General features: G+C 35.4%; 3 protein-coding genes across 3 annotated transcripts; 1 reads left to right on the forward strand and 2 right to left on the reverse strand.

Annotated features, from left to right (window-relative positions):
* The first annotated feature begins 12,850 nt into the window (after nucleotides 1–12,850).
* LOC145072271 (high mobility group B protein 3-like) lies at nucleotides 12,851–14,173 on the forward strand. Its single transcript, XM_079018668.1, has 8 exons — nucleotides 12,851–12,951; nucleotides 13,049–13,095; nucleotides 13,224–13,313; nucleotides 13,401–13,458; nucleotides 13,553–13,597; nucleotides 13,682–13,762; nucleotides 13,844–13,930; nucleotides 14,014–14,173. The coding sequence occupies exons 2-8, from the start codon at nucleotides 13,058–13,060 to the stop codon at nucleotides 14,029–14,031; spliced, it is 417 nt and encodes a 138-aa protein (XP_078874794.1). The 5' UTR covers nucleotides 12,851–12,951; nucleotides 13,049–13,057; the 3' UTR covers nucleotides 14,032–14,173.
* Nucleotides 14,174–14,340: 167 nt separating this feature from the next.
* LOC145072270 (disease resistance protein RPV1-like) lies at nucleotides 14,341–17,717 on the reverse strand. Its single transcript, XM_079018667.1, has 3 exons — nucleotides 17,578–17,717; nucleotides 16,693–17,226; nucleotides 14,341–16,471 (listed from the first exon to the last, which is right to left on the reverse strand). Exons 2-3 carry the CDS (start codon nucleotides 17,169–17,171, stop codon nucleotides 14,419–14,421), a joined length of 2,532 nt encoding a protein of 843 aa, XP_078874793.1. The 5' UTR covers nucleotides 17,172–17,226; nucleotides 17,578–17,717; the 3' UTR covers nucleotides 14,341–14,418.
* A 35,507-nt stretch (nucleotides 17,718–53,224) lies between these two features.
* Nucleotides 53,225–55,384, reverse strand: LOC145076860 (glycosyltransferase family protein (DUF23)). The gene has a single exon (XM_079022665.1). It carries the CDS (start codon nucleotides 55,328–55,330, stop codon nucleotides 53,432–53,434), a length of 1,899 nt encoding a protein of 632 aa, XP_078878791.1. The 5' UTR covers nucleotides 55,331–55,384; the 3' UTR covers nucleotides 53,225–53,431.
* Nucleotides 55,385–72,089: the final 16,705 nt, after the last annotated feature.

Below are 72,089 nucleotides of genomic sequence, written 5' to 3' on the forward strand. Positions count from 1 at the left end.
TAAGGCCAAATTAATCATTCTGAGGCTATAAGACCCTAACCGTATATAATTTTGAAAGCATACACGTAGCAAGATTCGTACGATTATCATAACTCAAATATCGGTATAACATGGCTAACATGTTGGGGAACTACTTACTTGGCTCGGCCGATCACGTGCATTGCACCCTCCTCTTTTCCTTTTTAAGAAGTTTTTAACATTTATTTTAGAAAACAATTTTACCATTTCCTTAGTTTGAGTCCTGACACACTCGAGAGTGTGCCCGAATCCCTCAAACCAAGGCTCTTATACCAACTTGTAATGACCCAAATTTTCAAATAAAATTTTCATTTTTAATTAACCCAAAACATTCCCATATAATATGACATAACAATGACAATTGTTTTCAAAATCCATAACATCAACATTTTATTTTAAATATCAGCATGTCCCATCAAATCAAATGTTGAAGAGTGCATGTCGCGCCATCAAGCCTTGCCCTTGCCCTTAGGCTTAGATGTATCTGAAATAAATGGATTCAGTGGTTAGCAACCATTAGTGATTGATGAACTAAAGCACCAAGAGAAGTAACTCGTTGCTGAGGTATTAGTTAGAGCATCTATCTTGTTGTCTTCAGGACGTGAGTGTGGGGTTACTCAAGCATTAGTGGTTGTCAGTTTCACTGGGATTCAAGAAGTGTTCATCTGGTTCTTAGAAGTGTGTGATTAATTGGGATCATCTAGCGATGGAGCACTAGTGGGAAAGAGTTGGTTTCCATCAGATCAATCATTGGTAAGTGAGAAGGATTGAGAATCCTCCAATTTCATGTATTATGAAGGCTTAGTCGAATTTAAGTGGGGGAGTGTTACCCTTAGATGCGGAAGTGGGAGAGGTTTTGAAACGAGGATAAGTTCCATAACCCGATATGGAGAATGGAGGACCTAGTAGCTGCTTGGTTTGAGGGTTGCGTTGATTGGGGGTTCAACAAAACTCCCCAACATGAGAACACGTCTTCTGGGTGCTTGATAGCAGAAGTTGGGGAACCAGGTTGGAGTTCTAGTTAAGATTCGAATTCAGTTCGAGTATTCGGTCGAGGGCGTGCTCGACTCTGAGGGTTTTTGGATTGATAGGTTGAAGGTTTTGTTAGCTGCCAGGGCTCAACAATGCATTCAGCACGGGAGTGCGAGTTATTTAGCGTATGAGGCCTAGGGTTAGGCTGGGGATATAGTCCACAGAGCAGATCAGGAGTTCGAAGCCCCAAGTGGGTGGGAACAGGATGCATGGGAGAGAGCATCAGGAAGGGTGGTCCATGGAGATGCTCAACAGTTTAGAGCGGTCCGGATAGACTGAAGGCCTGGTAGGGCGGTCCAGTCATGATGAAGACTCCGTATATGTTTGTAGATCTATGTTCGGGTATTGAGTAGGCTGCTATGTTATTGTAAACAATAGGTCTATTCCTAGTATTGAACATGCTGTTGGAGTAGGTTGAGGACTCCAGTGTATTTTGGTTGATTGGAAGTTGTTATTAGTGGTCGGACGGAGTTCAAAGGATCTTGGTGATCTCATCAGTTCGGAATGTCTCCGAGGTTTCATCTTCTTGGATCGAGAAATACTCTAGTTGGGAACTAAGAGTGGATCTGAATGGGTATTAGTCAGTTTTGGGAAGGTTTGGGGGTTAGAATATCTTGTCATTCAGGTTTTGGGAACCAGGGTAGATCTTTCTCATGATTGTCTATGGCATTTGGATAGGGTTGAGGCGGTCCTACTCTATGCATTAGGCTAAAATACCCGGTGCGGGCCGACTGTAAGTCGTAGGCATGAAGGCTTGAAGGGAGCGGTGGGGTTGAGGCGGTAGGCCAACAAACCCAGAGAATTTCGACCCGATAGTTTAATTGATTAGACATGTTGGTATTCTAACTCAAAGGGGGTGGTATGGGTTAGATATGAGTGTCGTACTGGTTGGCCGGTAGTGGTAGGAATGTCGATGACGGTTTGAGTTATTGTGACGTGTCTTTGGTTGGTTTCATTTGTGATAGAGCCATAGCATGTCTAAAGTATGGAGAAGATGGGTCACTAAAGACCAGGTAGGATGTGAGGCTGACGTAGGTCATGTAACATTCATTATGTTGGCAGGAGTTGGTGGCAGGGCGTGGAAGCAGGTCCAGCCAGTTGGTTTCTTTTCGGGAAGACACGTGGGACTGCCATTTGTGTGTGTGTTTTGGTTCAGTAATCGGTGAGGTGTCCAATGTTCGGGTTGTGAGCAGACAAGTTGGGACCAAGGAGGTTCGACTTCGTTTGAGGAACTTCATATGATAGCAGGAAGAGTTGAAGTGGGTTTATGACTTAGGATTCATGTGTGGTAGTAGTTTTTGTATCATTATGTTGTTCGTTGATGAGAGGAGCGTCGATTTGGCCCTTCGAGTGGTGTAGGAAAGTGGATAACCGCAGGGTCGGAGTGTTGGACAACTGAAGTGACGAAAGTAGTGTCGATTGGTCATCGGGAGCATTCCAGTCATGCGCTGAGGGCCGGGGATGGCATACCAGACTCATGTTGTGGGCTCAGAGGCAATCCAGACCTATGATGAGGACCACGTAAGGGTATTCCAGTCATAGGCCGTGGGCATAGAGATTGTGTTGGTTATGTATGTGTAGGAGCGTGTTCGGATTGGATGTATTGTTGAAGATTCGGGGGAGTCACACTCGGTTGTGACGAATCTGAGGATGGTGGATGAGACGCAAGGGTAGATCCTTGGATCTTTGGTTATGAGTAGACTCGAGTTATGTTCATGGAGGTATTCCAATCTAGGGTATTCCATCCCGAGGATGACCGGACCCTATGATTGACTGGACCTGATATGTTTGGTATTCCAACCCGAGGATTGATTGGGCCAAACATGTAAGGGGTACGCGGGTATTCCATCCTAGGGATGGCTGGAGCCGTCATAGGCTCGCTTGGTATTTCAGCCCGAGGCTGATTGGGCCAGGCATGATTTTTCGTATTCGCTAGTGGATTGATTATGTATGCTATTCTGAGAGCTGAAGGATGCATTATCATGTCAGAAAAAAGGGTTCGCTCTGGATCATCAGGATTTTGTCAAGTTGGCAAAGTGGCATGAAGGATAGACCTTATGAAACGATTCGATTAGGATTCACATCACCCTTCCCAGTTCGCACTTGCGAAAGTGCATCATGGATCAGGAGGCGGTAGTATCGTTGGATGACATTTAGGATGGTGAGCGCCTGGATTGCGTGGAGAGGCATGTGGCCATACTTGAGAGGAAGACTGATGTGTGTAAAACCAACTAGTTTTAATCCTACTAACTTAAACACAAAGACAAACACACGAAAGGCAATGTACCTATCGATTAGCAGTTTAGTTCAGGTAAGTAGGGTATCGAACACAGGGAACGATAAACAATAAAAATAAATGCTAATATTATCTCAATAAAACAAATAATAGAAAGTGGGTTTTCTCTAGTTTTGCAAGGCTAGAAACTTAAAAAGTTAACTAAAACTTAAATTAAGAAACTAAGAGCTAAGCAAATAAAAATCAACTAAATTCAATAATTAAGGAGACTTCTGTTTAGGTTCGAATCATTTATTCCTATGGTTGATTTTATGACAAGTGCAATGGATTAATTGGTATTGGCTACCGATTAGTGTGATTAGGTTAACGTTCGCTACTACTAATCCTTAGAAAAAAAATAATTCAAGCAGTGATCAGTTGATTAAACCAATGAGTTTCCTAGTTTATTGATTCGGTTTAAGTAAGACTTGCAATTAGCTAATCAAATTGGTGATTCAATCAACCTCTTGTTGATGGTGTATCACACAAGCTCACACATTAATTTACCTATCTTCTAGTTAATTCTAGTTTCACATTCGTTATTCCTAGACATATAACTATGTGGTCACATAAATCATATGAAATTTATAACTAAGAGATGTTCATACAACTTAATTACTGATTTATTAATTGAGAATAGTTGTTATTAACATATGAGGTTCTTTAACAATCTTAACAAAACAATATCACCAATTAAAATTAATCCTAACCATAAAATCAAGCCATAATCACAAAATCATCTATCCTAAACAGAAGGTATGAGTTTTAGCTCATGATTACAACAGAAAAAAGCTCAAAAACGAAATCAATTAGTAAAAACATAGTTCAAACAAAAGATTAGGTAAGATTAAACTTGATTTTGCCTTGATTCTGCTTAAAACTGAATGTAGGGTTGATTCCTAAGTTTCCCACACTCCAGCAGCACCTTTAGTCGACAATTGGCCTCCAAGGGTTCATCTATATGCTAGGGTATCGGGCAGGAATGCCCTTTATATAGAGTATCACAAAACAAAGGTGACTCGTCGAGTCCAGTGACCGACTCGGCGATTCTGTCACTTAAAACTCGTGTGCGGCAAGTCAGCGACTCCAGAATCGTGAAAGTTTGACGTGACTCGTCGAGCTGAGGCCCAACTCGTCGAGTCCGTTTGGGACCAGCATTTTCTCAAAACACGAAAGTCATCCGAAATTGTGTCTAGTTTTCAGAACATTTTGAATCTCGTCAATCGGATTTATGGTTCATAACATATGGCCAAAACACTAATGAGGGGTCAAGCTGTCCAGCAACATCCTTCTTTCTTCAAAATTCAAGGTCAAAGCCTCCAATCGCTAGTTATGCTTCCTTTTCCATCCGAGGATGTCATTGTTGTTGAAAAATGAAATTCTAAATTAATTAAGCACCTTTTGTTCATTAAATGAGACAAAAACAACATAAATTATTAAGATAATGCATGATTTTTATAACTAAATATGCACATATCAAAGACGAAAGTTTTGTGGAATAAGGAGATACCTTTGGTGGAGGTACAGTGGGAGCATCAGAAGGGATCTGAATGGACGTGGGAGCCAGCGGCAAAAATGCGGGAGCATTACCCGGCATCGTTCATCGCACTGGACTTCGAGGGCGAAGTCTAATTCAAGTGGGGGAGAGTTGTAATGCCCCGATTTTGAGGTATTGATTTAAATAAGAATTCTTTTGTTTCCAAGGTCTACTCCACGAGTTGGTTGCTCTACTCATCGAGTAGTAGCGGGTTGGTTTGCGAATTTAGTGGCCTACTCGCCGAGTCCAAGAAGGGACTCGACGAGTAGGAGCTGGCAGATGAAACCCTAAATCTCGGGGTTTTGCACCCTGTTTAAAGAAGCACAAGCCTCCTTTGGCCTCTTTGCAGTCCATTGAAAGTCCAGAAAGGCCCTAACTCGAGTGTGTGTGTGTATTCTTTGGAGGCTTAAGCTTGGAGGGAAGTTTTGGTGAAGTAATCACTTGGGAAGCAAGCTAATTGAAGCAAGAGTTATGGGTTTCAAGTTCTGCATCAGAAAGGGCTCTCTTTAAGGTATTAGATCGTTTTTCCCTTAGCTCATTTTCTCCTAAACCATTTTGTGCATAAGTTTAGGAAAGGGTTCTTGTGTTTAAGCCAAGATCTGAAGTTGTAACTTCAGATCTGGACTCCCCTTGGCTTCTAGATTCATAAATTCATCAACTTTGCCTGGTATGAGCTTTCCCCCAAGGATGTGACCCCATTTTAAGTGTAGTTGTGCCATTTTAGGGTCTTAAATCCTTGCATGCACGTAAAGTTTGCAACTTTACGTGATAAGCATGCCTGAGGAAGTTGGATCTTCAATTTGGGGACTTGGCATGGCTTAAAAAGTGTCTGCATGGATAAAAGGGTTGAAGGGACTCGACGAGTCGCATAGTGAACTCGGCGAGTCATATGAAGATAGGCATTAAACTCGATGAGTTGGATGAACAACTCGGCGAGTCCGATGAAGATTGTCTAAGACTCGATGAGTTGGATGAACAGCTCGGCGAGTCGGTTAAGGTTTCCCCAATTTGATGAATGTGTGTGAACCTGTTGAGTCGTAAGAAGGAAAACTCGACGAGTGGCCTTAGGGATTCGATCGCGAACCTAGGAACTCGACGAGTCACTCCGGGGACTCGACGAGTGGACGAGTATCTCGAGGAACTCGGCGAGTAGCCAAGGGTACTCGACGAGTAAGGGTCAACACAGACTGTTAACCTTAACTGTTCACTTTGACTTTGACCAGGGGTTGACTAGTTGACTTATGGGGTACCTTGAAAGGTTGATAACTTACGAGTATGATTCTATTATGATAATAGGTGGTGGAGTTTGTGGCCGCGATCTGAGAGTTGGAGTTAGTTACCAAGCCGAAATTTTCAAGGTGAGTTATCCTCACTTTACTAAGGGGTCTAAGGCACCAAGGCCGGCCCATTGAATATGTTATCCTAGCAGTGTTGGTATGTTGAGTATGAAGTTAATGTTGCATGCTCAGTGGTTATGCCGGTTAGGTAGATCTGTAGGACTACTTGTGTTGTTATGTGATTATCTGCATCCTCAGTAGTTATGCCAGTTGGGTAGATCTGTATGACTACTTGTGTTATATGATTATATACATGCTCAGTGGTTATGTTATATGTTGATATGTTATGTGGGATGGGTTGAGGTGGGACTGCTTCATGCGGTAACCAACAAAGCCGGGAGCATTCCGGTTACGGGCTAAGGGAGACTCGTACTGTGGGCTCGATGGCAAGCCATATGTGAGTTGTGGGCCCGCAAGGCAATCCAGACTCACACTGTAGGCCCATGGGTAATCCAGTTTGTAAAGCTGTGGACCCGTTGCATTCTGTTCAGTTTGTTATGTTATGATGTTGCTGAAATGGTTATGTGGACTGTATGTGTATCGATATTTTGGAGGAACTCACTAAGCTTTCGGGTTTATAGTTTCAGTTTATTGTTTCAGGTACTTCAAGGGATCGTGGCAAGGCAAAGGCGTGATCGTAATAACTTGTCACTTTTTATGAATTTGTTATGGGATACTCTAATATGATACATTTTGAAAACAAGTTTGTAATGTTTAATGGATTTGAAATGTTTTAAAAGTTTAAATTGGCTTGATTTTTTGTAGGTGTTACAGCCATTACATATTACTAAGACCAAATAATTATTCGAACGATAGGTCTCTCCCTACAACGGTTAGACTCAAACAAAAGCTGCGAAATAAAGCTAAACCTAACCTTCTAAAATTATTTAGTACTCATAATATGTAACTTATCGTATTCGTTCACTAATTAGTTAAAGATAACTAAAACTCCTAAAAGCACAAAGCAAGCAACATTCGAGCATAGAGTAACCCAAACCAAGCAAATCCTAATCAGGCATCATATCACTGACTAATCAGTACTAGCATGCGGTTCAATAAGCTCATACAGTACACATACAAGCCATCCTTCCTAGATCCTTAGCCCTAATCTAGCATGCAGTTCACATATTCACAATTCATATCTAACATAAACGTGTATGGGTAATTTGGGAGGACTTACTTGAGCTCAGTTGATTTCATGCACCACACCTTTTTCTCTTTTAAAATTCCTTTTTATAAAAATAATTTTCTTTTGAAAACTTTCATACCAAGTCCTTAGTTTGAGTTCAGACATACCCGCAAGTGTGACCGAATCCCTCTAACCAAGGCTCTAATACCAACTTGTAACGCTCATAAGATACATACCAAAAATTTCATCTTTAAATCATAAATAAACCATAGTTATCAAAATCATCTCATCAAAACATAAGTCAGAGTATCTCAAAACATTATAAACGATATATCCATATCAAAACATATGTCAAATATATCAGAGTAAACATCTCAGGCTAAACATCATGGTGTGTGCAATGCTGAATTGGTAAGCTAAGATCGGATATATCCCACACACTGCTCCTCCTCAACTGCCTATAATCAACATGTGATTAACTTGTCACAATCCCATAAATACCCTCAAAGTTAACTTTGGTCAGACCTGGTCAAAATCAAGGTCAACAGTCAATGTTGACCTCAACTCGCCGAGTGCATCCAACAACTCATCGAGTTCTTCCCGAGTCCATTCCACTGAATCCCGAGTCAACTCACCGAGTCACCTTAGTGACTCGTCGAGTTCATCACATGTCCAAAAAACCTAAAGTCCATTCATACCAAAACCCCAATCCTCCACTACACTACATTAAAACTCAAAAAGAACGGGGAAACCCTACCCCGACTCGTCGAGTCAACTAAGGGACTCGATGAGTTCCTTCAACCACTTTCATGACCAACCCTTTTCAGTGGGATATAAGGTCCCAAACTTCATATTCAACATCCCCCAGTGCAGATACCACGTAAAAGTTGCAAACTTTACGTGTATGCAAGGCCCTCCAAGGCTATATCATCAAAACTAAGCTTCCTACAAGGTTTTAGTGCATGGAAAATGGGCTAAGCTAGATAAACTGAGCAACTTTATGTCATTGGGGACCTAGAGAGGTCCAGATCTGGAACCATATCCTCGTGATAAGTCCATATCCGATTTTGACTCCAATTTGCACGAATAATGGCCATTTACTTCCAAGAAAAGGGATCTAAGCAAATAGAGATCAAGGTCACGACTTTATACCTCAAGATGTTGGCCAATACAAAGTAGATGTCAGATCTATTGTTCCTCTCCTTGATCCTTCCTCTTCAAGCTCTAAAATCCTTCACAAAGGCACAAGTTTCACTATCTAAGGCTCACACACACTCAAGGAAGCTCAACTATGCGGCTATGGTTTCTTTTTGGGTTGCAAGGATTATGGGGGAGGCTATAAATGAGCCATAAGTCCTTTAAATAGGGTGCAAACCCTTGAAAATTAGGGTTTCTCTCTACAATGCCTACTCGATGAGTCGGGGCCTTCCAACTCGTCGAGTAGCATCCAAATCCCACGTCCTTATAATAGACTATACTCGATGAGTTGGATCACCTCAACTAGCCGAGTCCATGCATAAAATCCTAAAAAAATATATAAATTAACTAATACTTGGAACAGGTGTTACATACTGACTTGTACGCCCATCGTACTATTCTGTTATGTCCCTTTTGGTCATTAAGCGCTTAATGCTTCCAACAACTGGTCCAAACCACAAATCTAAGCTCTACTAGATGTCTTGACCCATAAAGTCACTGACTTGGTGACTTAGCATGACCCAAAAAGTTTCAATCTCAATAAATAGCAATAAACTTTCATAAAATGATGTTAACTCATGCATGGGTGGATTTTAACCCCCAAAATGGCGACTTTATGGTTCTAGGTCCCAAATAGCACTAAGAGTGGCAACTCTAAGCTTAGGGAACGTATATGGACAATAAAGCTTCATCCTTGGGACCAAAAAGGTCCATAAAACCCAACACAAGAGATCTAAGCAAATAAACACCAAGTTCAAAGCTTTATATCTTATTTGAATGCCAAGTGTTGATGAGGTTCTGGATCTATAAGCCTTTGCTCCTTTTATGATACTTCAACAATGGACACCGTCCTTCAAAACACCAAGATGCACTCCAAAATGGTTTTCTAAGCTCAAAACACACAAACAAGGGATCAGGGTTTCATGGGATCTGCTTAAGGGTGAGTGAATGGCTGGGCTTTAGGGCATGATGTTCTTTATATAGGGGTTAACCTTAAATTTTAGGGTTTTGGGGACTGCATGCATACGATGTGCGTACGCGCATGACACCGTGACCGTATCTTGTGAGTACGCTGCGCGTACTTAGAGTGGTACGCCCCGCATACGACACTCTTAAGCCCAATCATAAGGACCTAACGGGTCCAAGCCAAAACCAATTCAGTTAATTAACCTAACATATATATATATATATATATATATATATATATATATATATATATATATATATATATAATAATACCTTGGAGAATTACCGAGCGTTACACAAATTCCTTTTACTTCTTCCATTCAATCTCGATAATTTTCTCCTTAGTTTTCTTAGACATTAAAACAGATCAAGCAATAAAATAAGATTAAAAATGATTTAACATTACTAGTTTGAGAAACCGACTCGCAACTTTACCTTAACAAATTGGTCAGCAGACCTGTGAATATCTTGTTCAATAAGTGGGCATAGAGAGACAACCGAAGGCTGAACTATGAGCTTTTCATCTAGGGTTTTCGGACCTTAGTGATTTCTCGTTTAACCCAAACACGTTGCATACCGTTGTAAAAGAACGTTTAGAGAGACAATAGGGTAGTGAGACAAAAGGCCATCAAGTTAGCGTCGGGAAGAACCATCGGAGAACAGTTAGCAACCAACGATTTATGAATGTGTGAGGGAACGACAATGTGGATTTGTGTCGATTCCGTGACGAAAAGATGGAAACGCGACACTAGAAGAATTTGATCGCGATCTAATTCTACCTAGGTCAAATAAATATTTATAATCCATAAAGATATAAATCCAATTCCAAAATTTTAGGTTGTGTATTTAGTTAAATACTTGTTAAATTTACTAAGAAATATAAATGTATTATATTATGACATTTAACGTATTAATGTATTATATTAATTAATAAAATATAAATTGATGATGCGTCGGTTCATTAAACTCTGCTAAATATAATAAGTTGTAATGCTAACACCGTCTTGAATGTGAACACATATGTGCTAAAGACATTGGACAATATTCTAGGTTTAGCCGGTATATAAAGAAAAACATTAGATAAATTTAATGTTAGATTTTCAGGGTATTGATATACTTGGATCAATGAGAGTTGTGAAACACTTTCAGATTAAAACATTTCGAGGGTACACTCAAAATTTCTAATCGGATGAAACTCACTAATTTTGTAGAATATAGAATGAAGAAGATGTTATGAATTCTGTACCAAAAAAAATCCGAAATTGATCATATATAACAGAAAACTAACTTTCTGTCTTAAAACTGCCATATGGTAGTTATATATCTAAATAACTTCTTGTCCAAAAACGGTCATATTACCTGTCATAAACTACCATAAAACCGGGTCTATTAAAAGGATCACAAAGCCGGGTGTTTTTAACAAAATACGGATTTCTGAAACATTTTTTTATATAGTAACATAACTAATTTTTTTTTTTTTTTCGCCACCCCAGCCAGGGGCTCTGCCCCTTGGACCCCGCTCCCAGGGGCGCTGCCCCCGGACCCCCGTCAGTTCAGGGGCTTCACCTCCAAATAGCAGTATACTTTCAATAATGACAAAATCAAACAAATATGCACTCCGCACCATACTAATTTGTTCGATAATTGTCAAAGTGACATTGGTCAACAAATTAACCACATTACACTTAAATAATATTAGTGATATAAAATCACCAACATTTAACGAGTTAGTTTGTTATAAGAATCTCAAATATCAAGACTATTAAATAAATAATAAAAGTAAAAATAAAATGTTTTAAACTACTAGGTAGGTAGACAATGACAATTGAACAACGTTATTTATGGATTTGGGTCCAATCATCAAAGCTATCACAATATACAAACATTCTAGAAAAGATACTCAACATATTGCATATAATTTAAGAAATTTTTGTAATAAATGTTTCGGTAAATAGCTTATTATGGTTACATATTTTAAAGATATATAGACATGTTGCGTTTATAAGAAAATTGGTAAATAATAGACAATACCATTAAATGATATGTCACTATTTAAAAGTTACAGTTGTTTCGGTCATCGTAAATAAACTTAGATTTATCAGCAATCATCGTTCCACGTAACATATCGTGATATTTCCTTGCATGAGATGATAAGTAACTATATTCGGTTGGCCACGAAAGACTTAGTTTTGCTATAAGACAGACTTAACCATAAATTAAAGAGCCAAGTAAACATTTTGATGTGCTTCCACACTATACATATAACATCATACGTTAGTAAACATGTTCAAGAACACACACCATAACTACCTTATATCCATGAAATATTAGATAACATACCCAAATATAGGTAGAACAGTTCTAGACATACATTTTTTTTTTCTTCTAAACGTTGTAATTAAGATGAATACATTGCTCTTCGAAGTCAATAACATGCATCTTAAACAAGTGGAACTTCTAATGAAAGATTGCACATAAAATAACCCTCGTAACATTATTTTGAATCCATTTGTAATCACTTTAAAAACAATTATCACAACATTAAATTTAACAAGTTCAATATATACGTTTAAGCTCAGTTTTTTTATGACATAAAACAACATACACCTTATTTTATATGTATATGTAATGTGCAATAAAACTAATGCATCGCTCGAAATCAAATAAAATTTGATTGGCCCTCCGGTTTTTAACTAGTCCAACAAGAAAACATTTTGCTACCTAAAATATCATAAACAGACAAAACATAAGATTTACACACATTTTTCTTATATTATATACTAATGCGTTTTAAATCAAGAAACCACCTGAGATATAAAATTTTACATGTATTTATTTACAAGACAAACGCGGCGATTAGTTGGATCTTTGATTCATTATATTATAGTTATATGTTTTCAATAAAAAAACCCTACATCACTAGAATTATAAGACTTTACATGTATATTTCTCGTATTATATTAATACATTTTGAATAAAAAACCCCACACCATCCGGGATATTAGATTTTACAAACATTTTTAAACGTTTTGAATCAAGAAACCCAACGACTACTTGTACCAAGAGTGACATTTTCTTTGTTTTAACAATTTTCTTGAAATATATTTATAGTTTTAGCTATTACGCATCTCTGCTCTAAAGTTTCAACTACATTAATTTCATTATTTTTTTTATACATTTAACTAAATAGTTAAGTAAATTTATTAAATTACGTGTAAAATGAAATATTGATTTAAAAAAAAACATATATCCTAAACGTGCTGAAAACCTAAATGCTTTAAGATTTGAGGGGGAAAATACATATGATCCCAAAAGCGCGGGAATCCAAAATGAAAATACAAAACCCCTTCTTTTTTTGAATCCCGCCCAATCACTTAATATAAATCCACCCCTTTCTCACCTTTACTCAGCCTTCATCTCAAACGAACAAACCCTAACCCTAAAATCCTCAATTCATTCGGTACGTTAGATTCGTTGCCTTATACGCTATCTCGTCATAATTCTGATATTTTGAGCGTTTCTCCATTAATTTTGTTGTTATTATTCGTTAATTTCAGGATCTAACAATGAAAGGAGCAAAATCGACGAAGAAGGCTGATAGCAAGTATGATTTTATCTATCATTTTTTCGTCGGTTCTTATAGATTTAGCTCTGTTAAGATCCATTAGTGTATTTCTCTTGCATTATAGCTCTATGTTGTGTTCTATAACGTTTGTTTTGGCTTTGATTTAGGCTCACAGTGAAGAAAACTGCGGCTAAGGGAAAGGCTGCCAAGGATCCGAACAAGCCTAAGAGACCTGCTAGTGCCTTCTTCGTCTTCATGTAAACATCATGTTTAATGTCGATTTCAATTTACTCATCAGCTTTTTCATTCGATGTATGAATTTGTCGCGTTTGTGATTTGATTAGGGAGGACTTCAGGAAGCAGTACAAGGAGGAGCATCCCGACAATAAATCTGTTGCTGCGGTGAGTATTTCTAGCCAATTTCTTCGAATCTATAATTGTTTAGAAATTCCGTTTGTTATACTTCTGCTTATTTGATTGTATAAACAACGAACAGGTTGGGAAAGCAGGTGGAACAAAATGGAAATCGATGTCTGAATCTGTAAGCAGAAATTCATTTCTACATTTTAACTCAAAAATCGCTTCTAGATCTATCAATTCTGATTTGTTTTGTATAAACTTTCAGGACAAGGCACCTTTTGTTGCCAAAGCTGACAAACGAAAGAAGGAATACGAGAAAAACATTGATGTTTACAACAAAAAAAAGGTAACCATTGTTCGATGCTACGTTTAAATGTTAAACATCCAGATCTGTGTTTTTAATTGTGGATCTGCTGTGTAAAACCAGGCTGCTGGTGGTAATGATGAGGATGATGATTCTGATAAGTCAAAGTCTGAAGTAAATAACGAGGAAGACGAGGAAGGAAGTGACGAGGTATGATTTCAAGGATTTAAACGTGTATGTTCTTGTAAATTGTTTAATTCAATGATCTGATTAATCTGTTGTATTTTTTGTAGGATGAAGATGATGATTGAAGTGGGTTTTATATGATGTAGAATCAGAAGTTAAATCTGTTTTGTAGTTTCATGATGATAATATTAGCATAATGTAGATCTTTAGCTATGGATAATTTTGGCTTGGTTATTATGGTCATAAAATAGTATTGATTAGATGTTAGCTATCATGGTGCACAGAGAGATCTGAATAGTTTTGTTTGCTTTTGTGTTCTTGGTAGTTTTTAATGAAATGCATCATGTTTCAAAAAATAGTGTCTCCGATTTATATCAATTAAATATGACCCAAAATAGTTTAGAAAATATACCTTAAATTACTAATTCATTGAATTAAAAAAAATTAAATATGACTAATATTTTAATAAGGTTTGTACATACCAATAACTTTTCATAGCGCCATTCATACATTTACACGGTTGAAAGCTTTGGTAGCTCTTGGAGTGAAATGCAATTGTGTGCTTCAAGTTTAAGTAATGATGAAGGTAGTTTTGGCAGTATTTCAAGCTTCTTACAACCAATCAGTCGAAGACACGTAAGCCGAGAGAGTTGACCAAAGTCAGCATCTATATGTGTAAAATCATTCCCACTCAAATCCAACTCTTCAAGTGAACATAAACTTTCCAGATTCCTTACACTATCACCTAATAGATTGCAATAACTACAATCTAAAACTCTTAGTGAACATAAATTTGACAAACAAGGCAACACTAAACCCCCATGTGGATGAAATATTCTTAAAATATATGAAAGTGAAAAGAACGAATGCCATGGTTTAGTCTCGAATCTTTCCAGTTTTGTGCATCCAGAGAGAATCAAATGTTGAAGTGACACCAATTCATTTATATTAGGAAATATCTCAAGGTTTTTGCAGTTTTTCAAATTTATGAAAACAAGCATCTTTAAGGTTCCAATTGAAGGGTGAATTTGCACTAGATTCTCACATCCATCAAGTATTAGTTCCTTTAGATTTGGTGTTTTGGTAAAGTCTGGTGTCTTTCTTAAGTTGCAACAATGACTTAGCTTCAATAATGTCAAACTTTCAAAACCATGTTTTAAAAATCCATTCCATATTTGTTTGATGCAACTATAAGAAAGATCAAGAACTAAAAGACTCTCAGGGTTAAAAGTTTTTGGTAAATTCTCAAAAGGATACCCATGCCAACAAAGCAATTGTAGTTCACTTGATAAAAATTCAATCTCATCACTCTTTTTTCTCAATTCCTTCTTGCGTTTTACACCTTCATACTTACTCAAGTCTCCAATATATATGTTCAACAATCGAAGATTAGTCAACTTTCTAAAGCTTTGACCACAAATATTGACTTCTGAACATGAAACATCAATTGCAATCCCTTTAACCAAATCACTTCCCTTATCATTTTCAAGCACATCGCACACATCTATAGGACACCATAACCTACTCCTTTTCCCATGTTCTACAGATTCTTCAATCACTATATTCCACCCCATTTTCTGAACTAAATTTTGCATTTGTATCCTATCTTCACATATACTTATCAATGACTTATCAAGTAAAACTTTAAGATTAGTTGCTAAATATGATTCACATCCATCAAGAATTTTCATCACGTAATCTTTCTTTTCTCCTTTGAAGAAACACGCGATATCAAGAAAAATGTTTTTTTGATCCCTATCTAGCCCATCATAACTTACTCTAAGAAGATTAAGTATAAGAACATGAGGAGTTCTTTCAAGTTTATTTATCTCCTTTTCCCATTCATATAAACTCTTGTTGAACAAAATACTTCCATAAGTCTTTAAAGCAAAAGGGAGTCCATTAACATTGTGAAGAATCCTATTAACAAGTTCAACAAACTCAACTTTCGGATGTTTATCTTTAAAAGCATACAAACTAAACAACTCAAGAGCTTCATCATTATTCAAAAGGGCAATCTCGTAAATATGTTCAACTTGATACGCAATCAACAACCGTTTATCTCTACTTGTTACCACAATCATGCTTCCAGGGTTAAACCAGTCATGATTTCCCGCTACAGCTTCGAATTGACTATAATGATCCACATCATCAAGGACAATTAAGACATTTCTAGCTTGCATTCTTTTCTTCATCACGCTTACCCCTTCACCAACACTTTGTTTTCTTGAATCCCAACTTTTCATGATGTCATCAAGAAGTTTTGTTTGAAGATAATCAAGCCCATTTTGACTCACTATGCCTTTCACATCTTCACAAAAACTATGTCCTTCAAAATGTTTATATAAAAGATTATAAATAGCTTTTGCAACGGTTGTTTTTCCTATTCCAGCAATGCCACATATTCCTATCATGTTGACTTTATTTGACCCCACAAATTGTAACAAGTTCATTTGATTTGCTCGCGTGTACAATCCAACTAGGTTGTTGCCAACATGTATGGGCCCATCAATTAGTTTATACAATATGTCCTTTGAGATTATATCAATGAACTTTGACACATTCCTACAAAACCATAAAAAGTAGCACAACATAAGGTTGAAATCTAATTAAGAGGCTGTTTGATAGTTGCTGATTGAGTCAGAGCTAATTGAGTCAGAATCTGACCAAGCAAGAGACATATTAGAGGAATCAGGATCAAACAGTCTGAATCTGACAGAGTAAACAGTTGCTAAGTTTTGCAATTAATGATGTAAAAGTTGATGGAATTAGGTTTTATGGATTACCCATTGGTCATATCATGGAGATCCCATCCTGATAAGTTTGCAGCTGAGGTCAAAGCTTGCTTCCATTTAAAAACCTCTGTTTCATTTGAAGCTTCATGCTTCATGATTGCTTCTTTGTAGCTCCCAGTTTGATTGCGAACAACTCCTGGCTTCACATCATAAAAGATACACCTGACTTCATACTTGTCCTTATCTCTCTCCTTACACTCAAGGATTTTCACAAGTTCTTTCAAACATAATGTTGATGAAGCATAGTTGTGCGAGAAGATTACTATCAAAAACCTTGATTGTTCAATGGCTTTGTAGGATTCAAAACATGTTTCTTCTCCTCTACTTAACTTATCATTGTCCCCATAAGTATATATTCCTTTTCTTTTGAAATCACTAAAGAGATGATCCATGAAAGTTTTGCGGATGTCTTCGTCTCTGTAGCTCACAAATACATCATAACCCGATTCGCCAGAAGATGTTGAATCCATTGTAGAAACTTGCTCGAATCAACTCTACTCCAAGGATACTACCCTAATTTTATGCCTGCGTATTAATTAAAAGTTAATGAGTAGAAAACTCGATATTATTGTCAGATGGTTTTTCTTTTACCTTCAATTTAGGAATAGACCTAACCTAACAGTTTGTATACTTAGATTCGTTAGATGACATGGAGTTAGTTAACTACAAATCATGTTTGATTCAAAAAGAAATCATTTAATTCACAAACTTTCGGGACCTGATCACCTGATTGACTAACTAAAGTGGTAAGTTCGAATCTTCAGTTACAAACTAAGAAACAATGATGAACGATTGTTCTGATTGAAACACTAGGATTTAAAGCAATTAACCGATGTGCGGGGATATTATAAAGTAAAAACAGTTGGCATATCATACCTTAACTTCGCCTTCGTCGTCACCGTCGTATCAGCCGGTGGTTCAGCCTGCTTCGAGAACTCAAAAAGTGGAGTCCGGAGTAATATGAAAGGGATCACGTCATTTCTCTGATAGTCAATGAATGATCCACAGCTGTCAAAGCAAATGGTCTTTTTATTTTATTTTATTTTATTTTTTTTTAGTATTTGGTTAATTTTTTTTATGTTATTACCAATAAATTTACATTTTATGTTAAAAAACTATTCTTGTAAGAGATGTCGATTTCAGAGCTATGGGTTTTATAGGAATTGTAGCCTTTCTTGAAAATTTAACCAACGAGAGTTGCAAGATTTTTACTATTGCCTTGACAAGAAACATTGTTTAATGATATAAAGAGAATGGACATCATTGCTTATTACAGTTAACTTGTTCGAGGGTTGTCTTCGTTCCAGAATGAATGTCCTCAATTGAAAAGGTAAGCCACAATTGTATGGATTTAGAGTTTGCATTATTTCGTTTGGAAGAGTAGAAGAAGATATTGTTGATTGTCTAATTTTAGGGCACAAATTTGGAAAAGAGTTAAGAAATACATTATATTACGTATCAGTTATTCTTTTTTGAAAGAGCCACGTATCGGCTATTCTTAAATGTCATGTAGATGCCAATTAGGTTCTAACCTATAATAACCGGTTGTAAGGATAGTTTTGAACACAAAATAAGAGTTTAAGTTTATTAGAAAAATAATGTACAACAAAGTGATAGAATATGAAACAAAAATAATAGTTGATTACCTTTATAAGTCATTTTCCTAAGTTGAAATATCTTATTTAGACTCATTTAATTAAATAAGTTGTAATTTCTTTTACCTAAATTCGTTTACTTTATTTCGACTTCATGCTAGATTTAAAATATAGTTTAGACATTGTAAACGCACCGGGTCGTGATATGTTAAAACATTAAACAAGTTGACATAGCTTAACCCTAACCTTATCACTTTTTTTTAAGTAGTGTCATGCAACCGTCTAATTAAACGTGTGAGAATATCTTATCCAAACCAGTTCATTATGTGACACTACAAAAATATGCTTTCTAGTCTAAAAGATCATTTTAGTCCTAGAGGATGCTTTCCATTTCTAAATCCTCGAAAGTATGTCTTGTGGTCCAAAAGATCTATGCATAAGACTTTCGTCTCATGAGATATATAAGTTTTAGACACCAAAAGCCTTTAATCATTTTCAGTTCTATTTCGGTACAATTAGAATCGTTTTTATAAAGCATAAGTTAACAAATATACTTTCATGCATAATACAATGTCATGTAATGTAATGCATGATTTCCAAACACACGGGTTTGGGGAGTCCATGTCCACGTTTTCAGAATCGCTGACACCTTACCAATTAGGATGAACATGTCACTCCTAAGAGACTTATTTTCCATAAGTCATAGCTTGTATTCACTATTTTCCATAAGCCATAACTTGTATTAACTATTTTCCATAAGGCGTAGCTTGTATTCACTATTTTCCATAAGCTGTAGTTTGTATTCATTTGACATTATAATGTCACTATCCCCTCATTGAGATGTATGTCTAGATATATTACCAATCCAATGCAATCAATTTCATATGTATGCATGAACTTACTACAAGCACACTTTCCAAATGCATTTACTCCATATTTATATAATGCTATTTCATGAGTTATGCAATTACTCATTATGTAATGTAAAAGATAACATATCATTTCATAACACATTTCATAAGGAAACTATATCCAAAAAGTAATTCAATAACTAGAAAAAACATTCATAAAAAATACAATTTGTGACATATATACAAGTTTAAAGATTCCATATGTACTCACATTTGGTAGTTAGTTGTGCTAACTACTATTCTCGTCCTTGCCTTTGCTCTTGTTCCAATCCTCCCTTCAACCCTATTCAATGTATTTTCTAAGATCACTTAATTTTTCCATAATGCTATATTAAATCAAAGTTTCCTAATCTACATTCCTTATATTACGATTCCAAGTCCTAAGTACTTACTTGAACTAGTGATTTCATGAAAAATCCTTTTTAGAAGTTTTTAAAGATCAATGCATAATCTTTTGGCCTTGATTACATATAAAAGTTCAAAATATTAGAGTTTTAAAGTACAAGAGTTTTAAAGTAAAATATCATAATATGAGTTTAACCAAAACCATACGTACACGACCTTCAAAATATCCGAACATAGGCTACGAGTCAATTTCTAATCCTCGGGTACATGTCAAAATAATAGGTTATAAGTAATATCAAAATCTAACTATGTAATGAAATTGGGAATGACGATACCCAATTTCCAAGTTAGATTCCAAAAATCATTTAAAAACCTTTTTAAACCATTTCCAATCCATTTCAATGTAGTATAAGTTTTGGGAGGTAAAAAAACACCAACCAAGAGTGTGTGACATTCTTTTACTAATTAGTAGTTACATTTTCCAACTAGATGATTACTAAAAGTGACCATATAATTGTACACGGCTTATATATCATACCATATGAATATAACTAGTTTTTTTCTTTTATTATTATTTTCTAAAAATAATAATTCTCATTTAGTTGTCAAAATATTATTTCCCTAAAATAATCATTTTCCAATTAAATACAAGAAATATAAATATTTATCAAGGTTGAAATTCTTATAAATAATATATTAACATTAAGTTGTTGTTCGTGTGACATTTTAGGATCGTATATTATCCAGAAATATTATTCTATAATGTTTCTTAAGCATAAAGATCTTTCAAACATATCCAAAAATATTTTTATGCCATGCACACATATGTCATAAGGTCATATAACAAACAATTTATGTAATTAAAATTAATAATTTCAAAATATTTTTCAAACAAGTAGTAGGGGACATACACTCTGGTAGGTACTCACCTTAATCCAATACTTAACAAGCCGTACACATTCTTCCCAAGCTCTATGCTTCTCAAATACCACCTAGTAAAACATTATAGGATGTCAAAAGACTAGAATAATTATATAGGATCTCATATTACTTCCTAAGATCAAATTTCTCCATATTAATCATAATATGAATTATGGAGGCCATTGGATTCCATAGGAATGAACCAAATCGAGTTACAAGCAAAATATAAATACTAAATAGAACACCTGACACGATCTATTTTAATTAGATACTCCCTATATCATGCCTGACATGGATCTTGTCACTTTAGCATAAGATGACACTCCCGCGTCATTTTTGTTGTACACTCATTTTGTGCAGATTTTTCAAGGAGATTTTGTGTATGAATCTTTACACTAAGGACCTCAATTACACATCAAAATTCCTCTAATGAATATAATAATTTGAAATATTGTAACATTTGAATCCTAAGGCACATTTTATTTTTTAAGTTTGGATGTTTGGAGTTGCCACGACATGGTGGAGGCACCACTATGATGTGGCAAGACATTTTTGGATGTGGACTTCATTTAATTTGCCACATCGTGGTAGTCTATGGGCCACGGTGTGGCCGCCACCTGGTGGCCTAAACCTTAATTTTCCGGGTTTGCACCCTATTTAAAGGAACGAGGAGGCTAGGGTTTGTCCATCTTCAACCTCTATCACCCTCCTGAGATCTGAAGAAACCCTAATCCCTTTCCTCCATCGTTGAAGCTTATTTTGGTGCTTTTGAAATATCTTGTAGGAAGAAGGAAGAAGAAGTGAGCCAAGATCCAACAAGGTTGTGTTCTGATTATGTTCAGTAAGAGATATTCTATCGATTTGGTTTCGACTCCTTTGAGAGGGCTGAAGGTCACTGTGGGTATAGATTAGTTGGGAACCAATGAGGCTATGATTGATTATGAAAGCCAGTTGGTGAGAGTTTGAACCCCAAGTAGGGGAGAACTGGTTATTCATGGAGAGGGTGCTCAACATGGACCAACACTCTGTTCAATTGCGAGAGTTAGGAGATATATGCAACATGGATACTCGATTGGAGGGGTTGACATTTTTTTTGTGATATGCCTATTGTTTGGGAGTTCCCTGATGATTTTCTAGGAGTTCCTCCTGAGAGGAAGGTGGAGTTTCGGATCGATTTGCTTCAGGGTGCGACTCCGATAGCCAAGGTATCGTACCATTTAGCACTTCCAGAGATGCATGATTTGTCTACACAGCTGCACGAGCTACTAGACAAGGGTTTTATCAGGTGACATAGTTCGCAATGGGGAGCACATATCCTATTTATGAAGAAGAAGAAGGATGGTTCGCAATGGATGTGTTTTGATTAATGGGAGTTGAACAAGCTGATACTGAAGAACTAATATCCGCTCTTGAGGATCGACGATTTATTTGACCAACTTCAGAGTGCATTTTGGTTCTCTAAGATTGATTTGCGATCGGGTTACCACCAGTTGATGGTTAGAGATGAGGTGTGCAGAAGACGGCCTTCAGGACTCCTTATGGTCATTACAAGTTTGTGGTTATGCCATTCGGGGTCACCAACACACCAACAACGTCCATAGATCTCATGAAAAGGATGTGAAGGCTGACGTTGGATCGGTCTTTGATTATGTTCATTGATGATATCTTGGTCTATTCTATGACCAAGGAGTAGCATAAGGAGCATCTACAGGAGGTTTTGGAAACCTTGAGGAGGGAGAAGCAGATGGGTTTTATAGAATACAAAATCATATACAATGTGGAAAACACTTAACAATTAAGAGGGTACATGCATCCTATAAAGGGGCTATCATAACACTTTGAAGGAAACATACAATGCACAATAAAACTAGCATAAACCCTAATGTAGTCAAAATCATGGGATTAGGGTTACATACCTTTGATTTATTATATTAAACAAATCACTTCAATCCCTTGTAGTTGTTGGACTTGGAAAACTTAGCACCAAAAGGATGATGCTTCTAATGGCTCACCCAAACCCTAGAACTAGAGGACAAGAGGAGAGAGGAGATTTTTGGCCAAAGTATTCTTGTAGGAAGAGTATGCATGAAAATGTTAACCCTTGTGGTCCTATTAATAGTGTGGATGAGACAAGGAAAACCTTAGATTTGAATAATAAAATATTTAGATTTATTCTATTCAAATATGGTATCCTTGAATATTCTAGAAACCCTAGAACACTCCCAAATTTCATTCACCACTATATGGGTTCTATAATTTTCTTTCCTTACTCAATTATGAACAATTACAATTCAACCCTTGTACCTTTAATTAATTCCAGTTAATCCCGTATTAATTCCATATTAATTTTGATTAATAATTACTTAATTCTAATTGATTTCACATTAATTTATTAATCATATAAATATATGAATCAATCATTTAACAATTGATCTCAAATTAATTTATTAATTACATAATAAATTAACAAACAAATTATCTATTTTCAATTAATATATTAATCACAATATATTACTAAATCATTTATTATAATTTATTAATCATATAATAAACTAATAAACATATCCTCTCTCTCTCTCTCATTCTCTCCCTCTCTCTCTAAATGTGATTCTTACAGAGTTCTAGTTATGAGGGCAACCCCAAAAGGAATTTGATTCTAACTACAAGAATATACCAATTTAGTTATTGACTTAGACATCTTAATCCAACAGTCTCCCACTTGGATAAGTCTATAACTACAATTGCAAGTATAAACCTTGAACTAAATAAAAAACCATGCTTTTCAAAGCCACTGCTGAACTCTGATTCAAATCAAACGTTGTCAGTAAGATAAGTGATCAACTATTCCTTCGTTATACTAGATATCGTATGGACATGAGAAATGAATTAGAGTCAGTCTCATAGTCCAAGATTTTGTTTCTCAATTTTCCTGATTTATGACAGAATTCAGACTACTAATTGATTGCATCAATTTAGTCTGGGCTTCGAGAAGCACTTTAGATGTTGGCAACATATCATCGAGGGGCCCAAAGATATTGCTTTTCCTGTTAAGGTAAAATGAACAAATTAATTTGACTATATTGTCATACATTTTACTAACCAAATCATGCATGACATTACTCTTTATAACACCCAGTTATGAGATGCGTTTAGGTAGACCAATGCACAACAGATTCATAAACTACAAACTATATATCTTTGCTTAAGAATAGTAGATATTAACATCTTAGAATTACTCATGATAAAATCCATAAAGTAATCTCTAAGCGTGTGTCTATCCAATACTTAAAATCTCGATTTTCAAAATAGTCATGAATATTATAGCAATTCCAATTACAATGTCTTAACCTCAATCGAAAATCTACAATCAACTCATGAGAGTCTTAAATCACTACTTACTTCCAAATGTATGAGTGATTGTGGAATTTTGAATAATATTAAAATTACTCAGGGAAATAAACATGCAAAGTGAAACACAATAATAAATTAATTAACTATGGTTTCAAACTTACCGAATATAAATAGTTCCTAGTATTTAATCATCATAGAAATTACAAATCTATTCATTGCATAATGTTTCAAGTAATCAACTAACCACTTGGATTAGATAACATCAATCATGCCTATGTTATGAACATGCATATTATGCCTCTTTATGGTCCTTTCTTTGTGAATAGATCCAATGGACACTATTCCAATGATGCACATTTCACAATTCCAAATTCTTATCATTATGTAAGATGTAGTGGAATTTCATCTTTAAATGCATTGTCTTCTATGATGTTGAGGCCCTAAAGTCATAGAGACCGAACCTACGATATTATAGAATGTTCCACTGGAACTTGTTATTAAAAACAGTTCCTTGGTAACGAAGCCTCAAGTTCAAGATACACTTCTTGAATACCTCTTTTGTATTAAAGGTTCCAACTCACATGTATATTCTATAAACATCTCTCATAATGGAAACATTTCCATATTTCCATATGACAATCAATTATGACCAAAAATCGTATCAATCCAAAACATGTCACTATGGTCCATCCTAACAATATCATACTCTCAACTGTCCGCAAGCAACCAGTCCTCGGTAAACCTCAAAATGTTCTTGACAGTAGTTTAACAAATTTAGTTATATGAAATTCCAATCCTTTTCAGACAATGCTAAAGGCATTTGAAAAATTAGAATAAGCAAACATTATAACATATGTGATCGATCCTATATCCTAAGCACATGAGACTCGAGTCATTATGTCCTACATAATTATTTCACATCTGTTCAATCTCTTGCTATAATATTTCTATATATCGAATCTACTATGTTGAAACATTTCAATATAACATTCATATATCTCTTTGACTAAGTTTTATTAAACCATATGATCTAAACCTTTAGACTCGAAATGAAGTATCCCTTAAGTCCACTGTAGCGAAACATTTTCCGAACTTTGCAACTTGCAAAAACAGAAACATAGTTCCCCATGAACAATATTGTCAACATGCAATACCCACATAACAATTATGCTCCTACTAGCTTTGGCATGTACCCAAAAATTAATTTGTAACACTCCAAATTAGGTATTACCTTTGAAGCCCTTGAAATTTTAAATATTGCATAATAAGTCCCTTAAGTACGATGGGCGTACTTCATGGGTACGCTTAGCGTACCATGCATGGATGATCGCGGAGGGCTAGCACGTACGTTGGGCGTACCACATGGTATGTGGGGTGTACGTGACGGATGTTCAAACCCTAATTTCTGGACTTAAGACCTATATAAGCATCCTTATCTCATTTGAGCTTCACCCTAATTAGCCTCCTTCACCTTCAAACGTCCCTGAAAACCCTAAAAGCATTAGAGAGTGTGTTCTTGAGATTTTGAGTATTTAAACACCATCCTTTTTGTGTGTTAGCACTAAGAAGAAGAGGAATCAATATTAAATGAAGAGGAGCTTCTGGATCTTACATTTTGGGCAATCTAGGAAGCTTAAGGAGGTAAAAATCCTTCACCTTGGTTATCATTTCCATTTCTAGAGCTGGGGTTTTCTCCTTAGTCCCTTTTTGTGTTCTTGAACCACCTCATGAGAGTTTGAGCAACTCTAGAGCTTAGGGAGGATAGATCTGAAGTCCTTTGGTCCATTCATAACATAAAAATGGAGTCTTGAGGGATGTTTTGACCTCATGAATGGATTAAGACTCTTGCAAAGGTCTTAATGGGTTGTTGGGAGCATAAGGGAGATGCAAATGCATAAAGTTGCCAACTTTATGCATTAGAAAGTCTTAATGGAATCAGATCTAAGCTTTGGACGTTAGAACATCGAGTATTAAGCACTTAATGGAAGAAAGTGCTTAATCTGTTTGTACGTTGGGTGTAACTTAGAGTACGCCGCGCGTACAACTCAGGGACACATTATGCTGCGCGTACCAGGGTGCTACGCAAGGCGTACACACAACATATGGAATCAGACTCGTTTTCGGCTTGTAAGCTTTTGGGCCTTAATTAGTCATTGGGCTTGGTCACGTTTTGGAGTTGGTCGACCAACTTATCTTTTTTGGGCCATGGATCCTATGGTTGGGCTTTATTGGTATATGAGGCCCATTAATGCTTTGGACATGGATTTTGGGCCCATTTGTAAAGGAAGACTTTTGGGCCATTTTAAAAAGGACTTGGGGTTTGGATCCTTTAATTTGGATTTTGTTCAATCCTAACCTTGGTTAATGTTATTATTATTCAACACGGGTGGTTACAGACTATTAGGAGAGCAGCTTTCGGATTCAGCAGATAGAGGTGAGTCTCCTCACCATACCAATGGGTCTAAGGCACCAAGGCCGACCTATTTTATGATATGCGGTATGATAGTTAGCTATATTGTAAGTGGTATACTAGTAATTATATGATACTTGCAGGGAAGACCATGGGGGGAGCCCATGACACTTAGACAAGACCACGTGGGGGAACCCATGGATTGATAGTTAAAGACCATGGGGGAAGCCCATGGTGGTTGAATGAAAGACCATGTGGGGGAGCCCATGGCTTGTGGGTTAAAAACCATGCAGGGGGAGCCCATGGCATCCTTATAAGTTTGTATGCATGACTTATGAGATATATGTAGCTTTTATAGCTAATATGATATGTGTTATGTGGACTGTGTGTGGGGTATGCTCTGGAGAACTCACTAAGCATTAACTTACAGTTTGTGGATTTTTTTCAGGTACATCTGAGCCTAAGGGTAAGGGCAAGGCTTGATGGCACGACGTGTACTCTCTCTCAGGCGTTTTTATGGGACACTCTGATGATTTGGAATAAAATTGTAATTGATATGAATTTTGAAAACAATTGTATTTGGGATTTGATGGTTTGTGGAAAGTATTTTGTTTAGTAAAAAAATGAAAAAATTTCTCTTGAAAATTGGGTCGTTACATAATTAGACTTATAGAAATCAATACCATTTGAATTTCTTAAGGAAGCGTAGATTTCTATTACGCGATGATTCGATAAGTCTCCAACTAGACTTCTTAAGCTTATACACCTTATTTGGATAATGTGTGTGTGTGTGTATTTAAACCCTTTCAAGACAGATAAATATATCCCTTGAAAGTTCAAACAATTCCTTTCCATCCCTCACAATTCAAAATACAAAGAGGAATGCCGTAATTATATTGTGAATTTGAGAATGCAATTTACACAAACAACATCCATATAGATTAGATCTTTGAAATCTATTAGCAAAAGTATTTCCTCATAATAATTTTCATGAATTACAGTGAAACCTTTGCCACTTAGATTTTATGGTGCATACGTTCCCATCCATGTGACGAGCTCAGCCAGATTCATAACACATTCCACGTCTCTTATTTACGAAAGTGTCTATCTGATGATTCCATAATGGTTCCTTTAGATGATATTCAGGTCGATGAGCACCTGAATTATGTGGAGAGACCGATCGCGATCCTTGATAGGAAGACGAAGACCTTGTGCAACAAGGTGGTGGGCTTAGTTAAGTTGCAATGGCAACTCTGAAAGGGTTCAGAGTGGACGTGGGAGCCTGAGGAGGGGATGAGAGAGCATTACTTGGAGTTATTTGTAGCAATGGACTTTGAGGATGAAGTCTTATTCAAGTGGGGAGAGTTGTAACATTCGAATCCTGAGGTATATTTTATTTATTTAAGTTTGGATGCTTGGAGTTTCCAAGATGTAGTGAAGGCACCACCATGACGTGGTGATGCATTTTTTGATGCAAACTTCATTTAATCCGCCACGACGTGGCAGTCTATGGGCCACGAAGTCGTGGCTTAAACCCTATTTTTTTGGGTTTTCACCCTATTTAAAGGAATGAGGAGACTAGGGTTTGTACATATTCAACCTCCATCACACTCCTAAGCTTTGAATAAACTCTAATACCTTTCCTCCATTGTTGAAGCTCATTTTGGTGCTTTTGGAAGACCTTGTAGGCAGAAGGAAGAAGAAGCGAGACAAGATCCAGCAAGCAAGTTTCCATTCCTCATCCTAACACACTTCTGGACATCTATAAGTGTCCAAGACTCCAACTTTATATTGTTAGATTGCTATATCTTTAGTTTTGTCCCGTATTCTTCTTTTTTTAGTTAGGATGGTTAGATCCCATAAGGTTTGCAACTTTATGAATCTCTATGACATTTGGAGTGGTTGATCGTTTGGGTATGAAGTATGGTTGGATTTTGAGCCATGCATGAGATTTTTTGGTCATAATCCTTATTGTGACCTAACATTAGTTCAAGATGTGCATTGCTCATGCATGACTATAAAGCACCAACTTTTAGGTTAGTTTTGGTGTTGGAAACTGTTGGATTAGTGTCTAAGTCCATAACTATATTTGGTATGTACTTGACTCAACTCGGCATGGTCTATTTGTGTTTCATAGCATCATGCATTTGGATAGACTAAAATGAGAGAAATAACACTTAAGGTTTGGTAATATATTATAAGTTCTAATATATTAATAAGTTATTTAATTAGTATTGATCAATAATTAATTTGGAATTAATTAAGTGATCAAAACGAGATTAATTAAATATATGGGTTGATTGTGTAGATCATCCATACTTGTATAGTGGGCTAATGCTCCATGAATTATCTAGTTGGGCTAAAACCCATAGGATGGTCCATGGTGTTTTTGTACCCATGGATCATGGGAATGAAAGGCCATGACAATTAGGGTTTACATGGTGTAACCCTAATTGTGACACACTATATAAGCATCTTATTCTTGTCAAAATCGACCACCATGAGAGACTATGAAGGAATGGTGAGGGCTAGCCGATTTCATGAAGTGTATCATTTCTCTCTCTAAGTTATTCCATGTGCATTTGATGTTGTGTGAACCATTTGAGGTGTTACACTTGGGGCACTAGGCTCTCGAGCTTCATGGAGTCAAGCTACATCAAGAGGTATGTATTCTAACTTGTTATATTACCTAAGTATCAAAATATTGTATGCTAGATAGGGTAATACCTTGGAATATTCATATTTGCATGTATAATAGAGAAAACATAGATCCAAGGTATTTAGGGTTGCATGTACACTTAGGAGTGATAGAATGCTCATAACCCAACAGTGGTATCAGAGCCTAGGCTTGTTTTCTTGTTATACTTGCAAAATTGGATGAAAATTAAATCAAAGTTGTCGTGCTGTCTGAGCATTGGACTCGCCGAGTCCATGAAGAAACTCATCCTACTCGTCGAGTAGGTTCATACACTCGACGAGTAGGACCCCCAAATAGCATATTTTCGACTTTTAAGGTTGGAATTAGACTAGAATCATTACCCTAAGCTGTTTTTGAACCTATAAACATGTTTTTGATGTGGTAATGTTCATTCTAATCCAATTTCAAAGATAACTGTCAATAGATTCATGTTTTGTATTAGTTTAAGGATTAGGATAATTACATGAAAAAGTTTGATTTGAATTATCTTGTTCTTATGAGTTGCTTAGATTAATAGAAAAGTTATGTGAAATTGTTGTTTTCAATCCAAATTAATGTAAGAGTTGATTCTAAAATGTGTTTTTGTAACTTGTCCTCAAGTTATATGAAAAGTCACATTTAAGATTCATAAAACTCATAAATATTTCCATATGTTATGAATAAAGAAAAGTCACATTCTTTAATAGTTTAAAGTCTTCCATAACTTGTCCTCAAGTTATGGAACTTGAAGAGTTTTTGGATTAAAACTACTTTAAACACATAAGTTATGGAATTGAATAGTTTTGAATAGTTTCAAAACTTGCCCTCAAATTTTGGAATTTGAAAAGTTTTCCCTTATAAATACTTTAATTCCAAGTTAAGCCCTTATAATTTTAAAAGTTAAAATTCAACCCTTATACTTTATAATATTATAAGTTAATAATATTTATATATATGTATAAGAGCAAGTTGTCTTACCATTAGTAGGTCTCATTCACGAAGCCGGTTTATAAAGGGGGTATAAGGTTACTGCCTATAAAATGACAGTTTAATGGGTGTCCACTCTCACCCACTGCTTCCTTGACTGGTGGAGGGTCGTTAGCTGAACATGTAGGACAAGGACTATAATTCTCCCTTCATTAAAAGTGTTAATGATAAATATAAAGTAACTAAAATGTTTTTATAATTCCCAATCTTAGTTACTTTAGGAAAATATGAATAAGGTGCTAATCCATGAAATTACACTTTGCACTTTGCTTAAGTCGGTTAGTGGAGCGTGTGTGGTTAACCGACACACTAGCTTGATTTAACAAGGTAGGAAAATGGTAACTTAATATTTATCATAGTATCGGTGGAGCGCGTGTGGTTAACCGGCACATCGATTAAGGGGTAAATATTAAGGGTACCAAGTCATTTGCATAGTTACTTCACACCTTGTTTTGTGATCCTCGACATCCCAGTCACAAAACCTGAAGGGCACACTCGAGATTGAAACATGCCATTGAACAGTTTAATGAATCTCAAAATATCTAGGAGTTTCAAATCCAATTAAAAACCTAATTATTTATTTCGTTAAATTAGTGAATCGTCATTCACTTAACTTCAAATATTCTATAGCTTGGATTACGACACCCCTCTTCCAAGTTATAAAATATTGTGTTGGGTCCTAACCTTAATATTTCATATTGGGTATTATATTAAGGACTTTAAATCAACTATCTTGAATATCTCCCAAAAGATGTCTAGTTCAGACATCTAAGATCTTCCCAAATCTATTGGAACTTCACTTCCTCCACCTTCTTCAATTATTCTCCCTAACCCACAAGTTCAAGGTCACTCTAGCCCTATTGGAAAGCAAGGTCTATGTGTGCTCACATATTGGAGATGAGGTCACATATTGACAAGCCGGGGGAGTTGGGTGTCAAAGTCTTAAGAAAGTTGGATGTTTAATCACTTTCTAAGTCACATAGTGAGTTCCTTTGGGACTACTATGAGACAGACTATGACATGACCCTTAATGATCTTATCTATTTGCTTGAATCAGAAATGATTTGAGGACTAGTAAAACAAATTTGATTAGGAGATCAAATTTCCAATGGACATTGACAATGGAAACATTGGATATCTAGAAAAGCATTCTCTTCCCAAGGAAAAGGATTGACCATAGTCAACTCGGTTGACCAAATGGTAAAGAGAAAGGCAAGTCTGCGATAGTCCCATGTACCATTTCCAAAGAGTCCATATGTTTCTCTTGCCAGAGGAAGGGACATTGATTACGAAGCTGCATATTTACCTGAAAGATCATAAAGTTGATCAAGTCAAGAAGTTTGACTCTACTTCAGGTAAAGCCCACTATATAATTATGTTAAGTTTCTATTATGAGATTCTTATTACATGATGTGACTGGGTCACGTGTTGATGTTTGAAGAATCAAAGAAAAATTGAAGGAAACTTAAAGAAAGAATATTCTGAATCTGACTACGAAGATGGATTTCTATCGCTTGATTGAAGGTCGGATTCTTGAGCTACTCTTAGGAGTTATGATAGATTGCTAGGAAACATGTAATAGCATAGTTTTCATTTAAAGTTGCATTGTAAGGAAAAGTTTTTTTTTTTGCATTTTATGAATAAATAAAAGTTTTTTTTCTTTATTTTATATCTCCTTGCAATGGTATTTATGAAAACTTGATGTTTGTATGTTTCTAGCAATATTGGAAATATAAATTTGATCCTTTCATTTGTGGTAGTGTCTAAATTTACCAAATAAGGAAAGCTTCTCATCACCCAAGTTTCCAGTTGGATAGAAACTTGGAATCATACAAGTTGTACAGTATAATGAATGAGAACTTTCAGCTTTGGAAAATTAAGACTAGTTCCTTGTTCACATGTATATGTGATTCAAGTGAAGGACTAAGGGATCGAGTACACATTCTTGTGCACTGGTCAAGTCCACCACAAAAGATCGATAAGACTATTCATCATGTTTAGTAAATATGGTTATACTTACATGCTTAAGTATAATTCTGAAGTATTGAAAAATTTTAGTGTATGGCAGGACGGATGAGAAGAATCAAATTAGGCAGAAGGATAAAAGTTTCTCAAATCTGAAAAGATGGGAGAGTACTTTAGTATCATGTTTTGTGTTCATCTTAATGATTAAGAAACCATGTCACATTTGGTCTTCTAAAGACATCTTAATGCATTCTTATGACTAAGAAGATGAATATTGAATTGTTGGAATGGTTAAATCAAGAAGATGAGTCATACTTCGTTCCAAAAACAGTTTTTATAGTCATACTCCAAGATTGTATCTTGAGTGACACATCTTAAAGAAGGTTTATAACATTAGTCAAATGTAAGAGTAAAGTGTGTCCTACTCTTGAACATTTGAAATTGGTAAGTTTTGATGTTTTGGATAAAACAAAGACCAACTTAGACCAATTGTGTGGAGTGTTTGTCTTGATAAAGAATCCGCACTATCTCTTGAATATTTGGCAAGCTAGTCTTATATGTCAAGAGGACAGTGGGAATCTTAAAAGATCATTAAAGAATTTCAAGATCTAATCAAGAGTAAAACCTGTAGTTTGACACTAGCACACGACGTGAGGTTTATAACCTATCGTGTTAACATATTTCTATTTCTGTGCCCATTCTAGTTAAATTTGGCTTCGCATATGAGTTCTTAGAGTTTTCAATTGGTTGCATAACAACTTGGAAGAAATGACAGGCCCTTGAGCTACCAGGTGGCAAGAAGTTAAGACTGCACAAGTTCAATCCATAAGAGTTTGGATTTGTCAATAACCTTGTCTTGTGATTATGGTTTTGACAAATTCACATGGATAGGAGCACATACACCATAAAAACTAAGTGTCATAAGCTTTCTCTCCGATTCATGGAAATAATGGTGAGGAAACACTTTCACTAAGTAGATTTTAACTAGATAGCAATTGTGAAATTTGCATTCTCAAAGTCGTTAGTGGAGCACGTGTGGTTAGCTGACACACTAACTTGGACTTGTGAGAAATGAAAAAGGTCCAAACAATTGAGAGTATGATTACGGCATCCCTTTTCATAGTTCTGAAATTGTTTAGACACACATGTGGGCTATCTAAGGAAAGGTGTGTGATATTGATAAAGTTTTATCAAAGCATCTCGTATTAGAAGTCTGACCTTGGTAAGAAAGTCAAAAAAAATTGAGTGCCAGAAGTCCAGCTAATTTCTGAGTACATGTCAAAGCTAGTGGGAGCATGAGTGTATTGCTAATAATCATCATGTTAGTGGGAACATGATAATTATGATAAAGGTTGCAAGTTAGCAATGTTAATTATAGAAAACAAAAGTTTCAATTCGTGGAGTTGCAAGGGTTGAAAAGTTGTTTTGCTATAATTAAGGGAGAGGAAATTATACTTCATTTGAATTCTAAACGCTTAGATTGATGTTTTAATCATCTTTAGTCAAGGATATATATGAATTTTGTGTTGGAATGGCTCACCATAAGGAAATTCTATATATGGGTCTATTATGTGCGTTCTAAAATTCGATTATGATTACGACATCCCTTTTCATAATCTGAATTATGAGAACTTGGCAAATAGAAATATTGTAGCAAAAGGACTAGTCTAGTATCACGTGTTTATGTGAGACATCATGAATCGTGTCCCATATGCTTCGGATATAGGATCGATTGCATGTGCTATAATATTCATCCTTTCTAAAATTTTCCAAATGCCTGGGGCATTAAGAAGGGAAAAGGTCTAGAATTGGATATGACTAAAAGGATTAAGCAATTGTCGAGGACAATCTAATGTTTACCAAAGATTGGTTGCTCAGGGACAGTTGGAAGTATAGTGTTAATTTTGGAAGGACCATATTGACATTATCTGAAAAGAGGCAACTCTGGTTCAAGAGTAATAGTCAAAAGGGGAATATGGAAATCTTCCCATAGGTGGAAGTTATTCATTAAATCTATGTAAGATTAGGAAACTTAATGCAAGAAGAATGTTCAAAGGTAATGAACTTTGAATATGAGACTTCGGTTCCATGGAGTTGGTCTCTATTGGAATACTCTGTAATGTATGTTGACAAGTCTTTGTGACTTTGTGCATAGTCATTACAAGTGGACCGATGCATATAAGTTTAGAGTCTAACAGATTTAGGTAAATTGTAGGAATTTGGAATTCTTGCATTTGCAGTAAGGAATTAGGAATGTGAAATGAGAATCATTGGAATTATGTTCAATCGATATATTTCACAAAGTAAAGATCATAGACAAACTTAGTATGCATACTTGGTGCATGTCATGAATAGTGTTTAGAAAAACATAGTGTACATGCTTGGAGCATGGGACAACTATTGTTTTAATTCAAGTATAAAGTTGATAGTTTGAAACAATATGCAATGAATGATGGGTAATCAAAATGGTGATAAATAAAAGATGTTTTATTTATATTCATAAGTTCTGAGACTATATTGGATTCGATTATTCTTGTGTTTCACTTTGCATGTTTACTCTTCTAGAATAACTAGTTCGTTCTTCCTGAATGACTAAGTTATTCAAAGTATCCACAGTTGGTCATATGTTGGAAGTAAATATGAATCAATATTGTTATGGGTTGGCTTGTAGAGGTCTAAGATGTTGGAAAAAGTGGTGCTACAACACTCATGAATGCTCATAAGTTCTGAGTATTGGATTCAACCACGCTCATTGGAATCACTTCATGGGTTTTATCACGAGTGATCATGAGACAATAATATCTTATATTATTCAAACCTAGAGATATGAGTTGTTACTATGAGTTGGCTATACATTGATTGCACGAAACCGCATTGGTAACTCAATGTTATAAAACGTGCCTTTGTGTATGTTTCAACAAGTAGTAGAACAAGCCATATAAGTCAAAATTTATCCATTCCTTTTACCTTCGGGATAAAAGCGATATTTGTTGGCCCCTCGATGATTTAATGATGACACATGTGAGTGCTTAGCCAAGCCAAGGCTGGTTTGATATGTTCAATCAGTCAGTCATCATGAATCGGAAATCAGGAAACAACAAATGGACAGAGAGAATGATTTATAATCCATGTCTCAGTCCATATGATATCTAGAATGGAGGAATATATGATCCCTTATCTAATGGACAAGTCATTGACAAAGGTCAGAGTTCATCGTCAAGGTCAGAGTTCGACAAAGGCTTTTGAGAGCTACGATTGCCATTTAGGTTTTGAAGTCATACTCAATAATAGTTTTAGACTTATCCAAGTGGGAGACTATTGGATTAATGTCTAAGTCCATAACTATATTTGGTATGTACTTGACTTGACTCGGCATGGTCCATTTGTGTTGCATGGCATCATGCATTTGGATAAACTAAAATGAGAGAAATAACACTTAAGGTTTGGTAATATATTATAAGTTCTAATATATTAATAATATTATTTAATTAGTATTGATCAAGAATTAATTTGGAATTAATTGATCAAAACGAGACTAATTAAATATATGGGTCGATTGTGTAAATCATCCATACTTGTATAGTGGGTTAATGCTCCATGGATTATCAAGTTGGGCTAAAACCCATAGGATGCTCCATGGTGTTTTTGTACCCATGGATCATGGAAATGAAAGGCCATGACAATTAGGGTTTACATGGTGTAACCCTAATTGTGACACACTATATAAGCATCTTATTCTCTTCAAAATCGGCCACCATGAGAGACTATGAAGGAATGGTGAGGGCTAGCCGATTTCATGAAGTGTATCATTTCTCTCTAAGTTATTCCATGTGCATTTGATGTTGTGTGAACCATTTGAGGTGCCAAACTTGGGGCACTAGGCTCTCGAGCTTTATGGAGTCAAGATACATCAAGAGGTATGTATTCTAACTTGTTATATTACCCCAAATATCAAAAGATTGTATGCTAGATAGGGTAATACCTAGAATATTCATATTTGCATGTATAATAGAGAAAACATAGATCCAAGGTATTTAGGGTTGCATGTACACTTAGGAGTGTTAGAATTCTTATAACCCAACAGAAACTCCTATGGAGTTGATGGACTAAGATCTTTAGAGATTAAGTTCTTAATGGTTAAGTTCATGTCATGTTTTGCGTTTATTGGACCTAGGGTTTGAGATATTGATCTATTGGAAGGTCTTAAGGGATAAAGTTGGAAACTTTATCCATCTAGACCATAGGAAAGACTAGATCTGAGATTTTGAGCTCTTGAGATCGAAGGAAACGACTTAACCAATTAAGTATTTAAGAACCCAGTGCCCACGACATGGCCTCAGGCTGCCACAACGCGACGAATGGGGAATCATCAACTGTTTTGGCATTTTATGCCCACGTCGTGGACAAAGGAGGCCATGATGGGGGAGGGTCACTGTTGGAAAATTTGACCTTAGCTTTGATCGTTGGCTTTGAGGGTTGACTTTTGACTCGTTGATTTTTAGTCAAATTTCTAGTTTAGAAAGATAGCCTAAGAATTTATTTTGTGTGCTGATCTAGGTGGCGTTTAACTACTATTTCTTGATTTTGCGAGCTATTGACTTTTGACCTCAGTAGCGAGGTGAGTCTCCTCACTATACTTGTGGGTAGAAGGTACCACTACCGGCCCATTGGATTGTGTTATGGAAGATGCTAGTTGTCTATGTGACTCTTGTATTTGTATGTTGGGTTGGGCCCATTATGTATGATGGGCGGGGACCGTTATGTATGTTGGGCGGGGCCCGTTATGTATGTTGGGAGGGGTTTGTTATGTATGTTGGGGGACGCCCGATTGTATATTGGGCTGGGCTCGAGATTATGTATGGTTATGTGGTATTTTGGAGAACTCTGTAACATCTCAAAAATCACAACCAATTTAAACTTTTCAAAACAACCCAATTACTAGAAAAAGTGTTTAAAAAACCATTGTTTCCAAAATATTACTCCCTCCGTCCCATAATTACTGTCCACTTTTGACTTTTGAAGTCTTAATTCATCAACTTTGACCTTAAATATTTTTATTTGTGTTATATATTACTTAATGAAATTTATAACAATGAAAATACATTTAAAATACAATCCATTCATATATTTTGCATCAAATATTATGTATAAAAAACAGAAATATTTAAGGTCAAAGTTGAATAATAATGACTTCAAAAGTCAAAAGTGGACAATAAATATGGGACAGAGGTAGTATTTAAAATCAGAGTCTCCCAAGATCAACAACATAAAAATCAGGATGTATACGGTCACACCTTCACCTTGCCACGGTCCTATGAAGTACTTGAAACCATAACCAAAAACTATAAGCCAACGCCTAGTGAGTTTTCCCCAAAGTACCACTGCACAAAAGACATATCATAAACGAACAAGCATGCTGGGTCCAATCAGTCATCAGACTAGCATACCCATAGGTCCATAACCATCTGGCTGGATTACCCCCTGGCTGAGTCAGTCATCAGACTGGAATACCAATATACAACAGGTCCACTCAGTCGTCGAACTGGAATACCAATATATAGAAAGCCCACTCGGTCATCGAACTGGAATACCCTCGGGTCCACTCAATCATCAGAATGGAATACCCCCGGTCTGTTGACTCACACACATAACAGTAAAGTCTTAACCTAACACAATATGTTGACAGATAACATATAACAAACATATTCAACAGACATATAATCACGCGGATAGAAATCACAGGTAGTCCTACAGATCTACCGATCTACACATATCAAAAACTATCATATAATCATACATATCTACCCCATACTAAACATATCATTAATCAATGTATAGCAACTTATCAATATAATAGGCCGGCCTTGGTGCCTTTGACCCGTAAGTACAGTGAGAAAAACTCACCTCACAATCTGACAAATAGTTGATCAATACTATGCTCCCAAATACCGGCTCAACCCAAATCCTAAATATCAAAACATTATCTATTAATAATATTTTTCCAAAAATGACCTTGGTCAAACTTGATCAATGGTCAGAAGTCAAGTCAACACTTAGCTGAGTCAACCCAGCCGATCCAACCCGATCGAGTCGACCCAGCCGAGTACGTTGGGCGTATTCTTCTGTACGCGCGAGCATACTCGGTGTTTGACCAGCTTACGGGACACTGACCACGTACGTGCAACTTACACGACAATTCAACCCTTTTCCCATTAAGATCTTAATACTCCAAGTCTTCACGTCCAAAGTTAGATCCAAAGCCAAAATACCCTTAAGAGTCATAAAGTTTCCAACTTTATGACTTTGCATGCCCATTAAGTGCTTAATACACAAAATCTCAACACCTTAATGCCTTAATACCTTCTATAGCATGCATAGAGAAAAACTAACCAACAAGACCACATTTTTATGACTCAAGACCCCTCAAAAGGTCTGAAAGGACGACTTATTGGATCAAGAACATGTCATGCTTTAGAATCACCATATATGGGACAAAAAGTGTCTTAAACGAAGAAATGTCTAGATCTACAAGATAGAGTGATCAAGTTGTGAACTTTATACCTCCTAGAGGTTGCTAACAAGAAGATAATCTCAGATCCAAGATGATTCCAAGCTCCACACACTTCTCACCACCTTCTTCTTCTTCTTCTTCAAGAACACCTCTAAAACACTCCAATAGGCTCAAAATGCACTCTTCTAACTTAGGGTTTGCTTGGGTTCGTTTTTTTATTGAGTTAGGTTGATGAAGTAACGAGAAATGAGGCTATAATGGTGTTTATATATGGACCAAACCCTAAAAATTAGGGTTTTCACTTCCTACACGTATTCCCCACGTACGAGGTACACACCCAGTGTATTAGGGCGTGCCCTAGTATGCCTAGCGTACACAACATATGCTCGGCGTATGAATCCTGGTCAAAATTACTATATTGCCACCATGGGCCAATCTAGCAACCTTTTTCAAACCTAAGGGTCAAAATGCAATATTATTCAAACACAGGGTTGAAATTGAACTTACCTTGACATCAGTATGTTACAAACTCATTAAGTTTTGTGCTTACGATTTTGTGGTTTAATATTTTCACGTACGTCCGGTTCGAAAGGGAAGGACCCGACGTGCTCACACAACATCCCCTTATGATTTCCGCTTCAATGATCATTTTACTCTGATGTTTTTGATACATATGTATTATGATGGTTTTTAGACACTTGATGTATGGTTTTTATGATTTAAAAAATAAAAAAATTTATCACTATTTTTGGGATGTTACAAATATCACCTTTATTTCACTTAGTAATTAAGTGGTTAATAACTTAATGTTTCAAGTGCTTAATATGAAAGCATTAAAACTTTAATTAATCCATAGAGTCTCAAAACTTCCGAAAACACCATCCATGACTTAGTGAACTTTATTCTTACTAGAAAAGCTTCCAATCATCTCAACGAAACCTTGAATACCTCGTTAAGACATTGAATCAATGCTTCCAAAGTTACTTAGCCAAAATCGTGAATCCATTTACAATGATCCTTTATGTTACAAATCACTTCATAAATACTTTTTCAAAATATATGATCAACCTTCCAACCTTACTTTAATCTGACAATTCCTTTCAAACGTTTTCTTACAATTTAGATTACTTAAGGATAAGTTTATTCCATGATTGATACACTACTAGAAAAACAGCCTTTTACAACGCTCATTGCACGTCGTAAAACACTTAGACGACGTGCAAATGCGCGTTAAGGAAGGCTCAGCCATAAAGAGAGACGACGCGCATTTACGACGCGCATTTATGACACGCTATGCGTATCAAGGAAGGACCTGTCATAAAGGAAGACGACACACATTTGTGTGTCGTAACCTTACGACACGCGTGTTTTTGACACACAATGCATATCAAGGAAGCCCCTGTCATAAATGAAGATGACACGCATTTGCATGTCATAAACTTCAGTAACCATTTTCGATATGCATTTATGACACGTCTTTACGATACTCATTTAAACATAATACAAAAATATTTAAACAAATATATACAAAAACAATAAATTTCACCCAATAACATCATGTCAAAAAATTGTAATACATTGATATTAATGGGATCTAATTGTACATTGTTATTAAGAGGTTTTCCCTAACTATCTAACCTAATACTCCTACATTGCTATTAAGGAACACCTTCTACAATGTAATGCTATAGAAACTAAAAAGATATACACAAAGATGATAAACATCAAATTCCAACTAAATAGAGTTGCATCTTGCCTTTCATAATTCTTAATTTAAGACTAATGAACCCCTGCTCTGATAATTCTTGTGACCTGATCAAATAAAAGTCAAAAAATTGATATGCTAATATAATTATTAGAAGAATCAAACATGGAATGGTAGTTGTAAAAGACAAAATTACCCTTTTCTCCAACTTCCTGCATCATAATTGAGGTCGAAATAAGACATTTCTTGTTCCAAACTATATGAAAAAAAGTCAAAAACAGCAAGAGTACCTGAAGTTGAGGTAGATCAGATCGCAGTAAATTTAGTTGGTTTTGGCAAAGAAGCCAAAGTCACACATAGTGACTCATGCATCTGTCCTGCTGTCCCCTTAAAAAATGCCACAACCAGTAACAAACTACCAAAAAAATACATCTGAGAAAAACCCTACATTCCTTAATATAACACTCTTCCACTCCCACAATGAACCTGCACACCTCCATTCCCATTCCCATGATTTATTTTTATTTAACAAGTCAATGATAAAAATCATAGGCTCTTGGTCTTGCCTGTAGCTGACATATCTAAAAGCTTTGATATTTTAGAATTTGTGGTGTTGCCTGCTGAGTGGTGAACCCATATATCAACCAGTTGAAACCCATGAACCAAAATCGCCTAAACCAAAAACATTATGAAAACCTAAAACAAAATAAAAGTATATAAATACATAGGTCAGCGTGTGTGAGTGTGTGTGTACCTGTAGTGTTTTAAAAGCAATACTTAGAGGCTTAAAGAATAATAACAAAAACATAGATGCCCTTAATTTGTCGCTACTTAAGTTGAGCAGCAGATAGAGATGTATATTAGAAAGCATGCATATTGTAGGTGTGAATTGCAGTTTAGAAGTAGTAAAAAGCAAAACAAAGCAAATACATGATGATTGATATTTGATGCGTTTATTCTAAAAGCAAAGACTGATACACCATATGCATGCATGTGTGCATACCATTTCTTTTGTTGCACACAAACACAAAAAGTAAGTAACTTACATGCATGGCAAAAAGTCAATGAGTTAATGGAGAGCGGTCAACTCAACAAGGTGTTTGTACTTGTCAGAGACAAAAGATTCCACCTTGAATCCGCCCTCCTCCTTACTTGTTGGAGATATATATTTCACACCGATAACTGTCGGCAGGCCTGCACCAACACAACAATTATATATTGCTTTTATCAATAATTTCAATCCTTTTTCACTTCACATAAATAAATAACTTCAAATTCTCATTTTAATTAGGGAAATTAATTATTTTTAATTGAAGTGTAACTGTACATACTGTTATGGACTTGAGCGTATAAGAGTCTTTCTCCCTTCCAATATTCCAATGGTCTCCTTTTAATTCTGATGCTTCGTCTTACTCCAGATGACGTCCAACTAGACCCAGCCCCTGCCATTCCCATTCCCATTCCCTCCCATTATTTTTTATATCATAAATCCTAAATAAATAAATAAAAATATGTGTTTCACGTTCATTCATAATTTTTTAACATAAAGATGAGCAAGTGAGTAGAGTAATAATAAACACCACCTATGACCTAACCTACCTGCAAGGCTCTGTCGACGCTTTTTTAGATCAATCTTATTCTTCTTTCTCTTATTCGTTTTTTTATTTATCCTCCGATACTCCTCCTCCCCCTCCTCCTCCTATTTATTAAAAGTTAGAACTCAGTGTTTGTTTGTTAGGAATAATCTGATTCTTTACAAATATTTTTTTATATAAGAAATAAATAAAGTAACCTTAACCTCACCTCATTTTGTTGTTCAGAGACAGGAACAATATTAAGACTTTGACCACTTGTATCCATGTCCATGTCCTCCTCAATATTCACGTCACCAGCATCTGTTTCAGCTAATTTAAAAAAAAAAGAATCTAAATTAACTTGGAACTATGTCAGTGTCAGAGTAACTCATATGCAAAAAATCCACCGAATAGCGAACTAAACACAACTCAAGATCTTAGCTTTTTTCCCCTTTGAATATGTGATGTCGTATTTACCTTACAACAAATTAACAATGATCTAAAAAAACACTATTCTATTTAACATTTTCATCTTCCTATGCCAACAAATAATCATCTCTAACCAGTTTCAGTTTCATATTCAGATGATAAAGTAACTTCATATACTAAATACTATATATCATATATTCAACATTAATTATATATACAATAGTTCTGTGGCTTCTGGCTGAGGTGTTGTTGGTTCTTCAATAATCGGTTCACATTTCTTCTCAAAACCACCTTCACTTTTATTCTCAGCTTCAGGCAGTGACATAGGCATATTAACCACATGTGGTGCTGGATCTGTTGGAATAGGAGCATTTGAAGCCTCTATCTTTTTTTCCTCTGGACCTGGTAGGGCAAGCCTTGCACTGCACCATTATAGATGAATGCTTCATTATTTAAACCATTAAAAAATAATATATATATATATATATATATATATATATATATATGTGGATAGATTCATGTACCTTGCAAAAGCACTAAAAAAGTGTCTACATTCAGTTCTCACTGGACATGCATTACAATTTGTTTACTTTTTGTGCAAAAACCTTTCCAAATGTAATCATCTGGTAGTGTAGCTCATATCTATCAAAGAAGCACATATTAGTGATTATCTTTTTATATTTTATGATGTCTGTATAGTTACAAACTTACAATGTCAATTGATCCAACTTGCACAGTTTGGGCCAAAGATATTTCTGAATGGAATCCAACACTGGATACATCTCAAGTAGATGCAGTTGTAGGGACTCTGGTAGTGGTTGCAGAGGAACCCACCCCAGTCTCACTGCTATCCTCCTAACATTTGTGTCCACCTGGCAAACATGCTATCATGAATATGTAAGAGTAAGACTTCACTAACATGTCAAATTTTATAAAGTTTCATTTTTGAAGTTTGAACATTAACTTACAGGGAAGGCAAGATGATGAAGTGTCAATAGGCGAACACACTCCACACTTTTCATCCCCAATCCTCAAAAACTCAGTAAGTACTCCCTTCAATACAAAATATTATATAAGTTGATTGCATTGACTCAATATAAATAACTGGATCTTGTATTCTTGTGTGCTTACTTTGATTTTTCAGGTGGTGCATCTCTAGATCAATCTTTTGATGATCTCTCACCAGGCGATTGAGAAAATTCTGCATCCTTTCAGCTAACAGGTTGTTCATTCCACGTTCTTTAATAGCATCAGAAATTTCATTCACAGGTGCATGTCTGAATGCTTCATAATCAAGGGAATCCCTTGCGTATATAATTTGATCTTTCTTTTCGCCATTGGACATTGCCTGCTTTCTCAAGCTGTCCCAGTTCATTGCTATATTTCTTTCATCCTCAACTATCTGCTTTTTTCCCTTGGACGTATTTGCCCCTTCCCACTTGTTGATTGTTGAGAGACATTCTGCTCCTTTGAGTTTGCTTTAACTTTGATCGGCATTCCTTCAAGAATGGCAGATTCTTGTTTTTGGGCACCATTTTCACCATGTGCAGTTTTTAGATCTCCTGCTTCTGAATTTGACCCTGAGCTTGACATATTTGCCCCTGCCCCGTTTGGTGGTTCTTGAGAAACATTCAGCTTCTTTGAGTTTGCTTCAACTTTGATTGGCATTCCTTCAAGAATGAAAGATTCTTGTTTTTTGGCATCATTTTCATCATGTGCAGTTGTTAGATTATCCGCTTCTTGTTTTTGGGTACCATTTTCATCATGTGCAGTTGTTAGATCTTCTGCTTCTGAGTTTGACCCTGAGGTTAACGTATTTGCCCCTGCCCTACTTGATGGTTCTTGAGAAACATTCTGCTCCTTTGAATTTTCTTCAACTTTCATCTATATTTCTTTAAGAATGGCAAATTCTTGTTTTTTGGCACCATTTTCATCACATACAGTTGTCAGATCTTCTGCTTCTTGTTTTTGGGCACCATTTTCACCATGTGCAGCTGTTAGATCTTCTGCTTCTGAGTTTGACCCTGAGCTTGACCTAATTTCATCAACAATTTGAACTGTGGATGATTTGTAGGAATCTTCGGTTGCTGGTTCTTTATATTTTCTTGACATTTTATGATGTCTTTTTCCTCTGCTACTTCTATGGGTTTTTCACATCCCCCATCTTGGAAGCTAGTTTTAAGGGGGAATTTTGCTGCAAGAGCCATGAAGGTAGAAGTGCATACATTATAAGAAAGACAAAGCCTATAAGTTGCTATTATTAGCAGGTTTTATTTCTAAAGGTAAATCAGACAACACAAACCTTGAAAGATGATTCGAAATATTCTGTGTGAGAAATACACCAATCACCGGATCAACAACAGATCCTTTCCGTCTTGAAAATCGTCTATCTCCTGAAAAAGGTAAAATTTAAATAAAGTCTTTTATGTATATTTTTTATTTTAATCTGGCTATAGATGATATATATATATATATATATATATATATATATATATATATATATATTTATGTACCTTGAACAAGATGCATACGCGCAATGAATGAATCAGCACGTCCACGAAACACTCCTCTTTCATTTTCCCACCATTTTCTTTATCTTTTTCTAGATTCTCACCACCACCATCACCACCACCACCCTCACTGCCTTCCTTCCCCATTAGTAACCTCCAAAAAGCCTGTTTGTTTCTGGATCCAGGTCAACTTTAGGGCGTTGACTTCTTTTCTTTATAGGCTCAAATGGAACAATGACATCACTACCTTTGTATAAAACAAGTTCATTTTCTCTTTTCTTTTGTTCAGAGAGATAAAGTGGAATCGATGAGAATGTAAGCTTCGGTTATTGTATACCAAAAAAACCGATGTAAGCTTGAATGAAAGTAGAATCGATAATAATGTAGAGAGCCCCAAATTGAAACCTTGTCCAGTAGAATCGATTTCAGAGTGAGTGTTTGATTTATTGCTTCCCTTTCCCGGTTCGCTTACCCTTTAGTTACCCTAGTCGATCGATTCAAGCTTTCATGAAAAACCCTAGGTAGCAACTGATAGAGATAAAAAGGATGGGGGCGAAGGTAGTATTGGATCCAATTTCAAAGAGTAACAGTAGATTTCACTGAAAACCCTTTCCCGGTTCGCTTGACCTTTGGCTACCTCAGTCGAACGATTCAAGCTTTCAATAAAAAACCCTAGGTAGCGACCGAGAGAGACAAGAGGGAAAGGAAGGAGCGTCGATAATCTGGGCAAGAGGGAAAGAAGAAAAAGATGCGGGGTTTTTAATTTTTTAGGATTTCATTTCCCCCTCGATGGAACGCGCGTTCCATTAAAGTTTATAAAGCAACATATTTAGACGACACACACTTTATTATAGGTGCCCTCCGTGTTTTTTTTCCGTTTAGACATTAATTTAAGGGCACGCAATAATGCGTGACATAAATCCTTAAATTTTTTGAAGAGACGACACTTTTTTAATGTCACTCTCTTTTGCGCAACATAAATTAGTGAGTGTCGTTGTTTGCGCGTTGTAAAAGGGTCTTTTTCTTGTAGTGATATTCAAAATCACCATAGAAACCCTATGTCAAAGTTAAAGGTCGGTAATGATTCAGTTGATCAATCTCAATGTGGTTTAATAAATTCCAAGCTTGAAGATAGTTTTAAAACATTAAAATAAACTTATAACAGGAGTCAATTTCATTATTTAAACCACAACTGGGATCCACCATTAGAGAGACATCAAGCTCATTAACTCTCCCTAAATTCCATAACAATCTAATGGATGTAGATTATTATATCATATTTGTGGAGTATATGCTAGAAATAATTGAAGAAACATAAATGAATCACAATTACACTAACATTTTGATTTTAGTAGCATTTTATTTTCAAAAGGGTTATTGACATAAAGCCCCTGATTTTACACCAAATGTTCGGTTTTGTCCCATGTCCATTTTTGGTGTGTTGATACCCTAACAAACCGGAATATTGGTCACTTTTACCCTTTAACCAATTTTTACCTCTTACAGCCAGTTACATTCCCCACCCACCGTTCCTTTCTTAACAGACCTCCTCTCTTCGACCTTCTTCTTCTTTTTCTTCCCCATACCTCCTTCTTCTTCTTTCTTCTACTGATTGTTCATCACCATCTCATTCACCTCTCTACTCTCTAAAACGCGATTCAAAGCAAACCCTAAATCATTTCTATTGTTCATCATTTTCTCCAACTGCTGTTTATTGATTATATACATGCCTGAAATCAATAATCCAATACCATAAGCCACCATACAAACACCTTAACACCACCATTAACCTCCATTACTAACACTGCTCACCAACCTCCAAAAACCTTAAATAATCGACATTTCAGGTACCATCGTCTTCTCCCTGCCTTGTTCATGCACACAAAGATGAACACGAGTGTTAGGTGCATTTCATGTACCCATTTTGTAGCTTTATTTCATAAAAGTACATTGCATATAGGCTTTTCGGGATTTTTCATGAGGCAATTTCATTCAAATACTTTTTTGATATTTCAGGGACTTTTGGAGGTAGGATATTGTTGGAGGAGGTAAATAAAAGTTGCGGACAAAATTTCAGGACTTGCGGAGCACCGAGGAGCAAGATATCAAAGAAATGAAGATTTTGGTTTTACAGAGATTTACACGGCCGTGTAAATGCAAGCCTTGCGTTTACACGGGGCGTGTAAACATAGATTTCTGTGCATTATATTTTTGTGTTTACGCGGGCCGTGTAAATGATAATGTTAATTTACGTGGGCCGTGTAAACGTAAACGTGGGTTTTAAAGCAGTTTTTCACCATTCTTAAAGGGGGGGGGGGGGGAACCGACTTTTTACTTAGGGGGGTTGACTTTTGGAGTGGAGAAGGCGAATTTCTTGAGGATTTTGAAGTTGATTAACACTTGGGAACATTTTATTTCATTTTGTAAGAACTTTAATTTCATTTTCTAGATTTGTGATCTTGTTCTAGTCATGAGTGGCTAGAACCCTAGATTCTCCAACTTTATGTCTTGATTCTAGTTGTGATTTCAATCATATGACTTGATGTTTTCTTTCAATTTTCTATCTAATGAATTTGATTTTGTTTCAATCGAATGTTTGATTCTAATTGTGATTCTTATTGGCCATTTGAATTAGGGTTAGAGCATTCAAGTTATCTAATTGCAAAATCCGTAATTGTTTTGTAAATTGGACTAGGTAACAAACACTAAACTGATTTCTATTGAATGAATTTAGTGTCAATCTTATTCACACATTCTTATGCTCCCGAGCTTATGAGGAGTATTGAGTGTTGTTGGGAACATTCACATAAAGTTTAATGCAATCTTTCAACCTAATTCTAAGAGCTTGTTTAGATTAGATTGGTAAGGTTAGGATTAATCAAAGAGCTTATTTTGGTAATCAAGGTGGTGAATGGGAGGTGCTAGATCTTGTTAGCATTTCCATGTACCAATTTAGATAGAATTGAACAAATATCATTTCATCCTTGACATCACATTGCTAAATTGTCTTGCATGGAGTTGGAGTCCTTACAAATCTTGAATCTACTTCATTAAATCAATCAATTACTTATTGCTTTATTCTATAGTTTAAATCATTGCTTATAATTTCCCCCCATTCTGTGACCATTTTTGTACCTTACGCAAAAAGGTATAAACACTTGTCTCGTGTCTCTGTGGATCGACCCTACTTACCTTGTACTACATTATTAGTGCATAGTAGTGTTTAAGGAGTCATTTGTACCCTTTATTTTTTGGGTTTGACACGCCCAACAAATTGGCGCCGTTGCCGGGGACACGGTGTTACTAATTGTTTATGCCAAGCATTTTGTGAGCAGGTGCTTTAAAAAAATGTCAGGTAGAAGATAAGTTTTCAATTGAAGGAAGTGGCGAGAGGGTTAATGTGTTGTAAAGGCCCACCTACTTAGAACAAAGCACATTCAGGGGCCAAGTCGAGCCAACGACTTAAAACAAGGGCAGCTAACCGGGAGGCAACCTGGGGTTATTTGTTTCCTTTCTTTTAAAACTTTTTAGTCTTTGGTAAATTTCAATTTTTTTTAATGTCCCAAATGGTTTTAAACTTATTTTTTATGCCTATAAAATGAATCTCCGGTGCCAAAAATACTTCACGGATAGCTTGGGGAGGATGAAGAGGAGGTTCTCACCATAATTGCAAGGCTCCAAGAACGATTTGGTAAATTTTTTCCATATCTTTAGTCGTTCATATTTTGCTTAAAAATTCAATTGGTATGCATCTGTGACTGTTTTGGACCCATTCTCAACCCATCTACCATCCTCCACCATCCGACTCTCAATAGGCCAGCCATGCCTCTCTCTAAGCATCGAGGACGATGCTATATTTTAAGCTTGGGGAGGGGCATCCATCCATGCATAAATCCCGTTGCATGTAGTTTTGTACATATTGCATGTAGTTTTGTACATATTGCATTAATGTTCATTTCATTTTCTTTTTCTACATGGAAAATTTTCAAAAACCAAAAAGATTTTCTTTCTATTCTAATTTTTATTATTTTCTTTGCATTTATAATTTTGCATTGCATTCATTGCATAATTAAAAAAAACGATCCAATCCCAAGCAACCGAATCTTTTCAAAACAGTTGAGCTGGTAAATGAGTCATGTGCCTTGAAATTAGCTTGCTCTTTTTATTAAACAATCTAAAAGCAAGTTAATCACACACGAACACACCTCCCGAAGCTACTTGTGCAAAACAGAAAGTGAGAAGATTGTCAACATTGGAGCATAACAACAGGTATGAGTTAATTCTTTGGGACATATGACCGGTCTTATGAGTAGTAATGCTCAATTGAACTTAAAATGCCAAATTCAAAATTTCATAAAAAGAATACAAAATCTAAATGTTCCGAGCCTTCCGACGCTCTAAAAAGTCACTTCTACTCATTCCCTTTTATATACCGTGCTTGGGGACATAGCTTCTAACTATACCTACGGGTCTTTGCATGTTGACCTTTAGTCCCCCGAAAAATGTCTAGAAGTCCCTCACGGTAATAGACCGTGAGATGTCCCACAATAGAAAAGTCAAGGACGGAAATATAAAGAAATAGGCCTAGCAAATAAATTAATAAGAGTGTTATATGTTATCTTATTTATATGAAAAAATAAATAATAATAATAATAATAAATTAAAAAAAATTATTATTAAGTTAATCTGTGACCTTTGGGACTTGAACAAGTAAACTCCGAGGGGTGTTTTACACCTAATCACCTAAAGCTAAATTGTTTAGGACTGATTGAGTTGAAAATTCGCTACACGGGTTCCATAAAAAGTCATGAACTTAATAACAAAATAAAGCTAATCTGTGGCCTTTGAGGTTCGGGCAAGTAAACCCGATGGATCCTTTTAAATCTAGCACACTAAGGTCATTTGATCTGGATGTGTTGGTTGGAAGCCCGTTACACGGATTTCAAAGAAAGCCATGAGCTTTATTTGTAAAAAAAATGTAATTAGGAAGTTTGTATATAGTTGTGTTTATAGTTTAATTGAATATTATGTTTATGAAAAATATTTGGCTGCCAAAAGATTCCCTTGGACTTGGATTTGAACTTATGACATTGGGACTGAATGTTAATTACTTTGACTGGAGTAAGTGGTTTGAATCTTGTAACCAATTTGGGTAAATATTAGAGAATTTTTAGAAAAGATTTTTCAAAAAAAGATTGTTGTTGATCAACAAATAGCTGGGGTCGATCATTGTTATAATTTGTGAAACAAAGATGATTGAGCATGTTTTGTCACATACAATTTCAAGAGAGTAAGACCATAATTTGTTCTATTAATTGACTTGCTAATATTGAGAGGGAACAAGTGTGGTGATCTTTGATTCTGTTGAGTTGTATTAGGGAGTGGCTAAGGTCTTATTTCTATTGTTATATAATATTTTGAGACTAAAGCCAAGTTGACTCAAGGCACGACAGGTATATTCTCAACTATGGTACAAAACAGGGTTAATTGGGTTGGATATATTTTTTTCATGTTTGTTTTGATTTCTTGCATCAAGTTTCAAAAAAAAGTTTAACTTTGATTTTCTTTTCTTTTCTTTTATTTTATTTTCTCCGGTTTAAATTTTCTTGTTCTTTCTTGAGGACAAGAAAGGTTTAAGCTTGGGGAGTTTTGTTAGGTGCATTTCATGTACCCATTTTGTAGCTTTATTTCATAAAAGTACATTGCATATAGGCTTAAACTCATGCATTTTGCATGTTTTTCGGGATTTTTCATGAGGCAATTTCATTCAAATACTTTTGTGATATTTCAGGGACTTTTGAAGGTAGGATATTGTTGGAGGAGGTAAATAAAAGTTGCGGACAAAATTTCAGGACTTGCGGAGCACCGAGGAGCAAGATATCAAAGAAATGAAGATTTTGGCTTTACAGAGATTTACACGGCCGTGTAAATGCAAGCCTTGCGTTTATGCGGGCCGTGTAAACATAAACGTGGGTTTTAAAGCAGTTTTTCACCATTCTTAAAGGGGGGAACCGACTTTTTACTTAGGGGGGTTGACTTTTGGAGTGGAGAAGGAGAATTTCTTAAGGATTTTGAAGTTGATTAACACTTGGGAACATTTGATTTCATTTTGTAAGAACTTTAATTTCATTTTCTAGATTTGTGATCTTGTTCTAGTCATGAGTGGCTAGAACCCTAGATTCTCCAACTTTATGTCTTGACTTCTAGTTGTGATTTCAATCATATGACTTGATGTTTTCTTTCAATTTTCTATCTAATGAATTTGATTTTGTTTCAATCGAATGTGGTGAATGGGAGGTGCTAGATCTTGTTAGCATTTCCATGTACCAATTTAGATAGAATTGAACAAATATCATTTCATCCTTGGAATCACATTGCTAATTTGTCTTGCATGGAGTTGGAGTCCTTACAAATCTTGAATCTACTTCATTAAATCAATCAATTACTTATTGCTTTATTCTATAGTTTAAATCATTGCTTATAAATTCCCCCCATTCTGTGACCATTTTTGTACCTTACGCAAAAAGGTATAAACACTTATCCCGTGTCTCTGTGGATCGACCCTACTTACCTTGTACTACATTATTAGTGCATAGTAGTAGTGTTTAAGGAGTCATTTGTACCCTTTATTTGTTGGGTTTGACACGCCCAACAACGAGTTAGAGTTCTTCCGATGGAGGCGTCTATGGTTTTGTCTTTTGGAGCCGGATAGGGGTTCATCTGATGGAGGATGCTAGGGTTTCGCCAAAGGGGATGGTGGTGAAGGAAGAGATGGTGTTGGAGATGATGACCATTGGAGGTCGTGAATGCAGGCAACTAGGGCTACACAAGAAAATAAAGCTACAGTTTTTGGGTGACTGTAATGGTGAATTCGTAGAGGATGTTGAAGACACCATCAAAGATGTGTGGGGATGTTGCCGGAGACAAGCCTGAAGGTGGTGGTGGTGATGACACCTGACGTTGGTGGTGGCGAGCAGCCACCAAGTTTTTTTTAAGAAGGTGACCAAGTGAGTAGGAGACCGACTACCTGGTCTTAACCTGATAAAAAGCCCTAAGTGGCAAAATTTACCTAAATGTTAGACATTAATGAATATAAATTTGGACTTGGGAGATAACCAACTATTTTCTTTAAAATTAAGGGCTTTTATAGCAATAACCCTTTTCAAAATGGCATAACTTCGTTATTTTTAGCTCCAAATAACTTGTTTCTTTTTGAGTTGCCTTTCTTATTGTTTCATCTGCTAATCGAAACTTTTATGTTACAATTATTATGCATTTAGGATAGATTTACATAGTCTCAAAATAAGATACTTATCATTTTGTGAAGATTTCATGTTTCACATATTTTCTTAAATATTCATTTTTCACATGTAAACTTTCAATTAACAACCATATTTAGATATTTTCAAGCACTCCTTTCATGTAAGTCTTAACAAAGTACATAAGAATTTCTCTAAAAACATCTTTATACATTACATTAGCATCCCAAATCTATATAAAGTTTACTGATGATACATGTTTGAGTTCTAATAGGTAAAATTCTTAAACTATAAAGTTATAAAAATTTCCGAATATATGTTGCCCGTAAAATTAACTTAATTTAAATTGTAATATTAGTTACAAAAATATGTTGATTCTAATAGGTAGGACTGTTCACTATTAAGATAAAAACCGAATTATTCAATTGGACAATTTGGATTTGACTATTTGGTTCGGATATTCGGATTTTTGGATTGGTTTTCAACAAAACCGAATTATTATTTTGGATTTCAGATTGGTTTTGGTTTATAAAATAAGAACCGAATAGTCCAAAAAAAAAAACGAATAAACATTTATTATTTATCAATTTATTATATATATTTATAGTTATTTATTAATTTTGTAATTTATTTTTTCAAATAGGGACGTTTCACCCGATAAAAAAAACGTTAATATGCATTTTCACTCAAAAGTTCTCTATCTATAAAATATTTAACTATAATATACCTTCTTATTAGTTGTTTATAAATTTCAAATTACAATTAAGTAATTTGTTTTTTGCTTCTTATGTAAAGTTTTGTAATATTATAATTATTTTTCGTTTTAAAATGTTTCGGTTTTTGAAAACCAAGTTATAAAAACCGAACCAACCGAATTGTAATTGGATTGGATCGGATTGGATTTAAATTTAGTTTGAACTATTTGGATCCATGTTTTGAATACCGAAATCAATTTGGATTCACTTGATTGGATCGGATAAAACCAATCCATCAAAATAAACACCCCTACTAATAGGTAAAATTCTAAAGAATTTAAACGCAATTAAAAAACATGTGGAACTCTAGTATGTAAAAATTTAGAGAATTTATTACAGTTAAAACTATATTTAAATTAACATTCTTTATTTGGTTGTATAAATGATGCAAATTGATTGTAAAATCATCCACACTTCCAAAATGTTACTAACTCGGCATATTCATCAAAAAGTCGTTTTAAAATTTACTGTGAGACGAAAAATAATGACAATAAAAATCATTTACATCTTGATCAAGAAAGAAAAATACACATGGATGGTCGTTGGTGCAAAATAATGATACTACAATATCTTATGTTTCTTACACGACACTATCTTCTATTTCTTACACGACAATCATTTATGTAAATAACCAATAATTAAATGATTATATGTGCGTTTATCTCTCAATATCACTAAAATAACTTTTTACAGCAAGAAGCCCATACAGTCAAACAAAATTGTGAAAAAGTCAACAATAGTCAACAACCTTTACCATTTACTTAGCTTGTTATAATATTGTTATACTATGTCACAACTCCTATTCATATTTTCTACACTTTTATTTCATTTTTGCCATTCCATACGAAATATCATTCTATTATCTCGTCTTCCAAACCATCTTCTTGTCAAATCTTTTAACCTATGATCATACACTTCACAAAACCTCTCCGCCCATCCTTCCGGCTCAACTGCACGGTACCCAAGTCCAGGCGTCCGATCATTCGACTGTAAATTCACCGATCGCGTCCAATCCACCACATATGCAGACACCCTTCTTCTAAACTTTGCCTTAAACTCAGGCCACGCCTGAAATTTATAATGGTTCACAACAACAGTGTCAAGATGTACTTTCGTACTCTTGTACCTTTCTTTTAGCTTAAAATGATGAATCGCGTTTAATAAAGATTCATCAATCGCATCAAGCAACACAATTGATTTGTGTCTATTTTCCATTTCTTTTCGACAAGTGTAACCTTGTGTTACACCCATTGACGGGTGTTTCTTTAGATTCGAGGGACCGAATTCTAAACAACGGATCATGATCTGTCCGTATGGATGTGATGGTAGCAGTGAGGGTAACAGTAATTTTGAAGGTGGTGATGAAGCCCATAAAGGAGAGTAGATGAATTCGTCTACATCAATGTACATCATCCAATGACACGAGTTTTTCTCAAGCAATACTGCGTGTGAAAATCCTGCTTCTTGAGTTTTTGGCCATAGCCAAAAACGAGTCTCGATATTGTACCCTTTTGATTTTAACAAATTTACGATTTTGCCCAAATCATCATCACTACCGTTGTCATATAAAATGAATTTGTCAACCCCGATTTTGGAATGGTACATCACCCATTCTTTTAAGAACTTGGCTACATTGTAGACCATGGTACATGCGCACAATAGCGACTTTTTGGGGCTGGGTATTGCTATCTTGCGCACTGGTGCGTAGAATGCTATAGATGGGACGACCTGGTTAGTTTGTAGGATTACGAGAGAGGCAATGACTGGATTCTGACTAAACGCCGTTAAACCAGGGCGTTGACATCTGAAGACTTCTTGCATTGAACTAGTAACGGGAGTTGTAACGCCGTTTACAGTATTATCACCGAAAAGGCATTTGAATTCCGTTGGGCTTCTGTTGATTCCTTGGCGATTGTTGATGCCTTTCGCGAATAAAACGATGTCGTTCTCCGTTTCGATGATGTTGTAGACGATGAAGTTCCATCGGAGGAGCTCCGATGACGGCGATTGCAAAGGATTGGACGTCATTTTAGCCTGATCTGAAGTTTTTATCAGCCTTGGGTGACGGAACGGTAGTCTTCGACGGATTCGCATCGGGAGCTGGCAAGTGAAAGTTTTCCGATCCGGAGACGTCAACGTTCCCGAAAATCTAGCCGGAGATATCTCATTTGTGTCAAATAAACAAAAATAGGATGTATAATCTGTATCATCTCCGAATTCCGACGATACAATCACGAGCACCTCCCAGGAAGGAAACAAAATCGAAACATTCATAATCGATGACTCAGAGTTCAGATACACACGAAGCGAATTATTCTTGCTCCCAGTTTCTTCCAAAACAGAATCAACATTGGTAACGATGGTGGTGTTAGATAGAACAGTACCTTCAATTTCAATCGAGATGTTCCGACTCTGAGGAATTTGTGGTTTAAACTGAATCGTATCATCCGCAATGAATCCAACCGAGTTTGTGCTTTCTTCTGGAGCTGTTCGAGTATCGTTGGTGGCGGCGGGGGTAACCGCGTCATGCTCGTGAATGATTAGGTTATTGTCGACGTAAGGTCTGAGGCGAGGGTTTGGAATGTAGAGTTGGGGGTTGAAAGATGGGGAATGGCGGCGATCGGAGGAGATGGAGGCGGTTGGTATGAGGATATGATAGACGGAAGCGAGGAAGACGATGGAAGCCAATACGTACAGAAAGACTGTACGTATATTTAGGGCCATTTTCACCGGGACAGAGCAGACAGAGCAAAAATTTATCAGATGAATAAGCGCCTTATATATGGAAAATTGATGAGGAAGAAGAGCGACTGATGTAGTTTTATTTAGGGATTATTTTGGAACTGAAATCGAACCGAACCGAACCGAACCGAATATGATCAAAAACAACAAAACCGAATACCGAAAGGTTAGAGACATACAGTATCGGTTCGGTTTGAGTATTCGGTAATAATCATGTTTTAGTACCGATTTGTCGATGTACAACTTATAATGCATGAAGTACAAACTAACTTAAATTAGCAAAATCTACAATCGCACAACTTAATAATTGTCTTAAACATTAAGAGAGAATCTTTGATAAAACTAACTTATAATTGGTGGCCTGATAGCTGGTAATATTGATTTGTATCTTTTATTTGGTATAATATTTTGATAAAAATAACTAAAAATTTTTGAAATGTGTAAAATTATATAAAAAAATTGTTTAAAAAAGATAAATATATAAACTTATTTTTAAGGAGAATTCTCGAAATTGATTAAAAAATATCAATAATTTTTTTTAATCACTACGTGAAGTAGCTTTTAGATTTAAAGTTTATTGTTTAAACTAAAAGTTAAATATTAATACTTCCAAACAAACTTTTTTGTTTAAATTGATATTTTTTTTTTGTTAAAAACTAAAACCTAGAATCTGTCAAAACGTTTGCTTAACAAACATGCCATTAAGAATGTTGAAAACAAAAATATGAAACAATAATGGCAGTTATATGTGTAGTAGCAACAATTTCAAATTATTACAAAGCTCAGAAACGAAATTCTCAAAAAAACACCAAGTACTTCTATTACAAAACAACTTAATAACTATCAAGTATAAACACCCATCAAACAAAATTCCGATTTTGTTGCTTAATCCCATAGATGTTTAATTTCTCTAAAGAACGATGTGCCATGGTTTTAAAATTTTCGAACCAAGCTCCATTTTAGTGTTAATTTTTTTTAAAAAAAATCGACAACATCTTTGCAAACACCCAAATTTGCATGTTGGGGGCCTATTTAGATCACATCCAAACAAAATATTTAACACCAAAAAAACATAAAACAAATACATATAACTCAAACTTTAAAAAAATCAAGAAAATAAACATAAAAGTCAAAAATTTACTTCATACTTGATATAAACTTATCTTAAGTCAACGACGATTTTCAATAACCACTTAACCAGTAAGTCGAATTCCACATAGTAAATAATTAACGTATACTTTTTTTTTTTTCGATTTTGCTCTATATTCTTTCATGTATTTTTAAAATTTTGTAAGTCTTTGTGGTGACCGTCTTACATATCTTTTTGCCCTTTTTACACATTCTACATGATAATTGTTCTCTTTTAACCACACTTTGACAATAAGACTCAAACTACAAGTCATGCATCTTATTTGAAAATGTTATGTGTCATCATACATATTTGACAATTTTTAGATAAGAAATGCGATTACATTATCATTTGAAGATCAATTGTCAATCATCGTATGCATAATATTCTTAACCCCTCGAAGCATGTATGCATTAAAATAAAACATACACTAGATCCTTCCTTTATGATTATCAATGGGTCTAAGATTAATAATTCTTTTGTGCATAACCCAATAGCAATCCATACAATATGTGGTTACTACCGTATATTTTATCCTTTGATACGCGCTAATTTAAACGCTCGTAGTTAAATGAACTGTATTTGTTGGACTACTTGAATAATTGATCGATCAATTTATTTCTTTGATCTATGTAGGAATTTACAACATCGTTACTACTTTTATGTGGCGGTGGCAAACTAACATTTCTATTTAGTGCACTAGTATACTTGATAAAAGCTTCTTTTTTTTGACAAATTTAAATGGTAATTCACTTACACCAAACAAATTTAATAAAAAAAAATAATCTTTTTTTCATCATGCTCACATGTATTTACACTTCCATCCCCACTAGTGACTTTCTTAAATTGTAATGTATTTTGTTGTTTCATAGCATCTTTCGAAATTTTATCGCAATTAGGTAATGTTTTTTAAGCTAAAAGTACTATTCTTTTGCGTTGCAACTTTAGGAACCGTGGAGCAAAACTTACATTTTCCATTCTTCTCTTTAAAATATCTTTGTTTTTTAAGTAGACCACATCGAAGTACTTCCAACAATCGACCATCTCCTTCTATTCGTTAGGTTGTCATTTTCTTTTATTCATTTGCTCCACATTATTTTCATTTTAAATATTCCCAACAAATATATCATCATCATTCTAAAAATAAACAATATAACATTATATTTAGAATTAAATAATACGTACAGTTTCAGTCATCATCCTATGCATAAACGCAAGTAGCTTATACTAATTTCTAACATAAACAATACAACATTACAACTAAAACTACACGAATGATAGACATAATCAAAACAATATAACATTACAACTATAATTACTTGAATAATGGTCATTATTAGGACATTTACTTGAGTATATCAATTTTCAATTTAGAATGCGTTTGGATGTGAAAATTTTTTCAATTTATTATGAAAATTTCCAAATGAAAATGAAAACTTTGTAAACACGTTTAGTTGATTTATTTTTCAAAAATTTTCCACGAAAATGAAAATTTTATGTTTTCCAAATTATATGTAAATTAGAAAAATGATTTTTACGTGTTTCCAAACTTTTCTAAATTTCTAAAACATAAAATGAAAACTCCACCGGTTTCAACCAAACGCGTTTTCAAAAATTTTTATTAAAAACTCAACTCTATTTTCTGCAAACATTTTCTAGAAAAATAAAAACAATTTTCCACAACCACATGCACATTTAACCCTTCGTACAAATTTTTGTTGATTTGTGAGAGATGATCGAATTTTTGGGGTTTGGAAAGCAAGAACAGTCGTCAACAGTAAATGGTAGGATAAGTATGGATTTTGTGTTTTAAACGATAGTTATGGAATTGAGTTACTGGGGTTTAGGTACCGTCCCTTCAAATTCTGATTCGCTCCCAAATTTTACTCGTGAACCGATGGTGTTGGTCCCGATGTACTGAAAACCGAATTAGCATCCTTAGAGCATCATCAACCCGCTCCCGTTTTTCATTATTTCTTTCATTTTTCTCCAATTCCTCTCTAACCCTACCTCATTTATTCCTAAATTTTAGGAGATATGGATAATATAACACAAAAAATAGTGTTATACTATTCATTTATCTCAAAATGGGGATGAATTTTAAATTGTCGGTTTTAGTCTATCTTTTCGTATATCTATACATTTCTAGTTTATTTTTATCTACTAATTATAATTTAAATATAATTAATATTTATAGTATTTTGTTATATATTAAATTATATTGATTAATTATAAATATAAAGTTTGTTTTTTGTTTTTCTAATTCATACAAAAATTTAAATACACATTGAAATTTTATAACATGATAACGTATTTTACAAAAGCTTATAATTAAGTGTTATAAATATAATTTTATTTATTTAGTATTATTGTAATGAAAAAAATATAGATTATATATTTGTTAAAACAAAATGAATAGAAATGATATATTTGATAATCTATATAAGTTGGAAGAATAAAATATACTAAAAATATAATTTTTAGAATAAAAATCAGGTAAAAATAGAATAAAATTGAAAATGAAATATTATTTATCTCATTTTTTACTTATCTAAATATGGAAATTTGTTGGAGATAGTCTTAAGAAACCATTGAGCCATTAGAGGGTATACAATTAGGTTAAAAAAATGATACATATGCCCAAGTTTCATTTAACGTTTTGGGTTTGAATAAACTTCTTTAAATATTTTACAAAGTTTAATTTGAATAATAAACACAATAATAGTTATTTAAGATTAAACAGTCTAAAATAAAATAAGTCTTAAGAATCTTATATACTTAAAATTGATGGGGCAGGTTATTGAAAAAATTATTGAACTAACACAAACCTACAAAAATATATGATAAAGATATATCTCTTTTACAAACAAACGGTATAAACGAAATGACGTTTAAATATTTATATATTAAAAAAGTGAACGAACAACTTATTAAGTTCTATCTTATTGCTTGTAATAACCATGTATCCAAAACTTTTAACTTAATTTAATAATAAATCTTATTTAATATATTATCTCATGAGCTCAAATTTGAGTATATGACCGAATTTTTATATATGTCGACCATTATTATATGGTTTGCCGACTTATTACTACTTGGACCTCCTTTTTCTTCTTCTTCTTCTTGTGCTTTCTTTCTTTTGTTTTATATATGCATATCTCTCCTTTTTAGAAAATGGAAAACCTGCCTTCTCTTACAAACCAAAATCCAGCTTTTTCTTTTGATTTACAGATACAGTTATGTTTTTTGTATTGTGAAATAACAAAAGTTAAACAACAAAATAGTTTATTATTGTATTTTATTATTATTATATTTAGTTGGTTTAAAAGATTGCAGTCATTTAATATAATATTTATCATGTATAATTAGACATATTAAATAAACTATAAAAACATTAGGCCATATTTTAAGTAAATTATACAGAAACATAGTTTCTGTATATTTGAATTGCATTTTACTGTTTAAATTAAAGATAAAGTATCATGAAACTTTAAAACTAAATTCCGTTTTCTTCTTACTTTTTAAAAATAAAATTGAATTTATAATATTCGTAAAAAACCAATAGTATTAGAAATTTTATAAAAAAAATCATTTATATTATAATACAATTCCATTCCAACTTTGAATAGAAAATTAAGACCAAAGTGAAAATCAACCTAAGGAATGAATCATAATTAAAAAATAAAGGATTAATTCTATTCATCTATATTCAATAAATAATATTCGTAAAAAACCAATAGTATTAGAAATTATATAAATAAAAGAAAATCATTTATAATATAATACAATTCCATTTCAACTTTGAATAGAAAATTAAGACCAAAGTGAAAATCAACCTAAGGAATGAATCATAATTAAAAAAATAAAGGTTTAATTTTATTCATCTATATTCAATAAATAAGTTTTATATTTTTATTTTGTTATATTGTCCAGTTCTATTCTATTTTTAATTAATGCGTCTTATATTATTTTGATATAATAATAAAAAACCATCTTTATAAAAAAACGTCATTTTTAATTGATATTCTAGTTTGGTTTATGTATATGATTTTTAGAACCAAATAATCATTAACAAAAATAAAGTAAGTATCTAATGTGTTTATTCTTATAATGAATTTAATGGTCAGTTTGGGTAACGGATAAAGATAATAAATTAATAATTTTCCATGCGTGTCAAAATTGAATCAAGAGGGGTCAGTCGACCTGAAACAATGTTTATCTATTTTTAGTCCAAGATATTATTACATTGATCTTATTTTTGAATAAAGGAATGTGACTGCTATAGGCATAAAAAATAAACTTTATACCATTTTTATTGTGACATATCTCCTTTTTAGTCAATTTTTTATTTAAATATTTTAGCCGTTATAAAAAGATGTAACCAACTTCATCTATTCGTAAATAAATTTGTCAAAATTGTTACTTATATTTTAAGTTAACGAGTTTATCTTTCTTTATAGTTTATATATACAATTCTTTTTTCCATATTAGACTGAAAATGTATTTATTCTATTAGATATGAAAAACTTACCTTATATGAAATAACAAATTTCCAAATTTAATCTTCCATCACTATTCAAAAATTACAAGTCAAGTTGAGAGGGATAATAGTTTACTTTTTGATTTGTACATATTTGGTCACTAAGTTTTTAGTTCGTCCATATTTACCCTTTCAACTTCTTTAAACTGTATAAATTCAGTCCTTATGATCAACTACTCTAGGTAAATCGGGAAAAATAACTTAATAGGATAATATATTTCTCACTTTGTACACATTTAATCCTTATAATTTATTGTTGCAAAATAAGTCCTTGTTGTTTTGTATACATTCAATATTTATGACCGGTTTTTCAGGTTTTTCTCACAACATCCTGTGTGGGACAATTATTAATGAGGTGTTTAGGGTTGTTGATACTTATGGTCACTGTGGCCTTGGTTGCTTAAGTCTTGTTGTTTGACTTAGGTTTTGTGTTATGAACGTCGTAAATTCTTCATACGATCTTTATATTCACGTGTTCTTATTTGAGTCTACTACAACTTTCGTTTAGATTACTCTTATTAAAAAGTAATATATTTTACTTATGATCTTTATATCCCGGTCATAAATACTAAATGTGTACAAAAACAACAATGATTTATTTTGCAGACAAAAAAATATAAGGACTAAATGTGTATATAACCAACAATAACTTATTTTGCAAACAAAAAAATATAAGGATAAATGTCCATGAATGAACACCGGACAATTTCATATTCGATAGCAACTATCATCGACTTTTGTTTATTGTCATCACATAACATACAATCGGTGATTTTTTTTTTGAAATGTGAAAGGAGTATTTTTATCCAAAGGCGTCAAAGACATTCTTGAAATAAATGTACGGTTTCCTACATAGCTTTAATATTGTATCTGCTTCTATGACACGATTAGATAATGCTTTAACTTGCTTTTAAAAAAATAAGTACAATACATTTGCAAAATAGAAAGGAAGAGTTGTATCATATTTTTTACATTCTCATCAATTCTATATACTTTATTTGAAGAAAAAATACGTTGATTCTTTTTTATTTTTAATAAAGTTACCAAAGTAAAATTTTTGTTAATTATTTTCGAAACTTCCTTACCCTGGTTATCTCAAGATTTTTAAAGTCATTACATCCAAAGTATTACTATTAAACTTCTTTCATCGTGCACTTAACCAAGTAAAAAACAAATTTGTAAAGAAATAAAATCTAATTAAATGTTTTTTTGCACCTCTAAATAACCGATTATTTCAAAACAATCAAATTAGCTATAACCTAAATTTAATAAAAAACATCAAACCATTTTCGTCATTCACTTTGAAACCTTACCATGTCCACCCACTTCATTAGGGCAGCAATGTCCGTTCCCCACCATCCCTACACTTTTTTCCATTGCCACTTTACAATTAAAAAAAAGTATTTGCCATCCTCAGAAAAAGGCATAACAATAAGATTTTCTAATGATATTTATAAGGTTATATATGTAAATTTGAAATGCAATATAGAAAAATAGAAAATGTTATTTTCAGAAAGGGCAAAATAAAAGAAAATTGCATTTCTTCTAAAATATCTAACTTTAAGTGCTTTTAAAATAAATATAAACTTAATTTGTAACATCCCAAAAATCATGATAATTTTTTTTTCCACAATAAACCATAAATGTTACCATTGTTTCCAAAACATATCCAAGAAAAGAGTGTATCAAGTCAATCTCTCAAAACATAAGACAATAGAAGGATGTATACAATCATGCATTCACCTTGCCTGATCATTAGAGGTACCTAAAACATTGAAATCAACAATTGTAAGCCAAAACGTAGTAAGTTTCCCAAATATACCCTACACACAACACATATACAATGCATGCACACAAAGCCTACATCATAGGGACGGACTGCCATCTGAGCCTTCAACAACAAGCTGGACCGCTCTCGAGCCTTCAACATAAGTCGAACCACTCCATTGGGCCTATAGTATCAACTAGACTGCCCGAGTATCTTAGCCTTCAGCACAAAGCATGACCGTCTCAACCCAACCACATTATTCCAACATATGCAAACGAAATTCAATAACCAACAAGTACAAATACTCATACAGATCTACCAGTCTAACAGATCACTACAATATAGCATGTTAGCAACATCCTATACACAAGGATACATAACACAATCTAGTGGGCCGACCTTGGTGCCTTTGACCTACGAGTATAGTGAGAAAACTCACATCTTGGTCTAGAAGATAAAGTTAATGATCCTGATCCGATAACCAACTCTGCATGTCACCTCTACAAAAAAAGGACCAAGTCTCAAGCCTAAGCCACGTCGTGGTCAAGCCTAAGCCACGTCGTGGGGATAATAGGACAAAACAGATTCAACCAAACGCCACGACGTGTGGATTAATCCTCACGCCGTGGGAACTATCCAGACCACCTTAAAATATTAAGCTCTTAATCCTTATTCCCATTCATTCAAACTTTCTAGAATGATTCTATACTCCCAAAAGGTCATAAAAATCGTAGCTTTATAGACATGTATGTCTTGAACTCAAGCTAGGTCAAAATGGTGTAAAAATGGGTCAAGATCACATGCAAGAGTTCAAAAATCTATCAATCTTCGGATCTATCACTCTAAACCATGAAGGAACTCTGGGGATCCATAATATTTGAAGCTTTATGGAACCCCAACCTTCCAACTAGCCTAAAATGAAGAATAACACAAGAAACCTAGATCTAAGCACATGGAGTCATAAAGCTTGGAACTTGAGGACTTACAAAAGTCCTGAAAACGTGCACAAGGAGGATGGTGAGGCTTGCAAGTTGAGAAGATGCTCTAAGACTCTTTCTCTTCTTCTTAGCTATAAATCACATAAAAACTCAAAGACTTAAAAAACAGAATTATGGTTTCAGTGAGGGAGGAAAGGAGGCGATGAAGGTTGAGGGTATGCAAATCCTAGCCATCTCATCCCTTAAATAGGGGCCTAAACCCCATAATTAGGGTTGTCAATAAACAGTTGCCACGCCGTTGCACCCATTAAAGATGTACGCATCCTCAGACCAGGGCTACGTTGTGGGAACTCATTCCCCATGTTGTGGCCACCAAAAATTCCAAACTTTAAACATTAATTCCTCAAATGAACATACCAGAAACTTTTCGTTACAATTCTCCCCCACTTGAACTAGATTTCGTCCTCGAAATCCTTGGCTGAAAATAATTCTACGTAATGAACGCGTATCTCTGCCTCGGGCTCCCAAGTCCACTCGGAACCCTTCCGATGTTGCCACCTCACCTTGACCAAAGACACCACCTTGTTGAGTAAGGCCTTCGTCTTCCTATCCATAATTGCCATCGACCTCTTTACATAATTCAGATAATCATCGCCCTGAATTTCATCCGATGGAACCACCACTGAATTATTAACCACACACTTCTGAAGCTGAGAAACATGGAAGGTGCTATGAATCTAATTAAGCTCCTCAGGAAGATCCAATCAGTAGACCACCTTTCCTACCCTAGCCACTATTGAAAAAAGCCCGATAAATTAGGGGCCCAACTTGCCTCTCCTCCTGAAGCATATAACACCCTTCCAAGGTGATACCTTCAGTAGTACCATATTCCCAACCTGAAACTCTAGCTTGGACCATCGCCTATCAATATAACTCTTCTATCGACTATGTGCTGTCTTTAACCTCTGTCTAGTCTTTTGAATAAGCTTCATCATCTGGAGGATCACCTCAATCCTCCCTATGACCCTATGGATGACCTCTCCCTAACAAACTAGAGTATGACACTTTCTACCATATAAAAGCTCATACGGTGGTGCACTAGTGCTAGAATGATAGTTGTTGTATGAAAACTCAACTTGGGGAAGGTAGGAGTCCCAGCTCCTACCAAAGTCTAAGCCCTTAACATATCCTCAAGCTTCTAAATAGTCCACTCATTCTAACCATCAGTCTGAGGGTGATAAGCAGTGATGAAGTGCAATATCATACCCAACTCCTCATGAAATCTCTGCCAAAACCGAGAAGTAAACCGCACATCGCGATCAGACACTATAGAAACTGATACACCATGTTGAGCAACGATATCATGTACATAAACTTCGGCCAATTTCTTGGCCATAAAACTCTCCCAAATGGAAAGAAAATGGGAGCTCTTGGTCAGACGATCTATAATAACCCAAATGAAATCAAATCCATTGGTCGTCCTTGGTAACTTGGTGATGAAACCCATGGTGATCTACTCCAATTTCCACATGGGTACCTCCAAAGGTTGGAGCTTGCCATGCAACCTTTGTTGCTCTACCTTGACTATCCGCCAGGTTAAGCGTGTATTTACATACCATGCTATCTTTCGCTCCATGCACGACCACCAATAGATAAGTCTTAAGTCTTGATACATCTTTGTGGCTCCAAGGTGAATCGAGAACCTAGACTTATGCGCCTCCTCCATCAATGTCTGTCGGACTCCACCAGAAACTGGGACCCAAACCCGACCACAATGGGTCATAAGCTAGTGACGATTAGTGAAAAATATACCAATTTGAACCTTAACCTTCTCGTTCTTCCAATTCTTCACCCTTATTCCCTCGACCTGAGCCTCCCTAATTAAATCCAGAAGAGGTGAGTCTATGGTCATCCTCAAATAAAGCTCTCGCACGAGAGTACTAGCCGCCTTGTGACTCAACGCATCGAAGACCACATTAGCCTTCCCCGGATGATAAAGAATCTCACAGTCATAATCTTTGACTACATTGAGCCATCTGCACTGCCTGACGTTCCCATTGGGCTGATCCGTAAGATATATTAAGCTCTTGTGATCCGTGTAGATGGTACAATGAACCCCATAGAGATAATGTCTCCGAATCTTTAGGGCAAATACCACGACCCCTAACTCCAAGTCATGCATTAGATACATAACCTCATGAGGCTTCAATTGCCTAGATGCATACGCAATGACCCTGCCCCGCTTCATGAGTACTGCCCCCAAACCATGATCGACACATCACAAAATACCACAAAATCCTCAACACCCTCAAGAAGGATCAATACTGGAGCCTCACATAACTTTTTCCTCAAAGTCTCAAATGCAGGCTGTTGTTTAGGCCCCTAATGAAAATCCACACTCTTCTTCGTCAAGCAAGTCAGAGGATTGAAAATCCTGGAAAAATCCTGAATAAACCTCCGATAGTAACCTGCTAATCCTAGAACAATCCTGATCTCAAATGGGGACTTTGGGACTTCCCACTGCATAACTGCCTCAATCTTGGCTAGATTGAACATAATTCTATTTTGATTGACGAGGTGTCCTAGGAACTGGACCTCTCATAACCAGAACTCGCACTTGGAGAACTTGGCGTAAGTCCTCTCCTGTCTTAGTACCCCAATCAATTCCTGCAGATGCTCTTCATGGTCCTCCGTATTCTTGTAGTAGAGCAAAATATCATCAATAAAAACAATAACTGACCAGCCAAGCATCGACCTGCATACCCAGTTCGTCAAATCCATAAATATTGCTGAAGCGTTGGTGAGCCCAAACAACATCACCATGAACTCATAGTGACCTTACCGAGTCCAAAACACTAAATTCTCCACATCCTCTTCTCTGAACCTCATATGATTAAGTATGATTCATTCATACAAGATTAGGAGTATCATTATCCTCCCACTAGTTCTTAGTAAACACACATGTTCTTTTCATTTTGATATAAAAGCATACCTTGTATCTTTATATTAAAATGACAATTCCAATCTTGAGATACTTGCTTTATATCCACAAGTGAATCTTAAGCCTTACACATTTGGTTAGGATAACATAGATTAAGAAAACCTCTAGGCTAAGCTATATAAATATCTTCTAGTGGATGTCTATTAAGATAAGCGGTCTTTCTTGAAATCTATTTGCTATATCTCATATTAAGAATATGAAGTTATAGTAAATAATATCCTTGTTAATCTAATCATAGGAACTTGTGAAAAGGTTTGATCATAGTTAATGTCATGAGTATGATAAGTACCATAGTCAATGACACCGGTATGATAAAATCATTTTATGACAAACCTTTCTAAATGTGCATGATATCCATGTATACAATCTTTCTAAAGGAATCTCTTACTCCTTCTAGCCTTGCTATAGAGAAGAAGATTAATCAAGCTCATACATGATTATTGCACATGGATTCCATCTCAATGTTCATGACTCTAAGTCATTTATCAAATTCAAGATTTGATATAGCATCTTGGTAGTTGACGGATTTGCTAGAATCCTTTAAGAAGAACTTATCAATGAGAGATTCCACATTTCTCAAGTCAAAGATGATTTCTACCATTAATGTGAACTGTTTGTGTTATAGCTATTATTCAAATTCAATAATTCCTTGTTAAAACTAGTGCCAACAATTGCTACATCAGGATATGTTCTTGAGCTACTTCAAGTTCCATATGAATCCCACTTGCTTTATCACTAGAAGTTTGCTTTCTGCTGACTCAACATTCAGAAGAGTAATATTTTGTGGGTCTGTTTTAAAAATCTAAATGACATTTTAGAATATTGTACAAATATGTAATTTGTTGGTGTTTGTATTAAAGATACAGTTAATAGTGATTAAGGTATAATCCCAATAGCATAAAGGAAGATAATTTCTACTGATTAGAAAGTGAACTTTATCTGGTAAGGTCTAATTCATTCTTTTATGATCACTTAAAGCTTTAGATGGTGTTGCTGGATTTATTGGTATCTATTGTTAGATTATTGTCCAAGTCCATAACTATTTTGGTATGTACTTGACCCGATTGTGAGCATGGTCCTTTTGGGTTGCCTTCACACTGGTGACTAGACAGGATGACTGTTGAGGAAAGATGCTGGTTTATTGATAAGAATAATAAATTGGGGTATAAATATGATATGTTAATATATTATATGAATAATATATTAATTTGGAATCGTATTATTAATTAGCATTTAATCAGAAATTAATTAGGAATTACTTTCGGGATTAAAGAAATTAGTTAAAAGTACATGGGTTGTTTTGTAATTATTTGATAGTTGAGACTTTGGGCTGTTGGATCACCTTTATTAAGGCTTGAATGAAAATCCTAGAAGGATCTAGGAGTTTTCGTCCAAGGGCTTAAGGAAAGGAGTCCATGGACTTGCTTAGGCCCTAAGCTAAGGGATTAGGGTTTCCACCTTGTTAGGCCTAGGATTTTGTATTGGGCCTTAGTGGGACCAATGGTTTTGCGTCTTAGTGGGCCCAATGAGCTTGGGCCTCGTGGTGTCTTTTTGGTTTGGGCTATCTTTTGGGCTTGGCTGCTTGGGGCTTTGTTGGGCTAGCTGTTAATATGTGTTTTGGATTAGGAAAAAAAATAATGGGCTTTAGGGAAAGGCCTATGTAAGGGTTTGGGCCCAATTTGGAAAATTGGGCCATAAGTGGGCTTTGGATGATTATTTGGTTTGTGGGCCTTTGGGTTGTGAGTTTAGGCCTTAGTCTTGGACCAAACTAGGTGAGGGGTAAAATGTTCTTTTTACCCATTATTTTGGATTATTGGATTTGGTTTGGAACTCAATCGCTAAATGGGTGTTATTTGTTTGATAGCGTGGGGATACCAGCGGATCAGCATTCAGAGATTTATTCGAGGGTTCAACTGTCGAGGTGAGTTTCCTCACTGGGTTTAACGGGTCTAAGGCACCAAGGCCGACCCTTGACTGGTTATGTCCGTATACTTGTTATCTGTGTGACACTTGTATGTGTTTGTATATGTATTTTTATTGGGCAGGGCTCGTTTTGCGAGTGTGGGCGGGGCCTGTATCTCATTGGGTGAGGCCCATTATATGTGTGTGGTCAGGGCCCATTATATGATATGTTTGGTAGGCGGTATCTTTGGGATCTCACTAAGCTTTGTGCTTACGGTTTTAGTTCATGTTTATGGTACTTCCAGTTCCAAGGGGAAGAGCTCGGGTTGACTGAATCACACACACCATATGGATTTTGTTTGTGGGACATACTCTGATTTTTATGATGATTGACCTATTTATTTTAATGGGTTGTATGAACAATGTTTTGGAATACTGTTTTTACTTAAATAAAAAATGAAATTTTTTGGTCATAGTTTTTGGATGTTTCAAGTTGGTATCATAGCCTTAGTTTGAGGGATTTTGGCATACTCTCAGGTATGCCTTGGCTCAAACTGAGGGTTTGGTGAAAATTTTCATAAAATAGATGTTTTATTAAAAAGGGTTTTTAATCAAAGAAAGGGGTATGATGCTTGCAATCAACCAAGCTCAAGTAAGTGGTTCCTAGAATACCAATACATGTTGTTATGATATATGATATGATGATGAGAATGGCATGCTAGATTAGGACTGAGGATCTAATCAGGATTTCATGATAGGAGAGATGCCTTTATATGCTTAATTGTATGAGCTTTAGAACTGCATGCTAGTATGAATTTCTGATAAGTGGATATAATGGCTTGATTAGTGTATGTTGGTTAGATTTTATGTTGCCTAAATGCTTCTTGCTTTATGCTTTGTGGGACTCTTATTGATGTGGATTAGCTACTAAGTGAATATGTTAAGTCACATGTTGCACAGGTTAAATAATCTCAAAGCGATGGACTTGGACCTATTGCGCAACTCTCGTTTGAGTCCAACCGTTCTAGGATTGAGTATTTTACTTAAAGGATTATCTGATATTTGTTGCATGTGACTATATTCATGAGGTAACTAGTTGACATTAATAGGAATCCTTCAGCAGCTGAGGGCAGGGTGAGGTCAGCAACCTAAGAGAGCCTACGATATGGTTCAGTGGGTTTAGTGGCGTGGTTTAGTGAGATTTTAGTGCATCAGTTTGAGATGGTGACTTATAGGATTCAGGATGATCCATGAGGAAAGTATGGATATGTGTGGAAGGTAATATTAGGCTTGTACTACTTAAAGCACAGGATCCATACTCGAATCGGGGAGAGTCATGGAGAATCTAAGAAACTTATGGGAGGAGGATTTTTTTTTTGATTATGTAATGATCTTTGGCATGTCGTATTTCAGTTTGGTGATGAGCACTCGGGGAGGAGGCTCAGGTTCTGATTTCAACTCAGGTGCAAGTATTGAGCTGATTAGCCAGCAGATGTGGGAGTTCATCTTGTCGAAGATTACCCATGGTATTTTGGAATAGACTCTTGTGATCTTTGGTTCAGTCAAGGATGGGATTTTGGAGCTATTGGATAGTTGTCTCGGGGCCTTCCGAGCCGAGATTGTAGCAGGGCAATTGGGGTCTCATCTGGAGCCCAAAGCTTGTGGATCCCTAGAAACCTTCAGGAAGGAGGATCCTATTGTTAGCTTTTGTAATTTGGGATCAGAGGTGAGTTGCGCACCATGTCTTTTGGAGAGTCAATCGCATGATTGGATTGCCGTGGAGGTTTCATGAGCCCTACATGAAGAGTTACCTGACATCATTGGGCGTGTCACTGATGGAGTGGTCGCCAGGTTCGAGGGTCGGGCCTCATTTATTCAAGCAGTTGACGGGTTGGTTGGGGTAACCCAGGAGTAGGAGATTAGTTTAGACATGCATCTGGGGAACAGGAAGCAGACTACTGGTTTGGCTCGACGATTTGAGCAGTTGGACGCTGCTATAGCTGGTGTTAGAGACCCGAGGGGTCGAGATGGTTGCACGAGCGATGAAGGGAAACATGGGGATGCGTGCAATAAGTCAAAGTGCGGTTGGTGTGGATGGAAGGGTCATAACTGCCAAGAATGTAGATTAGAAGTAGATTTATGCCATCATTGTCATCAGCTTGATCATTTTAGGGAAAATTTGCCCCGCTTAGTGGGTGGGGAACTCAGGTTTCATCGCAGGTACTTCAGCATGAAATGGGATTCGGGGTTTCTTTAGACGATATTGCAGGTATGTTATCTTTTGCCTTCTTTGGTTGTTATTCGTGTTTATAATGCTTGGGATTTTGTATCATTTTTGGGTAAGCATTATTTTTGGTTTATTTAAATGTTTATGTTTGGGTTATATCTTCAAGAAGTGTTATATGCCATTTGCATGCCATGAATCGTTAATGGGTTAGTGAGGGGTTGTATAGTTGTTATTCTCATTCTTGGTTGAGATTGGTTCAATGGTATTGTGTGAAAGTTCTCTAGTATCTTCAGGATTCAGTGGTTTTGGCAATTGTGCTTGGTGGGCTCTTGAGGGTGCCAAGGGAAGTGGTCTAATGCTGAGGTTTTGGTCTGAGCATCTATTTAGAGGGCTTCAAAATTTGAGTGTTGTATCATTAAAGCTTATAGGGTTATCAATTTTGCTGGGATTTTGGGGAATGTTTATTGTGGTCTTTTGGGGATGTGCGGTCTTTTGAGTTTGGCTAATAATGGATCACTAGCATTGGTAAACGCAGGTTGTTAGTAGTTCGATCATTAGAGGGTAAGATGGATTGGAAATCCTTCAAATCTCCTGTGTTGTAAGAGCTTAGTTGAATCAAAGTGGGGGAGAACTGTTCAGGTATTCAGGAACAGAAGTAGACATGAAACTAGGATAAGTTTCGCATCCCCATCAGGGAGGAAGGCGACCCAAGTGGCATTCTGGATTGAATGTGAGTTGGGATTTCAGGAAACTTCCCAACAGTTGGTTAACGTGTTATTGGTGATGGTTAGCAGGTTTTTGATGGATCCAGGTTAGGGATTCCAGTCATGTCTCGAGTTCAGTTTGGGTTCTTGGTCGAATGCGTGTTTGACTCTTGGTGTGTTTGGATTGATAGATGAGTGGTAAGGCCATGGGTGGTGGTTATGTCAAAATGGAAGTGTTGTAAGACTACGGGGTGGCCCGTAGCATTCACTAGTGGACATTTAGTGTGGGAGTGTTGTAAGACTGCGAGGTGGCCCGTAGCATTCACCAGTCCTTGTGCATCAGTGAGAGTGTGGCTAATCTATGATTTGGTCATGGATTTCTTTTGATGGTTTAGATTAGGGTGGGTCAGTTCGCTAGGCTGTGGGAGGGCCACAACATGTTGGGAATCAAGAATTGCAAGTTGTTGGAGACCGGGTATGATATAAGACTACAACTGGTTTTGTAGCATTCAGTTTATCATTGGGTTTGTTG

This window comes from Lactuca serriola, chromosome 9 (genome assembly GCF_051521515.1).
Source record: "Lactuca serriola cultivar US96UC23 chromosome 9, Lser_US96UC23_V15, whole genome shotgun sequence".
NCBI classification, from domain to species: Eukaryota; Viridiplantae; Streptophyta; class Magnoliopsida; order Asterales; family Asteraceae; genus Lactuca; species Lactuca serriola.

What these genes read in the sequence shown, in the direction of transcription:
- LOC145072270 (XM_079018667.1), bottom strand. Translation starts at nt 17,171, where the DNA reads ATGGATTCAACATCTTCTGGCGAATCGGGTTATGATGTATTTGTGAGC. An exon ending in CTCCATGATATGACCAATGG is followed by an intron (nt 16,472 to 16,692) that starts GTAATCCATAAA and finishes ATGGTTTTGTAG; the next exon opens with GAATGTGTCAAAGTTCATTG.
- LOC145076860 (XM_079022665.1), bottom strand. Translation starts at nt 55,330, where the DNA reads ATGGCCCTAAATATACGTACAGTCTTTCTGTACGTATTGGCTTCCATC.
- LOC145072271 (XM_079018668.1), top strand. Translation starts at nt 13,058, where the DNA reads ATGAAAGGAGCAAAATCGACGAAGAAGGCTGATAGCAA. An exon ending in GGAAATCGATGTCTGAATCT is followed by an intron (nt 13,598 to 13,681) that starts GTAAGCAGAAAT and finishes ATAAACTTTCAG; the next exon opens with GACAAGGCACCTTTTGTTGC. An exon ending in ATGTTTACAACAAAAAAAAG is followed by an intron (nt 13,763 to 13,843) that starts GTAACCATTGTT and finishes GTGTAAAACCAG; the next exon opens with GCTGCTGGTGGTAATGATGA.